A 72,089-nucleotide genomic window follows, 5' to 3' on the forward strand; every position below is an offset into this window, starting at 1 on the left:
ATGATAATAATGAAGAAACCAGGGCTTTTAGAGAGAGAATGACCTGGCCAAGATCATACAGCCAGGAAATGTTAAGGGTAGGAATGAGTTTAGTTTGGGAGTTTAATTACCAAACTATCCTGGCTTCTGCTACGAACTACTTTTACAAAGACAGAAACTTACTGCATAGGTTAAAAGACACTGGAATGACAGAGCAAGTCGTAGTTCTAAACATCTCACTCATTCAACAAGCATTTAAGTGATTCTAGACCATCAGAGGACAACTGCAAAAAGTACTTGGAGAATAAATACTTAATAATAATGTAATTATAATTACAATCTGTATATCTAAACAGTGCCTTTGTAAAAACTCTTTCCATCATCTCCAAATTCAGTCTAAAAATAATTGTACACTGTACTTTTCTTTTCAAGTGGGGTTTAAACTATTGTTTCATATTTAACATAAAATATTTTCCTATTTAAATTAACATACTTTTATGTTCAAGGTAAACAAACTGCATAGGTTTTCACTTTCATTTTCTTCTGACATCTTCGGCAAAAGAATGCTGTCTGCCCATTTTTTGGATAAAAGAGGGTAGAATAATGTAACCGGAGCTGGGTGAGATGGCTCATGCCTGTAATCCCAGCACTTTGGGAGGCCAAGGCCGGCAGCTCACTTGAGGCCAGGAGTTCGAGACCAGCCTGGCCAACATGGTGAAACCCCATCTCTACTAAAAATATAAAAATTAGCCAGTCATGGTGGCGTGTGCCTGTAATTCCAGCTACTCAGGAGGCTAAGGCAGGAGAATTGCTTGAACCCGGGAGGCAGAGGTTGCAGTGAGCTGAGGTCGTGCCATTGCACTCTGGCCTGGGAGACAGAGCAAGACTCCATCTCAAAAAAAATAAATAAATAAAAATAGAACAATGTGACTGGGAGAGACTTAAAGTGAGGAAAAATGAATGCTGAAAGAACTAGTAAACTGGCTGAAGATGGAACAACTCCCCAAGTCTCCAGAGAGGCAGATAAGGGACTGTAAGCCAGCAAATGCCACCTGCCTGTTATCTAGCTCAGAAAGGTGCACACCTCTGGAAGCAGCTGAATTTAAGTCCAGTGTGGCACTTTCAGAAAATGGCATCAAAGGTTGGACCATAAATCTTTCTTATTCTGCAGTCACTGGACATTTAAGAGCCAAGATATTGATGGGCTCTTTCCCTCCTTTTCTTTCTTCTTGTAGCAGATGTATGATTCATGGATTGTCCTTTTGTGGTCTCCATTTTCATCTTATTACTTTTTCTTTGCTTCTGCTTTCTGACAGCTCTGGAAAACAAGGTGCTAAATTATTTCACAGAATGAGCACAGTGAATTATGTAATTATGTTGAAGTTTAATTAACTAGCTAACCAAATAAGAAAATAGAAGAAGGGAAAGAATCTACTGTATTGCAAGCATAAATCCTCAGTCTCCTAAGCATAACAACAAGGAAAGAGTCAGAGGCCTGACCAAGCAAAATGTCTGACAAAAAAAAATTCTTTAAAAGATGGTTACTATGGATTCAGAACAAGCTGTCCGGGGCAAACACACCACAGAGGTAAACACAAAGCCAGTGAGATTGGACTTTTTAAAAAAGTTTTTTGTACATCTGTATTGCTCAACTCAGCACTTCAATCTCCAAATTCTTGAATTCTGTTTTTTTTTGGAGAGGAGCTGATACATGGGGCAGGAAGCAGAGATAGAAAAATGAAACGGCACAATGGAAAAAACCGAGAAGCCTCGAAAGGGCCTGTTTCCTAAGTCCTACAGATTTTCCTTTCCTCAGCGGATGTAAAAGTCCTGACAAGTGCCACGCAGGGTTATCAGCATTTTGTGGTCCTTATCTTGAAGATTAGCTTCAAAATAAACAAGCTGGAACTCACCCTCTAAAAACACTGAACCACACCAGACAAAACAGATTCTTTGTTTCTGGTGTTCTCCACACTAAGTTACAGGCGACCTGTGGCTGAGAAAATTACTGGCCCATCCATTCACTTCTCCAGGCTAGCAGAATCATGCCATGACACTCAACATATCGAGAACCAAGGAAGGGGCCAGAGCTACAGCAATGCTAAACCAGGACTCTTCCTCTGATTACCCAGCGATATCAATTGTTAGGTTCACCTCTCATAAGCTTCTCCATAGGAAAAGCTTATTCTTGATCTTGTCAGGAATAAACCTGGGAACAGAGCTTCATAAACAATGTATCCCCTAATGGGTTCAACTTATACCTCACTTTTTGTTTACTCAGCATATATTACCGGTTGAGAATACAAAACTGAATGGGCATAATCTTTGACTTCAAGGAGCTGGGAGACAGAGATAAGGGGGATAGTCACCCCCTCTCTATCCCTACTTTTTTAGGTGAAAAGGCTATGAAATCAATGAACATCCCATGAGGAACTTGCAAAACCAGCTTGATTCCAGGATCTCTGCTCTACTATATAGTCTACTTTAAATTATTTATATATGCAAACTGCTAACCATATAATAATCACTCAATAAATATTAGCTATTATTAGTTCCACATGACTATTATGCAGAATTTTGCTTGACAACTTTAAATATTTTCATATTTAGATCTTGCACTATGGACTAGGGATACTTTATCAGTTCAAAATAGAACAGTCTACAGAAGGAGTAGGATTGAAAGCTAAAACCAAAAAAATCATCTTTATAGTATTATACTGATTCATGCATACTATATAAATCTATTTCCCCACTTTTTTAAAGTAGGATAATTTCTTGATAAGTGATGATTTAGGAAACTTAATGAAATATAGTATAATCTCTAATGGCAAAGTCAATGAAGCCATGTGTGCCTGTACACAAAATTTAAGTTTCTCTTTGGCTCATCCACTTATAAGCAGGACTAAAAATAAATGAAATTTCACTAGGGGATACGGTAAACAAAAACAGGAGGAAAATATTTGAAAATATTCATTTGTAATATGAATATACAAAACTTTCCAGAGATAAAGTTTTTGAATGGTGATGAACTGACTGTAAGTCAGTTTTATTTTGTCTTAAAATTAAATTGACCTAGTATTTGTCCTTTAAATTATAGGTATTTATGTAACTGAGAAAATGAGCTTTAACCACAAGAGGGAGCCAGCATCATTCCAGTTAGCAACTAAAGAAAAATTAACACCAAGGAAAAACAAATTAATATAAGACAGCTGTAAAAAGCATGAGATGGAAAGACCTTTTATGTCACATATGCTAAAAAGGCTGTTATTTTTCACTATTGTAAAGAAAAAAATAATTTTGCTTGTCAATTTCATTATTTTTTTTTTTTTGAAAGCAATAACTATTAACAGGAGTTTAGGGGTCTTTGAGAAAAAAAGTAACATTATTTAAGAATTATCGGCCGGGCGCGGTGGCTCAAGCCTGTAATCCCAGCACTTTGGGAGGCCGAGGCGGGCGGATCATGAGGTCAGGAGATCGAGACCATCCTGGCTAACACGGTGAAACCCCGTCTCTACTAAAAATACAAAAAATTAGCCGGGCGTGTTGGCGGGCGCCTGCAGTCCCAGCTACTCGGGAGGCTGAGGCAGGAGAATGGCGTGAACCCCAGGAGGCGGAGCTTGCAGTGAGCCGAGATCGCGCCACTGCACTCCAGCCTGGGGGACAGAGCAAGACTCCGTCTCAAAAAAAAAAAAAAAAAAAAAGAATTATCAGGCATCCACATCTCAAAGGATTTGCTCTTGGAATTAAACTTGATAAGATCTAGTCCTGAAAGATACTAGATGATTTCCCCTAATGAAATAGTATATTAGTGCCAAACAGACTAGCTGAGGCTATTTAGGAAGCAATGAAGGGCCTACAACAGAGTATCAAAATGCAAATTCAGTTTCTATGTAAATTCACAGAATTAAAGGCTGAGCATGTTACTGACTACCACCCAGAATCACCCTGACAATGGCACAGCAATCCCAGACTAATATGATTATGAGGTTGTATTCAATTTTTGAAGGTTTATTCTAAGGAAAATATTTTATCAGATTCTTCAGGCTGGGCGCGGTGGCTCACGCCTGTAATCCCAGCACTTTGGGAGGCCGAGGCAGGCGGATCACGAGGTCAGGAGATCGAGACCATCCTGGCTAACACAGTGAAACCCCGTCTCTACTAAAAAATTCAAAAAATAAGCCGGGCATGATGGCGGGTGCCTGTAGTCCCAGCTACTAGGGAGTCTGAGGCAGGAGAAAAGCGTGAACCCGGGAGGCGGAGCTTGCAGTGAGCCGAGATCACGCCACTGCATTCCAGCCTGGGCGACACAGCGAGACTCCGTATTAAAAAAAAAAAAAAAAAAAAAAGATTCTTCAATAAGCTCCTTTAATTAAAATTTTAAAACTCTACTTTATCCTGGATTACTCAGTGGAAATAATTATTTAAAGTAGAGTAAATGTAGGAACGAGGCAGTTGTAACAGTAGCCAGAATTCAAGTGGCTAGACGACAATGGAAAAAAAAATTTTCACTGACCACAAATAAATAAAACACAGGGGAAACAATTCTAACATTATCATAAGTAATTATTAAACTATCAGATATTTCTAATATAAATCAATTTTTTAAATTACAAGTCATAGTCATATGGTAGCCCAATCTGAACTTTCATATAATTTCATATAATGTCATATAATTTCATATAATGTCAAATTTAGCTATCTGGTAATCTCCAATTAATAACTGTGTAACATTAGTTTTCTTAGCAATAAAGGAAGAGGACTTAATCACTATCATCCCTTTTAGTTAGGAAAAAAGTATAATCATTCAAATTAGCTCGGTTAAAATGGCAATGTTTTTCTCTTTTTGTTTTGTTTTGGGGATAACTATTCCAGAAGCAATGCCTCTTCTAAATAAGCTATTGTCATTGGTATCCCCATACTCTGAGTTGTAATCTATAGCTGTAATCAAATATTGGTGAGAGATGTGAAAATAATCACAGGAAAAAAAGTAATAAAAATTTCAAATATTTAAGCATTATGCATGTCTAAATATTTTTCTTAAAATTTGATACAAAGAAATAGCTTTCTTGCAATTTGCCTACTGTGGAATTACTTGCTATTCAATCTGAAATGCCTTCTCCAGCCTTTCCTGCCATCATGTGTCTATATCTGATCTGTCCCTCAAAGCCTGACTTAAATATCATGTCCTTCAATAAAGCATGAACTGTCACCCCCTATAACTTTACACATGAGACGTAAAGCCAAAGAGAGGTAAAGTTAACCACTTTCTACCTCATATTTTGGTTATTTTCATCTCTAAGCTGTAGAACTGTAAGCTCTTTGAAAGCAAGTTCTTTGAATCATCTTCCTCTCCTCCCTCCATCCATCTATGCAGCCAGTACTAAATAGTGAAAGTGACAATTAACTTGGCACTTCAAGATCCTCTGAATGTTGCATGCTTTTGTGGATTATCCTGTATAAAACACAGATGGAATACATTTTTCTAGTAAAGTATTCGACTGACTTGTTAGCTCTTTTAGATGTAGCAATGTTAGGACAAGTACTGCGTTTATGATCCAATTCACCACAAATAAAGCAGCCATCTTTGGGGCCCTCGCAAGAATGATCTGGAACAGCACAGTAATTGCAAATGCTACAGTGGATCCAGGCTGTAAAATAAAAATTAAGTTTTAAAAGTTCATGTAACGTAATTTTTCATCTTATTGACTTTTAAGGTAGGATATACGAACAGTGTTTACTTGAAGTATTGTGGCCAGTTTGCACAGCTAGTTTTAGTTTGGCTAAAGAGACCAGGGAGAAGAGGTTGGAATTCCACATTAACTAGCTAACTTCTTTCTGTTACATGCAACAAATTCAGCCCTTCTCCAATGAGTTATGAGCTGACAGCTACTGTCACAATGGAGGCTGGCTGAGTGACACAATGCCTTATTAAAATAAGTCAAACCAAATGCCACACTGAAACAGGTTAGCAATCATCTCTCGTGCAAGGCAGAACAAGGCAGAACATACATGTTGATAACTATAAAATTAAAAAGGAAATAAATTACCAGTCTCTACGCTGATTATTTTTTCATTTATAAATCCAATGAAAAATCTATTTAGATGGAGAAAAACTCTAAAATGTGTTCATAGGATCTCAAACACTAAGTCTCAATACTTACAAGACTTTACACACTTTTTACAGAGAAAGCAATGGTTCCATTTCCTGCCATCCTACCAAAAAAAAAACAATTTTTAAATTATAATTAATTTGTTATTAAAAATCAAGTTCTACAATTAAAAATTAAAATGTCTTATTAAAATCTGTGTAAATTATTCATTCCTTATTTCTGCCTTTTCTGGGCTTCACAATTAAATACTTTGATTTTAATTTATGCATTTCTCCACTCAACTCAAATGCCTCCTTAATGGGCCTCAATTTCCTTAACTGTAAAACTAGGAGATTTATCTAAATGATCTTGAAAATCCACTCCAGTTCAAGCAACCCAATCTGCACAAAGAAGGACTCAAATGAAAATTTCAAGAGAATTAATGATTCATAATTTTATGTGTCTATAGTGCATAATCCTTAATGAAATTCATGTTTGAGAACTTTACATAATTTAGAAAGATAGATTACAGGTTACTGTTTGATTAATTTTAAAACTATGAAATAAAAATATCTAGAAAAGTGCATAAAATATATCCAATTTAATGAGCATTGTAAAGCAAACACGGATAAAACCCACCAGGTCAAGAAAAAATACCACCAGCCCTCTGGAAACTGCCCCATGCCCCTACTAAGTCACAGCATCCCTCCCTTCCCCTCCAAATAACACCTCCTTAGTTTGTGTGATTGTCATTTCCTAGCTCTTCCTTCCTTTTAGCACCTTTGTGTGCATCTCTAAATAATAAGTTCGTTTTCCTCAACTTTAAACTATGCAATCTGGGCATAATTTTTTTTAAATGAAGAATACACATCATGTCTCAACTAATAAAAACTAAATATAAACAATCAGATGTATTAACATTGTTAAAAACAAGTATAACCAGTAATACCATTATATAATCATGAAAAATGTGCTTTCTAATGTTTATATAAATGTAGCCTCTTCTTTGGAGAATAATTTGTGTTTATGAGCCAAACTAAACTTCACAGGCCCTTTCTGACCAGATTTAGTTAAAATAAACAAAACAACTTAAGGGTCACCCTGCCTTCCTAAAAAATTAGATGGTTTATTTATAATTGCCAAAACTTGGAAACAACCAAGATGTCCTTCAGTAGGTGAATGAGTAAACAAGTTGTGGTACATCAAATGAATATCATTCAGAGCTAACATAAAATGAGCTATCAAACCATGAAAAGACATGAAGGAAGCTTTAATGCCTATTACTAAGTGAAAGAAGCCAATCTGAAAGGCTATATACTATATGATCCAATTGTGTGATATTCTGGAAAAGGAAAAACTACAGAGACAGTAAAAAGATAGTAGTAGCCAGGACACCCTTCAGGAAGAAGGATGAATAGGTGGAACACAAAAGATTTTTAGTGAAAACAGTGAAACCACTCTGTATGATACTGTAATGGTGAAAACATGGAAAACATGTCATTATACATTTTTCAAACCCGTATAATGTAAAACACCAAGAGTGAATCTAATGTCAACTATGGGCTCAGGGTGTTAATGATGTGTCAACACAGATCCATCAATTGTAACAAATGCACCCCTCTGGTGGAAGATGCTGCTAGTTGGGGAGAATGTGCATGTGTCGGGGCAGGGGACATAGGGGGAATCTCTGTACCTTCTGCTCGATTTTGCTGTGAACTTAAAACTGCTTTAAAGAACCAAGTCTATTAAGAAAAAATAATACCTAAATAAATAAATAAATAGGAGGATGTCCCTTTGCAGTCCTTCATCTGTAAAAAATCAAGGAGTAACTGTACCTAATAAGGCTGTTGTGAGGATTAAATGAGTTAATCCATGTAAAGCTCTTAGGAAAGTGTCTGGCATATTAAAAGTGCACAGTACATGTTATTAATTATTTCATCGGAATGATGATGGTACCTAATACATCAATGCCTTATTTGAAACACCATAATTTTGCCCTCAACGTACACATAATTGAGCATTCATTTAATGCCTTATTTGAAACACTGATAATTTTAGCAGTCACACAGTACCATTTGAAGATGAATTCAAATAACTGTTGGTGATGATGAAGGCAGTTAAGTATTTTCAAAAGCCTGCTGTACTCTATAATTTAAAATACTGTATTATAGCATAATTAATAAATAATACATATTAATACAAATCATATTAACAAAATAACATTGAAAAAGTAATAAAACTAGTAAACTAAAATAAAATGAATATATCTAAATAAAAATACATTCTATAAGAACACCATACCTTGGATGTGCAAGAATTACAGTGCTCACAGTGTTGATTCTCTAGAGAAACATATCGTTGACACAGAGAACAAAATCTACAGAGTAAAGGACAGAGAAATCAGCTGCATACATTTATTGAGATTTAGAGTAGATAAAAGTTTACAAAGCACTCATTACAAAAACTGGGTGCAATCTGAATTCAATTAAGTATGAAATTATGGACCTAATTTAAAAGTAATAAAAGAATAACATGATTCAATACTGAAAGCATTCGACTGATAGATATATGTAACTTTATATTCAGTGACTTGTGTACTTCAAAGTTCCACTGTGATCTTACCTGTACCCTTCTTCAGTAGGAAGGATTATTTTGTTGGGCGGAACGTTGGTGAAAATACGCACGGGAGACTGTTTTCGACCTGTCTTTCCGTGTTTATAAAGTGCATGATTATCATAATCTACCTAGAAAGTTAAAAATTGGAGCAGAAAGAAAATTTACTCAAATTAGTCAACATTAAGATTCCTTAACCAATAAATGAACAAACTGATGCCGATATATGCGTTAAAGTATTTGTCATGCCAAATGTCAGGTTCCAGTCCAAGCTGAGGACTGAGGGGAGTGGGTGGACCAGTGGTGGGTAGCTGGAATAACACTCAAGGATCATAGACAGTTTCGACATGGCTTTTACTCTCTCTCTGGGCATGAACGAGACTGGGCGCAAGCTGTGAGTGCAAGCCGACCTGGGTGCAGGCCATATGTACAGCGTTAGCAGGTAATTATACCTTTTACAGACAACAATGGCTCCAAGCCAAGCACGAGCTCCTGTGGGTGATCACCTAATGAGCCTCGCATGGCGTGGTTACATAACGTGTGGAGTTGTGCGACTGCGCTCCAAGCCTGCTAAGTCACGCTGTGCCGGAAAGCCACCTCGGCCTACTCCTGACTAAAGCGCAGCCATCTCTCTTACACTCCACCTCCTTGGCCAAGGGTGTCCTCTGGGCAGGGACACGTGCCCATAGGGTGGAGCCCTGAATTCATAACACACAACAACACAGAAAGCAACAGCTCCAGGTTATGGCAGGCAACCACCTCATGGTGACGTTACCCCAATGTTGCTTTATACATTAAGCCGGGTTTTTGTTCCCCTACCTTTAAAGGCGTTGGGGCAGGCAACAACAGATTACCTTTTGTCACTATACTTGGTCGGAGGAGGTCATCCTTCCTCCTTTAGGGTCTTGCCACATGGCCTGGCCCCACAGGGGCTGGTGACCAACTAGTCACCTTTGTAACTTCTAGGTAGTTAACCACAAGATTAACCCTTGACAGACCACCCAGGTATCAGTACAGATTACCATAGGTGTCACCTCCTTGGTGATCACCATCCACAGTGCTCTAAGTTCAGCCCATTGGCTACTTTGCCCATGCCCCATTTCAAATCATATGGTATCAGTACTAGGTTGGACTGCAACAGCAGTCTATAGGCAGCAGCAGCACCTTGGCTAGACTCATCTGTGTATCATGCCCCCCCATCAGGAATGGGGGGATGCCCTTCCTTAAACAGCAACGGCTCAAGGTGTAGGGTTGCTTCAGGCACCATGGCCTTATCTTGCATTAGGACTACAGGTCCCAAGACCTCTTACAGCTCTGCTGCTAAGGGACTTGCACTCAGCATACTCTGCTGCTCCCAGTAGGTGCCCCACTTTGCCAAAGTGGATGTCTGCGCTGTCCCAGTTTGGGGGATTGTTATCCAGAACACACCCATCACACTATCAGGCAAGTCGTACGCACATCTGTAGCCTGTCCTGCCATGCTCTCACGAATCTGAAGGGCAGCATATGAGTTACGAACTGCTCCTTTATCAACGAACAACGGGGCTCAGCTCCCTTCCACAGCTGGGACCAAAAGCCCATTGGTGTTCTCAAGTGCTCTACACACTGCTATTGGCCCCAGCCAAAACTATCTGTGGTCACATGTACATTCAGCTCAAATGGGCGCCCCGGTCAACTACCTATAGGGCTTATGCCCGCTAAATGGCCCACTTGGCTGCAAGGAAGGAGGTCTCAGTCGCACCATCTTAATTCTAGGCAAGGGGAGTGTTGCCGCTCCTAAATCTGCAAGAGAATCAGAGGTTAGCAAATCATTAACAAGACCATGGCTAATGGTGGGGCTATGCAAAAAGCCCTGCGGCAACACTGTGAAAGTCCTCCCATGAAGGCAAACTGTTCCTGGCTCTCTGGAAAAGAATGCATTAGCCAAGTCCACTATATAGTGATACTGTCCCAGTTCCATCAAGTGGTCCATTAAGTCCGTGATAGACGACACAGCTGCCAAGTCATGTAAAATATCCAACCCCAGAATGTATCTGCGCTGGTGTCTACCAGCACCAGCACTTTCTGTACATTGGTGGGAGACCAGTGGATTGCTAATTGCACATGTGGCCTCCTTGGGAGGGGCACTTTGGCCAGTTCCCTCATCAAACAGAAAAGACTTTACAACCCCGCCTGGCTGCAGCACATAGTCTTTGGGCTGGAGTGCCAGGGTGGGACCAGGTCGCACAGAAACATTCTTCTCCTGCTTGGGTATTTTCTGGAATTGTTGCTCTGGAAACAACTGTCTCCACAAAGTTCACTGGGCTGCTTATCAATTTTCTCTTGGTCGACCCTGGCCAAAATCAAATCTATCCACATCTGTGAGCGTGTCGCTCATTGGGACCCCCTTTTCTCCCATTGAGGGCTCCCCTGCAGGTGGGGCATCTTTCCCTTCTTCGTGGCATGGACCCCTTGATCCTGCCAACAGCCTCCTTGGTATCAGACCAGGTGGGGGTCTCTGGCCAAGACAACAGACCCAGGCCTGCATCCAGAGCAGCCTCTAATTCCTTTTCCAAGCTCTGTAGCCGGGCCTCCAGATGCCCCGCCTGTGCCTGGAGGTCCCCATTCATGGCAGCTTCTAACTCTTTTTCTGAGCTGTGTAGCCAGGCCTCCAGGTGCCCCATCTGTACCTGGTGGGCCCTTACCTCTACTGCATCCCTCAGGGACTGGGTGTGTACTTCTCGTAGCACAGTCAAAAATGCCCATCCAACTCTGCTGGCAAAAGCTCATTCCTTCTCAGTGCTCTGCATTTCTAGCTGCTTCAGTGCCTTCTCCATGCTCACAGGGGACCCATCTACTGCTGCCCAGGTTTCCACTGGAGCCCATCCAAGCAGTACAGCTGACAATGGGCACCACAACCCATGTTGTGGTCATATGGCTGACCCAGAATCACCAGGGAATGAAGGCTCACTCTCCTCGGTATCCTGTTCGTGATGTCAATTGTCACGCCAAGTGTCAGGTTTCAGCCCAAGCAGAGGACCAAGGGGAGTGGGTAGACCAGTGGCGGGTAACTGGAAAAAGACTCGAGGAATTGTAAATAGTTTCAACATGGCTTTACTCTCTCTCTGGGTGCAAGTGAGCCCGGGCATGAGCCAACCCAGGCACAGGCCATATGTACAGCGTTAGCAGAGTAATTATACCTTTTATAGACAATAGTGGCTCCAAGCCAAGCACGAGCTCACGAGTGATCACCTAATGCACCTGCGGTGTGGTTACATAATGTGCAGAGTTGTGCACCTGTGCTCCAAACCCACTGAGTCATGCTGCGGCTGGAAAGCTGACTTGGCCTACTCCTGACTAAAGCACAGCCATCTCTCTTATAGTATTTAACAAGAAATTCTTAAGAGCAAGAGTTCGCTTATTAACCAACAGCTTCTGTAGCAGTAAAATTTCATTATTAAAAAGATTTGTTATGACAAATTCACATTGTCTAGTATTAAAGGAACAACTCTAATATTTTATCTAATACAACAGACTTTACAAGAAAGTCTATTATGTATTCAAGAACTTAGCTTTTGGCATTAAAAATTCAGCCTTTGAAGATGTGTGCTCATTTGGTCAGGGTTTCCCATTTTGTGTGTGAAATTTGCTCTGTGTCATCTTACGTAAGAAGAGGGTACCGATACTTAAAGTTGCTGTGAAGGTTAAATGAGATAATGTTTGTAAAACACTATTCAAGGCCTGGCATAAGGTAAAAAATGGAGATGAAGACACAGGTTCACAATTATAGTTGTTCTCCCCACAGTGACTATTTCAAACATGTACCTCTCTCCTCAAGGTCCTTAATTCAACTTTTAGTTTCAGCAGATTATCTTGAAAGCAAACCGAAGTGAACAAGCATGACTTCTATTAGCTTCTTACTTCAGTCTCCTCCTCCAACCTATTATCCACGAGCATTCTCAATTTTGTTTTAAGACTGCTATGAATCCACCTGGCCACTAAATCCATCTTTCTTTACATCAGTAGCTCTCAAAGTGTGGTGTCTGGATCAGCAATAAGTGGGATCTTATTAGGAATACAAATTCTCACCTCACCTAGGGCCTAATAAAACAGAAACTCTGGGAGTAGGGCCCGGCAATCTGTGTTTTAACAAGCCCTCCTGGCACATTAAAGTTTGAGAACCACTGCTTTAGATTATCCACGAGAATACCATGAGGTTTTTTATGAGGTCAGTACAGGTAAGCCTGACATTCAAATAAGTTATGTACTGAATTGTTTCTATGATAAACAAGAATACAAAAGAACTTACAACAAAACTGGCTTGTAAGCTAGCTATTTAATAAGTGAATCACAAAAATGTAAGAAATTGAGGACAAGGGAAAGAGAGGCCTTTAAGGGGAGATTCCTAGGCTTGTTCTCCAGCCCTGTCTAGTTTAAGGCTAAGCTTCAGCAGTGGGAAAAACTAAGTACACTGTAGCACAGGATGAGGAGTCCCAAGGGACAGTGTGGAAAAGCCCTTAAGGGTTTCTGGCTGTCAGTATGGTGAGTCTGCAGTCCAGCATAACCGTAAAAGCTGGCACGGACTCACAGTTGGCCTATTTGGAAGTACAGTATCACAACAAGGAAACTGTCAGGTTAGATCACATTTGAATCCCCGTGTTCAGTCACTACATTTCAAGAGAGACGTTGATAAAACTAGTTCATTTCTTTGAAAAATAATGGGAATGAACAGAATTTATAGCTTAACAAATTGGGGATGTTTATCCAGAAAAGAGATGACTGGGAGGATCTGATAGCTATTCTATAACTGAAGCGGTGTCATGTGGAATAGCAATTGGACTTATCCTTTATTGCTTCAGAGAACAGGACTAGGACCAATGGTTGGAAGTTAATGGGGAGCATATTTTATCTCCATATGAGAAAATTTTCTAACGATTAGAGCTATTAAATAAATTGCATTGCCTTCTAAGGCTGTAGTCCTCTGCTCACTGGAAGCATTCAAGTGAAGCTGGATGATGGCTGGTCATGAATTTAGTGGAGAGGATTATTACGTTGGGAAGTCAGCCTACGTTACCTGTTTCTAACTTTGAAAATTCTATGAATATATGTTATCTATTAGACGCTAGGATACAAAAATAGATTTTACTACAAAATCACCTTAAAATAGTACCATAAGTCATTTTCTTTTAAAATCATTTAAATTCATAATGTTTCCCCTAATGCACTCCTCTGTGTACTCAATAAATATACAGTACCTTATTAAACTCAACAAAGATATTTTGAGCATTTATGAGTGTCATAAGAAAAAAATTCTTCCCAAGAGATTCATATGAAGCTTTTCAAATGTTGGAGAATAATATTTTAGAAAGATATCTAGTACATGGAATATTCTATGCAATATACTAGATAGCAGATGGAAGAGAGGGAAAAAAAAGAACAATTTTTTTATGGTTACCCAAGGAGTCAGCGAATGTATATGTCAGGAAGGTGGCTGATTGCTTGATTTTGCATAACCTAATTGAGATTATTATTATTTTTAAATGTGGGTTTGTTGTGCTAATTAACTATAAACATATGGTATGTAAAATGCATGCTGCTAGAGTAAATTAATGTACCTCTAACATATATCCATATTTCATAGCTTCAGCCACACAAATAAACCTCCTATGGAAGTGCTGTAAAGCAAACACAATTTGCAAATTGCCTATCACTAGTAGTAGAGCTGATACACCATTTTCCCATCATTATCCCTGACATTTCACTCACAATGATGATGAGAGGCATTTTCAAATAGAAAATTTCTCCCATGGAACTGATTAATGTGATGAAGTACTGTATAGAAATGAGGGAAAGCACAAAATCTCTGCAATTCCCAATTTTTAATTTTATCTATACGCAAATGTCTTCTGTAACATGAGACCGAAACTAGTTAAATGGAGACCGAGACATCCATGTCAACATTTATTTTGTGCCTACTATCTTCCAGGTATCAGGCCAGGAAAGAAAGATTAAATAAGACAGAGTACTTGCATTTCTGTAACTCCCTAAGGATTGTGTTCTATTGGATTTCGGCACACACAAAAGGTCCCCAGTACCTTCTTCTGCTCCAGCAACCAGCTTCTACCACAGCAGCAAAGTCTGTCATAATCCCCATATCCCACAAGCTCTTATTTGAAATTAACATGTGGACATCTTATACCCCTTTTTACTTCAAACCCACTATATATTTTATGTTTATTACAGATTAAATTTTAAGAATTTTGGTAGCCATCTTTTAATTTGCAATAATTTTCCAGAAATTGCTGCCAAAATATCTTCATTTCTGACTGTGAAACTAATCTTGAAAAACATAGTGTCCTACCAGGCTGAGGTTTAAAAAGGATAGCTTTGACAAAAGCAAAGAGCTATATTTTTAACACCCCAGACAACCGTCCCATATTAAGTACATACAAGAGAGAGCAGAATGTCTCAGGTGGAAAGGAGGTGAGATCATCTAATTCAGACACAGAAAATACAGGACATGAACACCACCACTCCCTGACCCCACCCCCATGGTGGACACCACTAATCACATTACTCTTTGCTACCAAGCCTGGTATTCTCAACAAATTCTCCAGAAAATCACTAGCAATTTATCAGGCTTAGTACCAAAAGAGAAACTTATCTGCCATCTCTTTCCTGGTTCAATCATTTTATTTTATAGGTAAGGAAACAGAATCTGGAGAGATAAAGTGACTTCTCCCAAGATTAAGTGGTCTCTAAAAGGCAGTGCCAGGACTCAGACTTCTGACTCGAAATCAGAGTTTCTTTTCATCATCACATCCTTCCTTTCTAATCTGTTGTTAATAAAATTCTTGGTTTTCTAGGTCTTTGATGACTGTTTTATTCTGTATTCATCAAGTGCTTGATTACTGAAGAGTCTACATAATTTATGTTTTATGAAGATTTGCAGCATTTCTGCCTTCCTCTTACCTGGGAAGTATTTCCAAAGAAGAGATTTAGTGATTTGGGGTTTTTGACTGCATTGTGGTTTGGGGGCTTATAATCATCTCAGGTGATGTCCAAAAAAAAAAAAAAAAAAAAAAAAGGCCTAATCAAGGTCTATGGGAAAAGATCTGTGAAGGAGGAGAGGGGACTCAAAGTTTTCATTCAATGAAGGCTAATATACAAGAAAAAAAGTACCACAAAATGAAGTTAGGCCAGGCATGGTGGCTCACACCTGTAATCCCAGCACTTTGGGAGGCTGAGGTGAGAGGATCGCTTGAGCCCAGGAGTTCGAGACCCGCCTGGACAACATAGAGAGATCCCATCTCTATTTAAAAAAATTTTTTTAATGAAGTTAAAGTAACAAAAGAAAAAGGAAAGCAAAATGCTCAGAAAGGAATAATAGGTCCAGAGAAATTTTCAAAAAATAGAAAAATTGTCCAAGAATGTAATCAAATAATGTTTATAAATACATGAGGAGATATGGCACAGTTTCTCCAACATGAGCATGTAATGGACAGTACTGTTCTTCCCTTTAGCAGGAATTAGGAAAAACAAATTTGCTTTTAGACTTTGTTCTCATTTTTTTTTCCAAAGGTTGGCTTTCTCTTTATTGAGAAGACTGCTTTTTAGCCTGTCAGACACATATGACCTAATCAGAACCTTTCTTCATCAATACACTGAAGTGTATAATTATTGTCCACACTTGGACCTTGCAACTATTTCTCAAAACTGTAACCCTAATATTTCCAAAAGTTCTTTCCTAGTAACACAGACTGCCTAACAAGTGACGGCTGGTTACTGCAAAATTGCCTCTGTCATCTGCTGTATTCTGGATCTGTCTTCTTTTGCCCTCTCACCATTTCAAACTCTTGCCCATAGTGGAAAAAAAAACTCCTCTCTAAATATGGATGTAACAGTTTTCTAAGGGCACGAATTATTAGGTTGGTGCAAAAGTAATTGCGGTTTTTGCCATTAAAAGGAATGAATGAATGAAAATGAATGGCAAAAACTGCAATTACTTTTGCACCAATTTATACAATTATGCAATTTTAATCTCTCAGATGTATCAAAAAAGGACCTGAGGGTGAGTTTTACCCCTACCTTGGGACTATCTGAATGATGACAACGACAGCGATGGTGATGACAATGCCGACAGCAAGAACCTAAACTTAATACTTGCTGTGTGTTAAGGACAGGGCTAAGCCTTTCCAGGCATTATTTCATAAAATCCTTAAAACCTTAAAAGACAGATATATTATTGCCATATTCATTTAACAGGTAAGATAAGCTTCAGAGGGGTTAAGTAAGTGCCAGCGCCAGGATTAAAACTCAGATCCTTTTTGACTCCAGGGTTCATGCTGTTTCACTCAGTTATCCATTTGACATATACATGGCACCTACTGTGTGCCAAACATTGCACTAGATGATTATCCATTGCCAAAGGCGGAAGATGCTGCTGAAAACTAGAACCCGTTTACGTAGTTAACATCTTTAGAATATGTCAGCTACCTCTGTGTTGCAAATGTCAATACTAGAAGCATCCCTCAGACAAGAAACAGAAAACTTGATGCCCCAAAAACAAGTTAAATGAGCTTTGAGAAGACTTATGATATAGATTTTGCTCAAAGCAGAGCTCAAGAAGTCAAGTATAAAATGGCTTGGGCTACACACTTTTAGAACAAAACCTGTTAATGCTATGTAATAGCCATAAAAAAGTCCATTATATTTGATAAAGTAATCTCAGTTTTGGAAATCTATTTTAAGCAAGTTATATAAAACATGAAAAAATTATATGCATAAAAGGTGTTTATAGCAGTGTTATTTATAGTACCTTAAAAGGTAAAAACAACCTGTAGTCGAAAAAGAAGGGAATAATAGCCTATAAATGAAATAATTTAGTTATTAAAGCATAAAGATTGTGTAGCTATGTTTAAAAATGTATACTTATAAGACATAGTGAAGAAAGCAGAATTCAACATCGTCTTCTATGATTACAAACCTGTAAAAAGTACTTTTAAAAAAAGATTAGAAGGGAACACTTTGAAAGTACAGTGTCTGCTGTTTGGGTGGAATCACAAGTAGAGTCTTTTACTCTCATTTTTGGTAACACTGTCTCTTTCAGAATTTTAAAATAATTTTCATAATGGTATATGCCTTCAGGATTAGAAAGATTAGAACCAAGTGCTAGCTTGCAACAGCTAGTGAAGACATTTACAGCTAAAACTCTGCCTTAATCAGGGGCTAGTCGATTATTCAGAAAACTCAAATAGAAAACTCTTACAAAAAGAGGAAGCAGGCTGGGTACAATGGCTCACGCCTATAATCCAGCACTTTGAGAGGCTGAGGTAGGCAGATCACTTGAGGCCATGAGTTCAAGATCAGCCTGGCCAACATGGCAAAACCCTGTATCTACTAAAAACACAGAGAAAAAAAATTAGGTGGGCATGGTGGCACATGTTTGTAGTCCCAGCTACTCAGGAGGCTAAGGCAGAAGAATCACTTGAACCTGGGAAGCAGAGGTTGCACTGAGCCGAGATTGCACCACTGCACTCCAGACTGTGTGACAAAGTGAGACTGTCTCAAAAAAAAAAAGAAGCAGTACCTGCCTGAAGACCATACACAGTGATGGCGACAACAGGGTTAACTTCAAACACAAGGGAAAAAAATACAGGAAAGTGGAGTTTAAAGCAGAATGAACTTAAAAGACCAGGTGGAGCTGCTGTGGACAGCAGCCTCATTCTCATTTCAGGCAGGGGGAAAATTCCATAGTCATCGCTGTGAAGTTACTCACTCCTATAACTTCCTCCCGGAATCAACACATTCACACAGAGCCATCTCTGCCTTCTCTGACACTCCTGACATCCCAAGAGTGAAGCAGTAAATTGTGCATGGCATTTCACCAACCAGAAAGGTGATTTACTTTTCTATACCCCCTGAAAAGAGGAAGCGAACGTTCATAATGATGAACCAGGGGTGGGGGGGGGCTGCAAAATCTCCTAGTGATGATGAAAGACTAAATCAGCCGCTCTAAACCCTAGCACACTTAGAATCACCCAAGGAGCTTGGTGAGATATTTTTTCTTGGGGCTTTGTCCTCTAATTCTGATTTAGTGGGTTTATTTTGGTACTCAATCTGTATTTTCAACACGCACTCTAGGGATTACTGATATTTAGGAACCACTGGACTGAGCTATATATGGTATAATATCAGTGTTTAATACAGCTCATTGTATTTTAATTTACTAAAATCAATAAATAGTCTTATATCTATTTAAGTAGAATCTCCATTCCCCAACCATGCCAGAAAACAGAATATGTACTCTACCTGGTAATCCAGCATCTGGAAGCTTGGAAAAAACTGACAAATTCGGGATTCAAAAAAATAGGGGAAAATCCAGAAAATGGGTAGTTCTTTGTGACTGTCATCTAATGGATCACAAAAAGGAAAAAATAATAGTAAATTAAAGAAAAAATAGAAGGCTACAGTAGAAAAACTTCCACTAGCATGAGAAATTGCAATGATTCAACACATTTAAATCTCATACAAAACCAGAAAATGTTTACCAGAGTGCCATTTCAAACCTGTCTATTCCCAAAGGTCAGTGGACATATTCCTTTATATCGAAATATAGCTACTAAGAGTATGTAAAAGTAACCCTTATATGTATATTACTATTGTCTAGGTAAGGCAAAGATGTTACCTAAACAGTTGAAAATAGAAAAGGAATGCCACTTTTGAGGCACAAAGGTAGTCATGATGTAGTGGAAGCACCTCTGGACTAGAAGGCAGTAGGCCCTGGGTGTGAATCCCAGCTCTGCCACAACTCATTATCTTAGTTTTCAGGGATGAATCAACCTTGTCTGCATCATGGAAGATTCTTAAAAACAGTTTTACCAAAATTAGTGTTTGTGAGAGACAGGGAACACAGCTATTACTTAACAAAGCACCTAGTATAGGCTAGTACTCATTATAGCACTATTACAGCTAAAACTCCAACAGGCTGAAAAGCCTTAATCAGAGGCAAGCCTAATCATAGTGCTTACACTAAGCTATAGTAAGTACTTTCTATGTACTGTCTCCTTGCAATAATCCCTAGAATTAGATGTCATCCCATTTTACAGATAGGGAAACTGAAGCCATAAGCTGTCAAGTCCAATGCAGCCAGTAAGTGGCAGAACAGGAATTCAAGCCCACAAAGCTCTTTATTGCTTCCCCAATGACATTGACTTTATCCACTCTAATTAGCGGACTTAAAAACAGCAAATAAGTGAAATACTTAAACAATATGAGTCACGTTTTATATTTCATTTGCATTCTGTCTCCCAAAGCACTATTAGTGGAGAAGCATGATCACAAAATTCCTGACACTCTTAACAAATTTATCAACTTGCGAGCTAGAAAATGTTTCTAAAAAATGAATGTACCAACTAATTAGATAATTATATAAAATACTTTGAAGTCCTAAGTCACTTTAAACTGAATAATAACCCCCAGCCACTAGCCTACCTATAGGGCTGGGAATCTGTGTCAGTGATAACCACAATCAGCCTATGGGATGTCTAACCTCCAAACTTATATCCTGGCAAAGCGCAGAGCCCTGGACCTCAGGTTAAGTGCCCTCTTAGTGTTCTGGGCCAGGATTTAGGAACAGAGAATGTATGATCCACAGGGCAGAGGTATGTGTCGGCTTTGTTCAAAAATCCATTCCTAGTACCTAAACAGTGCCTGGCACACAGTGGCCACTCAGTAAATATTTACCGAATGAATGACAGCAGTTCACCGCTGTTCTGCATAATGTCCCATTATCCCCATCAAAAACATAGTATTTTACCTATAAGCCATTAAAAAAATCCACATGATTAGAATAATACAAAGTATATCATGATAATGAAGTTTGCTGCAACATCAAATAAGCCTGTTTTTAAAAAGAGAACTCAAGACATGTATATTCTATCAGTGCTCTGATTCACTGAGCTCAGCTAATATTTGACAGGAAGTAGATACATAGATACATGTTTATTTTGCAGTAATAAATTATACACCTTGGCTTTGACCTTCTTTCCACATAGCAATTAACTTTTTGAATGTAATAGCCAGAGGTTCAACCAAGCCACCAAACGGAGGATCCGTCACCATAATGATTCCTTCGCCTTTATCTTCCTGTAAAAATGCTCTGCATACTTCAAGGGCAGTCTGGAACAAATAAAAATTCATTTCGAAATTAGGACTAGAGAGAGGCACTTCATCCTATTTGGAGAAGAATGCATTAGACTCAGTCTCTCTCTTAATACTGGAAACTTTACCAAGTCATCTTGCCACCACAGCATCCCTCAGTGACATTCTGAAGCCTCTCTTTGCCCCCATAAGATTTTATCTTTGGGTTCCTTGATAAGCAGGTTTTTAAAATTGCAAATTCAAACACCATCACTATCAGAAGACTACACATTTCAAATGGTTAAATTAAAAGGCTAAATTTAGTGTCCTAAAAGAAACTCATTACCCATGAAAACTATCTGAAATGTTAAATTCAATTTAACAAACAGAAGCCAGGATGGTGCTAAGCACTAGGGACACAAAGACGAAGAAGACATTGTTTTCCTATCTGGTTTGTCCAATGCCATGAGTTCAGTTTAATAACAGCTACAAATTAGCAGTTAAATATGCATATGTTTTTGAGTATCAGGCAGACATATTTGAATATGCACTGTAAGGAAATAAAAAATGAAAGTTCGCAAACGACAAAGCGCATCTGGTGCATCAAACTATGCTATTAACACATTTTCCCAAAGGTTAATTTAAGCTTTTTTAGTAATTGCAAAGTAAACATTAACAGGGACATTTAATGGTTTTTGCTATAAGTGAAGTTATTAAGAGATACCATATAACAGTATCTCCAGTCAACTGACTTGCAAGTAGCTTTCAAGTAGTCCCCTCAGTATCCCTGAGGGACTGGTTCCAGGACCCCCGCATATACCAAAATCTGCAGGTGCTAGAGTCCCTGATATAAAATATTGTAGTATTGCACATAACCTATGCACAACCTCCTACATAGTTTAAATCATCTCTAGATTACTTATAATACCTAATACAATGTAAATGATATATAAATAGTTCTTAGACTTTATGGTTTAGGGAATAATGACAAGAAAAAAGTGTACATGCTCAGTACAGTCACCACCATCCTCTTTTTTTTTCCTAAATATTTTTGATCTCCAGTTGGTTGAACCCACAGATGCAGAACCCACAAGTGGGGAGAGGTGACTGTACTCATCTACAAAAATAAGTCAACACAGTATACAAAATGAGATGAGATTTTAAAATTTAATGGCATTTTAAACTTTAATAAGCCTATATGTATTTTATAATAAAATATATTTTGTTCTACTGCTAAATCAATTTAGAAGACTCCACTGATAAGAGGAAAACCTTTTTCCCTAGGAGAGTCTCCATTAATTTCCTACTGGAACTCCTATAGCAGAGGATGACTTGTCAAGAAGGTTAATCATTTTTCAAGTGCTGTCTGGCACTTCCTTAACCTGCTTACAAGAACAAGGACTGAAAGCACAGATGATGATATTGAAATCTTCAAACTCCTTAGAGTTAAAAGTAGAAAAAAGAAATTATACAAGTAAATGATGTTTAACTCCTAACCTAACTTTAAAAATATTTTTAAAGGATTTTTTTTTTCCAGGTAAGAATCAATGGCATCATAGCCCAACACAAGCTGCTGATGGTCTTAATGTTGATCTCCTATGAGAAATAGACACTTGCTTACAACGTTGACAGCAATTTGACTCTTTCCTTTATCTCAGTTATCATTTAAAAAGTGCCCGGCAATTTAATTAGCCATCCTCTCTACATACTTTAACTGACTTTGCCATTAAGGCAGATGACATTTTTTAAACACTATATGATTTGCAATGAGAAATCCTATGCGGGGAACTCCAGCTTTTGAATCTAGTGGACTGCAAAGTGCTGAGGTGCACTAGCAGAGTCTTCTATTTTCCTAAGCACCCTGGACAGCCTCAAAGGCACTGAGCCGACACTTAAATACTTAGTGATTGATCAGTGGATGGTAAATCTCTATTGAAAAACTTGACTCTGGGAGTAGGTAGAAAAAGGGCAGATAGTAAAATCATTAAAACAATGGGTTTCTGCAGATCAATCTCTATAGCTGCAGTGCTATTTAGAGGCTGCTGCTGAAATATAGAGTAAGGAAAGCCTGAGCTGGATGACTCTTTTCTTCAGGGAAGATAAAGTGGGGCTCCATCTTGGCAGCTTATTCCAACCATTATTGTAGAAACTTATAAGGTAATGCTGTACACTTTCTATAAGCTACAAAGAGTTTCGAAGAAAAAGGCTAATTACCTGTTACTCTTTAAAAATATAAAAAATTGTTAGCCAACCTTTAGGTATTTAATTTTATCCTTATTTTGTCTTCATTGTTCAAAATAAAAAGCAAAACCATAGTATGGTATTAAAACAGACAAAAAACAAGAAAACCCTAACTCACTAGTGTAGCATCAAGTAGTGATTCAAACTTGATTACTTCCTCATTTCGACACAGCCCTGACCCCACCTGACATCAAGGTCCTGTGGTTTCAAGTGGTCAGGCTGGATATCCCCACAGCCCCACAAACTCAACCTTTCCAAACTTCACTTCCCTCTGTTTAGAAGAAAAAATACAAATCCAGGCCATTCTATCAAGTCAGCTTGGACTTTTCTCACTGCCTCTGTGAATGCCTAGACAACCCAGTTCTTTCCTCTCCTTTTCTCACTGCCACTGTCCCAGCTGAGAAGTCCCTCATCATCCACTGGCAAGTGACTTTCAACTCCCACTTTCCTTCACATTCACCTCAACAGTTCTCAATTCTTAGTGATTACCAACCACATAAACGCTTTGGGAAACAGCTGAAATATATCTAATTATAACTGCTGTTTATTTCAATACCTTGTTTTAATGGCTTCACAGCTGAAAAATATTAATATATATCCCAATGCTAAATTGATCCAAATGGAAGGAGTGCTATACTTACTAAATCAGGGGACTCATTTTTCAATCCCAACCAACAATTTAACATTTGTTTTCATTTCCTGAACGCTGACTTTTAAAGTCTTCCTTGGTTTTCATCCTCCTATCATTAGTTAATATCTCAAAGCACAATACATAGTAAGCATGGTTCACAATTTTTACAAAATTGATATATATGCATATATTTATGGGTATGCTTCAAGATGTCTTGATAATTTCACAATATTTTTGGCCAGCGTCCTGGCAGGTGTGATTACTTGGTTGGTTACAGATTTTATTTTATAACAGGCCTGACAAAGAGCTCAAACTAAATGTATCAGCTCTACTATGCTGTTTATTCTCAGTGACATTATTAACCTCATATTGAAAGAAGCTTTTTTTAAGCTGCAGTCCTTTTTTTTTTTTAAAAGATCTTTTATTTTTTAGAGCAGTTTGAGGTTCACAGAAAAAGTGAGAGGAAGGAATAGAGATTTTCCGTACACTCCCAGCCCTGACACATGCATTTAATTACAGTGTGGTAAGTCTACAAAGGAGAACTTGACCCTTTGGGGAGCAGGGGTCAAGGGAGGCTGGAAGAACTGATTTGGAACAAAGTTCTAAAACATGAGTGGAAGTTATCAAGGCAAAAGACAGCAGAAACCAGCAGGAACAGCATGGACCTTCCCTGTGGTGGAAAGGCGTCCAACCAGTTCCAGATGAAAGCCCTGTGCCCTGAGCACAGACAGCAAAGGGGAAACAGGGAGAAGGGAGGCTAGAGTGGAAATTGGGGTCAGATCACACAGAGCCCCACGGGCCTTCTAAGAATGTGGGCCTTCATCCAAAAAGTAGTGAGAAGTCTTAACAAGGGAATAATAAAATCACCTCTAGGTGCTCAATAAACAGTGAAAGAACAAAAATAAATATCAGTAAATGGTAGAACAGCCACAATTTGACCTTGAGGGAATTTAGAAAAAGAACAAAGGAGGCACTCTGAAATCTGTTATTCCACAATAAGAGAACAATGAGATAATGGTCACAGCTCTTACCTTTCCATCAAAGAAATGATGGTTAAACATATTATAATGGCAAAAGCTATCTTCCATATAAAACTGTGAATACCTGTAAAATAATTACAGAGTTATTTGCCCAGTCACAGCTATAGAGTAGACAAATATAAACTAAATTTTAAAACAATAAAATCACACCTTTAAAAAATTTCATCATTCTTTAGTTTTTTGAAATAAAGAATAATTTCCAAAAATTTCAGGGAATCTGTAACAGTGAATAAATAACAAACTTAAGTGATTTTCCCATGTTTAATTAACCAGTAGTAAAACTAAAGAATACTCATATATAAAACACACATGTTCCTATGTACCAGGAGGTTATACATAAACAATCAGGTTACTGACAGATGATTATGCAATTTAAGCTTGCAACGGGTTAGCAATTAAGATACATCTCTCATGGTTAATAATTTAAAGGAGAATACTAAATCAACATTTCTGCTCAACAGCTGTTCATTTATTTTCTTCTGTAGGTGATTTTTTTTTTTTTAGTATTTAATACAGGCCGGGCACAGTGGGTCACACCTGTAATTCCAGCACTTTGGGAGGCTCAGGCAGGCAGATTGCCTGAGCTAACAAGTTTGAGACCAATCTGGGCAACATGGCAAAACCCCGTCTCTACAAAAAATACAAAAATTAGCCAGGCATGGTGATGCATGCCTACGGTCCCAGCTACTAGGGAGGCTGAGGTGGGAGGATGGCTTGAGCCCAGGAGGCAGAGGCTGCAGTGAGCCAAGATCACACCACTATACTCCAGCCTGGCCACTACAGCCAGACCATTTCTCAAGAAAAAAAAAAAAGTAATACAATTTTTTTTTTTTTTTTTTTGTCTAATGCAGGCTAGCTTAATATGCTTTTCAATATAATAGAAAAAGTATATGCATTTCCTATTTACTAAATTAGTGCCAGGAAAGAGGAATATTTATTTACTGATTGAATTATTTTGTTTTGCTAACACAGTATTTTAAAAAGCCATTGGCAGTGAATGAGAGTACCACCTTTGGGTATTAACATTTTATAAATTCCTGCTAATTTACTAGGAAAAACTCATATCACATTATGACTTAAATCTGCATTTGATTACTTACAAGGCAGAACTTTCTATATTTCTTAACTGTATTTGTACTGTCTGTCCATATGTTTTCCCCATTTATGTATCTGGGTCTTAATGTCTGTGTTGCTGATTTCTCAGTTTTCAATATAATATAGAAACCTCTTTGTTATCTCAATAGGATTTTGAACTTCAACTATTTTATTACACATAATTTACATATGAATCACATCATCCTTCTTGGAAATTTGTAACCTGGTAAAAAGACTGAAAAAAATCTGAGACACATCCTTACTTATTATGACTTCTTGAACCAAATCATGATACTGTCAACTTCTTTGCTTGTTATTTCTACTCAGTTACCCATTACTGTCTGTAACTGATTGATCATCCATGGTGAATATTTAATGTAAGGGACAGCACTGGTTTATCCTCTTCCCATTAACTGTGGTTAAGAGCACAGGCTCTACAGTCAGATGGTCTGGTTTCAAACTATGTGTCTCTCGCTTACTAGCTGGGTATCCTTAGTAAGTTACTTAACCTTTCTGAGCCTCAGTTTCTTCATCCATAAAATGGTAAAAGTAACAATTTCTACCACATAGGACTGGATAACAATAAGATGATGTATGTAAAGTACTTAATGCAATGCCAGCTACATAGCATATACTAAAATGTTAAGTACTGTTACTGTTATTTTAATAATTAGCAGCTGTAAATATTTATGTCTTAATGCCTCTAGTATTAGGGAATTATGTTTATGTTCACCAAAAATAATCTAAGCCTATTTCTTCTTGTTCTGTGGAGATGGACAAAGAGCTGCCAACCATTCTCGGTACAATATCCTTTAATGTCATTTAAGACACTGTTAGCACATTTCCTAAAACATAAATTTGCACTGAAGAAATAAAAGGTTTAGATAACTGGAAAATATTTAAACTATATACTGTAACCTAATGAACATTCCAAAAATTGACTGTGGGCAATGTCAAATGACCATTAAACAAATATGTCTTCCTATTTAACTAAATTTCACATAACTGCCTTTAAAAAAAGTGTATCAGTACTAGTACAGCCATGTGTAAACATGATATCATTTGAGGGTTTTCTTCTCTCTTGCACTGCTTTATGAGTATGACCAAAGGAAAATACAATCCCTTTTTAACTTAATCCCTATTGTTGTCATTCCTTCACAAAGATACAATAGTCATTTTTAAAAATTAAAAAAAGAAAATTTGATTTACATGAAATTCAGCACAGCACACCTGTCCAAAACATTCTGGGCAGCAGTGTGCAGAGGAAGAGAGAAAGAAAAGCCAAGATTTCAGTTCTAAGTTTCCATCAAATACATAATTTGAGAGCATAATTATTCATATTTAAATTATGGAAATTCACTCAACATTGCCCTCTTAAAATGAAATTGGCCACAAAGAATTATTCTCTCCATTGAATAAGGCAAACAAAACCAATCAGAAATGCATGCACTTGAAAAATGCTCAAAAGGACATTCATCTGGCCATTCATTCTCTTTAAATGAGAGTCAGTTACCAAGTGTGAAACATGCTCTACACACAGGAAATGTAATCAAGAGCTGAATAAAATTAGTTCATTAAATGAACCTAAGAAATTCATTTTTTGACATAACTTTATTTGGATAATAGTTTGCCAAATAGAGTTTCACATCTTTCATGCTAAAATTAGAGCATATAGAAATCCATCTTAGCAAATGTGAACTTCGTATCTCCTACCCCCTAAAAAATATATTTATAGCACATCTATAGACAACACTGGAGTTTGAAGCAGTTCTCCAACCTTGGATAAACCTGTTGTAAGGCACCAGGAAACCAAAGTCAAAAGGCCAAAAAAACTACTCACTGTCACTCTATACTACGCAGAATTTTTTTTCTGATTTAACTGTGGTCTTTATGAGAAATCTGAACCAACCACACACTCCGCCATGCTGTAAATACAGGTAACAGCCTCAGAGCATTCCAGCAACTTATGTATTTCAATAAACCAGCTCTCTCTTAAGAACTAGTGTTGACCTTCTACAGAACTGACTCAGTAACAGACTATGTTATCAAAAAAACTGAGCTGTGATATCCCCAATGGAGCACCATCAGTTTTTGTTTGCAAGGCACACACAAAAGTTTATAAGCATGAAAAAAAAGTATCAATATATTCCATACATTATAAAATAACTTTATCCACATCCCCTAACCCCTACTCTGACCAGGACATTACAACTACAGGTGCAAGAAGAGGAAAACTAAAAGGCATGGCATTAAAGGTGAAATAGTTAAGGGGCCATATAAATCTTTCAAATTAAATCAGGCAAGATGAAGAGTTCTGGAGATCTGTTACAAACAACGTGAATTTACTTAACAATACTAAGTTGTATATCTAAAGATGGCTACTATGGTAAATGTTATGTTATATGTACAGTTGACCTTTGAACAACACAGAGGTTAGGGGCGCAGCAGAAAATCCAAATATAACTTTTACCTTCTGTGTCAGTCCGTTTTGCATTGCTATAAAAGAATACCTGAGATTGGGTAATTTATAAAGAAAGGAGGTTTATTTGGATCATGGTTCTGCAGGCTGTACAAGCATACCACCCACCAGCATCTGCTGGGCTTCTGGTGAGGCCTTAGGAAGTTTTTACTCATGGTGGAAGGGAAAGGGGAGCAGGCATGCCACACGGCAAGAGAAGAAGCAAGAAAGACAGGAGCAGGTGCCAAGCTCTTTAAACAACCAGCTCTTGCATGAACTAATAGAATGGGAACTCACTTATTACCACAAAGACAGCATCAAGCCATTCATGGGGAATCAACCCCATGATTCAAACACCTCCCACTAGGCCCACCTCCAACACTGGAGATCACACTTCAACATGACATATCAACTCCAAACCATATCAACTCCCCAAAAACTTAACTACTAATAGCCTATGATGGCTGGATGCCTTACAGATAACAGTCAATTAACACATATTTTGTATATGTTTTATATACAGCATTTTTACTATAAAGTTAGCTAGAGAAACGAAAATGTTATTAAGAAAGTCATTTGGGAGGTCGAGGTGGGAGGATAGATTGAGGTCAGAAGTTCAAGACCAACCTGGCCAACAAGCAAGTCCCGTTTCTATTTAAAAAAATCATAAGGAAGAGACAATATTATTTAATATTCATTAAGTGGAAGTGGGTCACCATAAAGGTCTTCATCTTCATAATGAGTAGGCTTAGGAGGAGGAAGAGGAGGAGCAGTGGTAGAGGCAGAAGAAAATCCACTTGGAAGTGAACCCGAGCAGTCCAAAACCATGTTATTCAAGGGTTAACTGTATTTTTGAAAAATTTTTTAAAGTAAATCAGAGTACTATTAACACCACAAAATAAAATTCAGAAAACCATTTAAATTATAATAGCACCAAAAATAATAAAACATCTAGAGATAAATTTAATAAAAGAAGCACAAAACTTATATACTGAAAATTACAAAATATCATTTAAAGAAACTGAAGATCTAAAGAAATGGAAGGACATCTCATGTTCATGGACTGGACAACTTAATATTAAGATGGCAATATTCCCCAAATTAATCTACAAATTCAATGCAATCCCTGTAAAAATCTCAGCTGGCTTTTTTTTGTAGAAATTGACAAGCTGATGCTAACATTCATATGGAAATGCAAGACACCCAGAACAGCCAAAACAATCTTGAAAAAGAACAAAATAGGAAGACTCATACTTTCCATTTTCAAAATTTACCATACAGCAACAGTAATCATGACTGTGTAAGAGTGGCATAAGGATGGGCATAGATCAATGGAACAGAATTTAAAGTCCATAAGTAAACCTATATATTTGTGGTCCTTTTGTTTTCATTATGGTACCAAGACAATTCAATGGGAAAAGAACAGTCTTTTCAATAAACGGTGCTAGAGCAACTAGTCACCCACATGCAAGCAGTTAGACCCCTACCTCATACAATAAATAAAAATTAGCAGGCCAGGCGCGGTGGCTCATGCCTGTAATCCCAGCACTTTGGGAGGCCAAGGCGGGTGGATCACAAGGTCAGGAGATCGAGACCATCCTGGCTAACACACGGTGAAAGCTCGTCTCTACTAAAAATACAAAAAATTAGCCAGGCGTGGTGGCAGGCACCTGTAGTCCCAGCTACTCGGGAGGCTGAGGCAGGAGAATGGTGTGAAGCTGGGAGGCAGAGGTTGCAGTGAGCCAAGATGTGCCACTGCACTCCAGCCTGGGTGACAGAGCGAGACTCCGTCTCAAAAAAAAAAAAAAAAATCTCAAAATAGATTAAAGACCTAAGTGTAAAAGCAAAAATTATAAAACTCTTTGATGAAAACATGGGTATAGATACTCATTGGATTAGGCAAGACTTTCTTAGATATGACACCTAACACACAAGCAACTGAAGAAAAAAGAAAAACTGGACTTCATCACAAGTGAAAAGACAATCCACAAGATGAGAGAAAATATTAGCAAATAATGTATTTGATAAGGGTCTAGTATCCAGAATATATTAAGAACTTTCACAATTCAACAAAAATACAAATAACCAATTAAAAACTGGGCAAAGGATTGATATTTCTCCAATAGGATAAACAAATGGCCTATAAGCACATGAAAAGATGCTTAACATTATTAGCCATCAGTGGAATACACAACAAAACCTCAAGGAGATACCACTTAAAAAAGACAGACGATAATAAACATTGGCAAGGACATGGAGACATTAGAAACCTCATATATTCCTGGTAAGAATAAAATATGATGCAGCCACTTTGGAAAGTAGTTTGGCTGTTCCCCAAGAAGGTAAACATAGTTACCACAAGACCTAGCAATTCCACTTCTAGGTATAAGGGCTGAACTGTTTCACCCCCCAAATTCTTATGTTGAAGCCCTAATCACTAGTACTTCAGAATGTGGCTATTTGGAGACACAGCCTTTAAAGAGGTAATTAAGTTAAAATGAGGCCATTAGTATGAGCCTTAATCCAATCTGACTGGTATCCTTATAAGAAGAGGAAATTTGGACATAGTAAGAAACGCCAGGGATACGCACACAAAGAGAAGACCTTATGAGGAGACAGTGACCATCTGCATGCCAAAGAGAGAGGCCTCTCAGGAGAAACCAAAACCTGCTACAACCTTGATCTTGGACTACCAGCCTCCAGAACTGTGAGAGAATAAATTTCTGTTGTTTAAGCCACATAGTCTGTGGTATTTTGTTATGGCAGCCCTAACAAACTAATACCCAAGAGATCTGAAAACCTATGTTCACATGGAATTTGTACACAAATGTTCACAGCAGTATTATTCATAATAGCCAAAAAGTGGAAGCAACTCAAGTGTCCATCAACAGATGAAAAGATAAACAAAATTTGGTATATCCATATAGTAGAATATTATTCAGCCAAAAAAAGGAATGAAGTACTGATACATGCTACCACACGGGTGAACCTTGAAAACTTTATGCTAAGTGAAAGAAGTCTGACACAAAAGGCCACACAGTGTATTATTCCACTTATATAAAAAATATCTAGAATAGGCAAAGCATATCCATAAAGATAGAAAGTAGATTCATGGTTGTCAAAGGCTGGGGGCATGGTAAATGGGGAGGGACTGCTCACAGGGAGAGTGCTTCTTCTGAAGGTGATGAAAATGTTGTGGAATTAGATAGTGGGGATGGCTACACAACTGTGTGAATATACAGAAAACTACCGTTTTATGTATGTAAAATATATCTCAATTTTAAAAAAAGAAATGGGCTGGGCATGATGGCTCACACCCTGTAATCCCAGCACTTTGGGAGGCTGAGGCAGGCACACTGCATTAGCCCAGGAGTTTAAGACTATCTTGGGCAACAGGGTGAAACCCCGTCTCTACAAGAAATACAAAAATTAACTGGGTGTGGTGGCACACACCTGTGGTCCCAGCTACTTGGGAGAGACTGAGGTAGGAGGATCGCTTGAATCCAGGAGGTTGAGGCTGCAGTGAGCTGAGATCACGCCATTGCATTCCAGCTTGGGTGACAGAGCAAGATGTTGTCTCAAAAAGAAATATACCTAAAATATCGCCGGCAGGAAAAGTTTTCAAGGTTATATATCTACTTTTAAAAATGTTTGTATGCATAAAAAAGGTTTAAAAAGCCAAAACCCATAATGTTTTGGATGGCAGAATTAAAGATCATTTTTCCTTTTCTAAAAACAAAGTAAACCAAGGACTCTTGCAATTTTAACAAGTTCTTTGAGAAGATGCACTATGATATCACCTAGTCTCTGTTTGTTTAAGTAAGTCCACTAAAACTAGCTTGAAAAAGCTTGTCTTTAATAACTTAGAATCATTACATAACTTTTAATGTAAATTCAAAACCATACTATTAGAAAGATCACATTGTACCATTTTCACTGAAGTAAAAGTGCCAGTTAGGAATATGAGTGCTGCTGGCAACTGTATACGTTGTCTTGAATAGTTTACTTATGGACATCTGGTTTTTTGTCTCTCCAGCACCTACATCCCTACTCTTTAAGTCGAATACCTGTTTCCTGTGGAGAACCGACTCCATGTGATTGGTCAGAGGCTGGCTGGAGTACCCCATCTGCCAGGCCACAGTGACGGCTCTGGAATAGGCAAGTGACCCCAGCCAGGCTAATCAGAACACTCTCTGGAGTTCTGCTGTTGGAGCTCTTAGGAAGAACTGCCTCTTTCCACTGGGCAGTTAAGCCGAAAACTAGACAAGCTTAAAGCTGCTGCCACCAACGTCCCTGGCAGTAGGAAGGAAGCTGTCTGCAGAATGAAATCAATACACAGAGAAAGACAGAATGAGAGGTGGAGAGAGAAAGAGGGAACCCTAGCAACACTGTGTGAGGCTCACTATCTCAACTAGACTAAAGCCTGCTATATCCCAGACCTCAGTAATGTAAACCAATAAACTCTCTTTTACGTGATTGGATTTCTAGGTCTCCAAGGAAAAAAATCCTGAGTGCCTTATTCTAAAAATATAAATAACCTAGAAACCAGTTTCGATTCCTCTGAAAATCTTTGTGGAACAAGGCAGGAGGATACAGGGAAAAAGGGAGAGATGGAAGGATGACAAGAAAGAAACTGACTATATGAGAAAGGCATATAAACAAGTTCAAAAGCAAAGTTATTTCCAAAGGATAGCTTAGTTTTTGGAGCCAGACTGCCTTGGCTTGAATTCTAGCTTGGCCACTTTTATAAACTGTGATTTTGATCAAGCTATTTAACCTCTTTATGCCTCAGTTTTCTCATCTGGAAAAATGAGGATGACGACAGCATCTATCTTACAGGGCTAATGTGAGGAATGAGTCAGGGCGAGGCCTGAAATATAATAGGCACTCAAAAAATACCAGCTATACCAGGCACAGTGGTTCACACCTGTAATTCCAGCAATTTGGGAGGCTGAAGGAAGTAGATCACTTGAGGTCAGGAGTTCGAGATCAGCCTGGCCAACATGGTGAAATCCCTTCTCTACTAAAAATACAAAAATTAGCTGCGCATGGCAGCGGACGCCTGTAATCCCAGCTACTGGGGAGGCTGAGGCAGGAGAATTGTTTGAGCCCAGGAGGCGGTGGTTATAGTGAGCTGAGATCGCACCACTGCACTCCAGCCTGGGTGACAGAGCCAGACTCCGTCTCAAACAAACAAATAAAAATACCCCCTATTAATAATACATTATAAGAACCCAAAAGTTAAACTTCTACCTTTAAAATAATGCATTTAGAATAATTTAATACTTTAGGAAAGGAACACAGAATTAAAAAAAAGAAGTTGCTATCTCCATGCATATCCATACAATGGAATATCATACAGCCAGCCATAAGAGGCATGAAGTACCGCTACATGCATGGGTGAGCCTTGAAAACATGATGCTAAGTGGAAGAAGCCAGCCACAAAGGTCACAGATTTTATGATTCTATTTATATAAAATGTACAGAACAGGCAACTCCAGAAAAGAGAGACAGAAAGTGCTTGTGAAGGGAAGTGAACTCTAGGTTTCTTTTCAGTATGATAGAAATGTTCTAGAAGTACCTAGTGGTGATGGTTGCAAAACACGGTGATTACAACAAAAACCACTGAAATATATACTTTTAAATGGTGACTATTAAATGAATTATATCCAATTAAAAATAAATCGAGTTAATCTTTAAGAAGTCTATATCATCATTTGTCAAGGATCACTCATGTTAAACAGATGTTGGTAAAGTGTGCTAGTCCTGTTAACAAGGGATGAGTGGTTACCAGGCCAGACCTATTCATAAGGAATGAGACAGTATAGGTAATTTCTGAGTAATGTGCTTGTGTATGTCAGACAACTTAGAGTCGACTCAGAAATCTAAAGTAAAATAAATTATTAAAGCTACACTTCATTTTATTTTTTTGAGACAGGGGTCTCATTCTGTTGCGCAGGCTGGAATGCAGTGGTGCAATCTCGGCTCACTACAACCTCTACCTTCTGGGGTCAAGCAATCCTCTGACCTCAGCCTCCGGAGTAGTTGGGACTATAGGCACGTACCACCACGCCCAGCTAATTTTTGTATTTTTAGTAGCAATGGGGTTTCACCATGTTGCCCAGGCTGGTTTTGAACTCCTAGACTCAAGTGATCCACCTGCCTCAGCCTCCCAAAGTGCTGGGATTACAGGCATAGGCCACTGCACCTGGCCAGGCTACACTTTTATGATTATTATCTTTTCTGAGACTGAGTCCTGCTGTCACCCAGGCTGGACTGCAGTTACGTGAACTCAGCTCACTGCAACCTCCACCTCCTGGGTTCCAGCAATTCTCCTGCCTCAGCCTCCCTAGTAGCTGGGATTATAGGCGTGAGCCACCACGCCCAGCTAATTTTTTTTATTTTTAGTAGGGATGGGGTTTCACCATGTTGGCTAGGCTGGTCTTGCACTCCTGACCTCAAGTGATCTGCCAGCCTTGGCCTCCCAAAGTGCTGGGATTATAAGCATAAGCCACCGCACCTGGCCCAAACTACACTTTTTAAAGGGACATTTTACACTTTAAAAATCTGTTTGGTGCTCGGTGGCTCATGTCTGTAATCCCAACACTTTGGGAGGCCAAGGCAGGAGGACTGCTTGAGGCCAGGAGTTTCAGACCCCAAATCTACAAAACTTTCTTTTTTTTAAATTACCTGGGTGTGGTAGTGCTAACCTGTAGTCCTAGCTACTAGGGAGACTGAGGCTAGAGGATCGCTTGACCCCAGGAGTTTGAGGGTACAGTGGGCTATGACCATGCCAATGCACTCCAGCCTGGGTGACAGAGCGAGGCCCTGTCTAAGGAAAAAAAAAAATCTGTCTGCTTTGTTTTTAGGAACAGATCTAAATAAAAGGAAACACAAAGGATTCCTTCAATATCTTCAAGAACACATTAAAAATACTAAGAACATAGTGTCTTATAAATTCTACATGAACTCCTGGTATTAAACAATTACAGAAACTGAGAAGAGTATTTCTACAGTTTCTGTAATTTCTACAGAATTATAGACACAGTGGACAATGTATTTACCATCCATGTTATAAGTTAAAGGTCTGTATCTTCAAAACTACCACCAGAGGGGAGATTCAAGATGTGTTCCTCCCTCTGTATCATCAAGTCAGAAATCATCAGATGCCATTCAATTCCGACCCTCTCACAAAGTCTATCTGTCGGCTAATCCTCTGCTTTGGGACATGTCTATCCCCTACTTAGCACTCCCTTCACTCCAGGCTATGTTCAGTGACAGACAATATGTACAACATCCAGTAAAATATACTAAAAGAAATGTCTGAGTTCTCACACTTCAAAGATCTAATGAAACAAAATGCTGGAAGTCTGATTAAGTATGAAGCAGTTTAGAATTATCTTTGAACATAATGTATGAGAAGAAACCTCACTCAATAGAGATTCATCTCTAGATTATAAGCCAAAGACAAACTAGACACATTCATAGAGAAAATCTAGGAAGCACACCAGCAAAAGGAGAAATCAACTGCCTCCCTGTTTGAAATACAGATTACACATTGAATTTATTTGACTAAAAAGTTTCCTCATAACAAATTACTACTTCTAAATGTAAACTAAAGAGTTGTAACAGAGTATAAACAATTAAAAACAGAAAAACATTAAAAAGAAACAGGAGACAATGAAAGGAAATACTGTATTTTGTAAACCTACCGAAAATCAATATCCAATAAAAGGCTTTTAATGTTAGACTTCTTGTCACCTGACGCTGTCAACTTGATCAGCTCATGCAACCTAAAGCAATTAGTGAAAGCAAATGTAATAAGAAATTACAAATGTCATAGACAATAAGCAAACAAACAACAAAACCATCAATGTTCTTCTGGTATTTATGATATTTCAATGAAACACTGAAGAGAATTTGGCAGGTATAATCAAGGTTTCAATTTTGCAAATATTTTTTAAGAGCAGAACTTACCTGAAACAGAGAGGTCTGAAATTATAAACAATTTAGCAGTTAAATCAGAAAGAATCTTCTCTCATGCATCAGAAAGAAATCTACGAAGATTTTTCTCAAATGGAATACAGGTTGCAAACTCCTTAAGAGAGGGACCGTGCTTTATATTTTAAATACTCAAAGCTTCATGCTATACCTTGCACAGAGTAAATAACTACTTAATAAAATCTTCATATAGTTTCCATAGTGGTGAGAAGATAATTCTTTAAAAAATCATATGACATACCTTGGTGTTCCAACACACAGTACTCTTCTGAATCCGAGGGCAGAAAGTAAGTCTACCAAGAATTGACAGCTCCGATCAGCAAACAGATACTGGGCATTTGTCTTCTTGTTTTCCAGTGGATAAAGGAGTTGACTGGGCCTTCTTAACTGGGTGATGGACACATCACCCAGAACCTGATGCTCACTATGTTGCCCCCAGTCATCTGGTAACAGCAACTGCTGACATCTTTGACAAAACTTTCTCTGAGTCAAGGGCAACTCAATAAACTTCAAGTACCTTCAAGACAAAATAAAACACAAAGAAATATATTTTAAGTTTATTGTTGTAAACACAATGTGTTTTGCCATTTTTAGTATCCAAAAAGTATTCTTACTTCCTAAAGAGTATTGCATAAAGAAGAAAGGTAGGAAGAAATCTGTGGAACGTTGGCTAGAATTTATGTCTGGCTGCACACCTACAAAGAGGAAAAGGATCAGCAGTTTCATAAGAATTGAGACGCTCCAATTTAGTCACTGAATGAAGATCAATATCCATTTAAAATGTGAACATAATATATTACTCAAACAACTTAGTAGTAATGACAACTACTATCAAGTTTAAATTTATTGACAAATCCACATGTTCTAACTTTTATCTGTTAAACAGTCTGGCTCACTTGACAATCATTTTAAAATGAGAAATTAAGATCATTCTTTAAGTTCTTATGACATACTTAGGAAGAAAAAATTACCTCCTAAAAGAAAGATGTTTCTCGAAGCTCCTCTGTTCTTAGCAGTACTGACAGAGTTATAAGCTCACCTCCAAAACAGCAAGACAATATTCAAAGGCTTAAAAAAGACTACACTGAATATCCCATTTGATTTCTTCCAAGTCACCCTTATATCCAATTTCAAAGTCACCATTTCTTTTTTCTTTCTTTTTTAATTTTATTAGAGATTATTAGAGAGAGAAAATAATCATGGTCAGTATGTTTTAAAACTGCTGGTTTTGTATATGTGATGCCAGCTATGAAATCAGAGTAAGAAAACAAAAGAAAAATAAATAATATGATTGAGGACCACGGAGAGTCAGAAATGTCTAAAACTAAGCAGGTTAAAATAAATAGTGCACTAAACAATCCTTATAGTTTGGGAAGAGTCATATCTTTTTTTTTTTTTTTTTTTTTGAGACAGAGTCGCCCAGGCTAGAATGCAGTGGTGCAATCTTGGCTCACTGCAGCCTCCATCTCTCAGGTTCAAGCAATTCTCCTGCCTGGGCCTCCCGAGTAGCTGGGACTACAGGCACGCACCACCACATCCAGCTAATTTTTCTATTTTTAGTAGAGATAGGATTTCACCATGTCGGCCAGGCTGGTCTCAAACTCCTGACCTCAGGTGATCTGCCCGCCTCGGCCTCCCAAAGTGCTGGGATTACAGGCATGAGCCATCACGCCTAACCTAGTCATACAGTTTTGATGGAACTAAATTCAGGAACTGCAGTGTAAAAACTGTGAACTTAACATGTAATCAAAGTGAGTTTTAAACTTTTTATATCTAAGCACAGTTTCACTTCAAAGCACCCAAGGCAGTGACAAACAGATATTCTGAATGGCTGCAGCAAGAAATAAGCTATTGTGCTGGTAATTTAAATGTTTCTATTTCTATGATAACTGTTGTTTTGACAGCTTTATCTAAAACTAGAAAGAAAAAGGAGATAGAGGGATATTAGAAGAAACTTCTTAGTAATTCAAAGTGAGAATGCCAGTAGAAGAAAGGGCCCTATGAAATAAAATGCAAGTGAAAGAACCAATAAACACTCTTCAGCAACAGAAACACTGAATTTACTACTATTACCTCTCATCACTAAGTACTAACAGTGTGGAACAGGCCAGGAACAGTGGCTCACGCCTGAAATCCCAGCGCTTTGGGAGCCCAAGACAGGAGGATCACTTGAGGCCAGGAGCTCAAGACCAGCCTGGGCAACATAGTTGAGACTCCATCTCTACAAAAAACTTTAGAAATTAGCCAGGTGTGGTGGTATGTGCCTACAGTCCTAGCTACTTAGGAGGCAGAGGCAGGAGGATCACTTGAGCCCAGGAGTTCAAGGCTGCAGTGAGCTATGATTATGCCACCACACTCTAGCCTAGGCAACAGAGTGAGGCTCTGTCTCTAAAAGAAAAAAATGTTGACAGCTTCCACAGACAGCTATGATGGAGTAACAGAGACCAGATTTACCATGGGCCTTCAAAAGAAGTTTTAAAAAGACAAAATATATGAAACAGCAATTTGAAGATATCAGACAACTAGCAGCCCAAAACAGTGAACCCCGAGGGAAGGGAACAGAGGTGAGTGGTACAGCTGCCCAGCTTCCTGCCTGTGGAGAGCCGGCAGCACAGGGATGGAGAACCAAAACACAGCCCAAGGAATTGATGAGACAGAGCTGAGCACTCCAGGAGGCTAGGCGGCCAGAATTCACACGAAGAGTACTGGCGAATAACCAGGGAGGACAGGAGAGCAGAAAGCTGTACACTGAGAGAGAGAGAAAACGCTCCAAGACTAGCTGATGATTCCCCTCGAGTCTTCGGCTGAGTAATGAGCAGCACGTGCATGTGCAGAAACTCCCCAAGGTGAGGGAAAGAACCATTGGCCAGAAGCAGGTGGAATCATCACTGGAAAATACACACGGGTCTAGAATGGTTTGTCTCCCAAGAAACCAGAGTGGAAATGCCTCACAATACACAAGCACTCAGAAGAACACTGCCTCAGTAGGGAGGAAAAATTAGGCCTAGAACCACAAAAGGTTGCTCAGTCCTGTCGAAAAAGCTTAAAGACAAGTCTTCAAAAGTAGAGTCAGCAAACTTTCTGTAAAGGATAATAAATATTTTGAGCTTGGCAGGCCATAAAGTCTCTCAGTCACAACTATTCTGTAGTGATACCACAAAAGCAAACACAGTCAAGTGAAGAGGCATGGCCAGAGTTGGCCACAGGTAGTAGTTTGCTAAATCCTGCTCAGGAACATCACACTACAACAAGTAACTGTCACAGAACAAAATCAAAAATACATAAAAGAATTAAAAATATCCAGTATATAACAAGGTAAATTCCATACTACTAGTATCTAATAAGATATTACCAGGTATGCAAAGAAACAGAAAAACATGACTCATGACTAGAAAAAAAAAATTAGGCAGTCATGGTAGCTCACATCTGTAATCCCAGAATTTTGTGAGGCTGAGATCGGTGGATCACCTGAGGTCAGGAGTTTGAGAGCAGCCTGGCCAACATGGTGAAACCCTGTCTCTACTAAAAATACAAAAATTAGCTGGGTGTGGTGGAGCACACCTGTAATTCCAGCTACTTGGGAGGCCAAGGCAGGAGAATCACTTGAACACAGGGGGTGGAGGTTGCAGTGAGCTGAGATCACACCACTGCACTCCAGCCTCAGTGACAGAGTGAGAATTGGTCTCAAAAAAATAAAAAATTAAAAAATAAAAATCAAAAAGTCTAAACAAACCCAGAAATGACATAGGATGATATTGGTAGAGACATTAAAGCCACTTATCGTAACTATATTCCATGTGTTCAAGAGGTACAGGAAAGCATGAGCCTGTTAAGCAAAGACATAGAAAATATAAAAACATTCGGCTGGGTGCAGTGGCTCACGCCTGTCATCCCAGCACTTATGGGAGGCTGAGGCGGGCGGATCATGAGGTCAAGAGATCGAGACCATCTGGCCAACATGGTGAAACCCTGTCTCTACTGAAAATACAAAAATTAGCTGGGCATGGTGGCACACGCCTATAGTCCCAGCTACTCGGGACACTGAGGCAGGAGAATCACTTGAACCCAGGAGACAGAGGTTGCGGTGAGCCGAGATCGCACCACTGCATTCCAGCCTGGTGACAGAGCAAGACTGTCTCAAAAAAAAAAAAAAGGAAAATATAAAAAGACCAAATCTACAAAGGTTTGTTGAAATTATTTATTTTAAAAAAAACAAAACACCCTACATGGGAATAACAGTAGTTCAGGGGCTAAAGAGAAAAGCTTTGTGAACTTGAAGGCACGGTCTCAGAAAGATATAAAATGAAAAGCTGCAGGGCCTAAATATGTGGAAATGAAGCCCTCAAAATAAAGGGGAGGGTGGATTTTGAAAATACAATAAATGATAATAGTCAAAATTACATCAAAAGATCCAAGAAGCTCAGAGAACCACAGTACAAGAAACATGAAGGAAAACTACAAGACACATCGTAATAAAATTATTTATTTATTTTCATTTTTTTCAGACAGAGTCTCATTCTGTCACCCAGGCTGGAGTACGGTGGTGTGATCACAGCTCACTGCAGCCTTGACCTCCCAGGCTCAAGCGGTCCTCCCACCTCAGCCTCCTCAGCAGCTGTAACTACAGGTGCTTGCCACCACACCTGGCTAATTTTTCTATTTTTTGTAGAGATAGGGTTTTGCCATGTTGTCCAGGCTGGGTCTAAACTCCTGGGCTCAAGTGACCCACTTGCTTTGGCCTCCAAAAGTCTTGGGATTATAGGCACAAGCCACTGCACCTGGCCAGAATTATTTAAAATCAATGATAGGCTGGATGCAGTGGCTCATACTTGTAATCCTAACACTTTGGGAGGCCAAGGTGAGAGGATCACCTGAGCCCAGGAGTTCAAGACCAGCATGGGAAACATAGCAAGACCCTGTCTCTACAAAAAAATACAAAAATTACCCAGGTGTGGTGGCAAGCGCCTGTAATTGCAGCTGCTCAGGAGGCTGAGGTGGGGGGAACCGCTTGAGCCTGGGAGGTCAAGGCTGCAGTGAGCCGTGATTGCACCACTGCACTCCAGCCTGGGTGACAGAGCAAGATCCTTTCTCTAAACAAACAAACAAACAAACAATGATAAAGAGAAACCAGAGGAAAAAAGATAGATTGTGGACTGGGCACGGTGGCTCAAGCCTGTAATCCCAACACTTTGGGAGGCTGAGGTGGGCGGATCACTTGAGGTCAGGAGTTCGAGACCAGCCTGGCCAACATGGCAAAACCCCATCTCTACGAAAAATACAAAAATTAGCTGGGCATGGTGGTGGGTGCCTGTGATCCCAGATCCTCAGGAGGCCAAGGCAGGAGAATTGCTTGAACTTGGGAGGCAGAGGTGGCAGTGAGCCGAGATCGTGCCACTGCACTCCAGCCTGGGAGACAGAGTGAGACTCCGTCTTGGGAAAAAAAAAAAAAAAAAAGATAGATTATGTACAGAGGAACAGAGATAAAGATAAAAATGATATCAGGCTTCTCACTGAAAACAGTACAAGCAAGATGACACTGGGTCAATACCAATTCTACAGAAATTCTTTCAAAAAACTGAAGAGAGTACACTTCCCAATTCATTTCATGAGGCCACCATTATCCCAATACCAAAACCAGGAAAAAAAATTACAAGAAAACTACAGACAAACATGCCTCATGAACACAAACTCAAAAATTATTAACAAAATTTTAGCAAATCAAAACCAGCAATATATAAAAAGCTATTACATCATGACCAAATATAGTTTATCCTAGCAAAGCAAGGTTGTTTAAAAGTTTGAATTCAATCAATGTAATTCATATTAGCAGGTGTTTTTGAAAAAAAGATAATTTCATTAGGTGCCCCCCAAAAAAGCACTTGACAAAATCAAACATCCACTGATGATAAAGATTCCCAGGCTGGGTATGGTGGCTCATGCCTATAATCCCAGCACTCTAGGAAGCCTGAGGCAGGAGGACTGCTTGAGCCCAGGAGTTTGAGACCTGCCTGTGCAACACAGTAAGATCCTCATCTCTTCAAAAAATAAAAAATTAGCTGGGTGTGGTAGTACACACCTATAGTCCCAGCTACTGGGGAGGCTGAGGTGGGAGGATCACTTGAATCCAGGAGGTAGAGGCTACAGTGAGCCATGATCGTCCCACTGCACTCCAATCTGGGTGACAGAGCAAGACAGAGAAAAAGAAAATAAAGAAAAAGAAGACGAGAAGGAAGGGAGGGAAGGAGGGAGGAAGGAAGGGAGCGAGGGAGGGAGGAAGGAAGGAAGGAAGGGAAGGAAGGAGGGAAGGAGGGAGGAAGGGAGGGAGGGAGGGAGGGAGGGAGGGAAGGAGATTCTCAAAAAACCAGGAATAGAAGGGAACTTCTACAATCTGATACAGGACATCGAAGAAAAACCTATTGCTAACACCATACAGCTGAAAGACTGAATGCATTTCCCCAAGACTGGGACAAAGCAAAGATGTCTGCTCTCAGCCTTCTACTCGACATTGACTAAGGGTTTCTAGCCAGTTTGATAAGACAAGATAAAAAAAACAAAAGACATAAATTGGAAAGGAAACATTAAACTTTATTCACAGACAACACGATCATACATGTACATGTATGATTATACATGTACAAAAGTACAAAATCCTAAGGAAATCTTCAAAAAGCCTGCTAGAACTAGTAAGTAAGCTTATCAAGATTTCGAAATAAAAGATCAATATATAAAATCAACTGTACTGTTAAGAGACTAGCAATAGACAATTAGAAACTGAAATTTTAAAACAATAGAAAACCGCATTAAAATACATGAAATATGTCATAAATACATGAAATTTTAAAACAATAGAATTTAAAACCGCATTAAAATACATGAAATACATGATAAATACATGAAATTCGTGATAAATCTGACAAAAGATGTGTAACTGCAGTGCACTGAAAATTACAAAACATCACCAAGAAAAATTAAAGATGACTTAGTAACTGAAGAGATACACCACAGTCATGGACTAGAAAACTCAATACTATTAAGATGTCAATTCTCCCCAATGTATCTATAAAATCAACACACTCTCAATCAAAACCGCAGCAGGATTTTTTGTAGCAACTGAAAATCTCATTCAAAAAATTCATATGAAAATAAAAAGGACCTATAATAGCGGAAACAACTTTGAAAACAATGGACAAAGAAGACTTACACTACCCAATTTCAAGAAGACATTATAAAGTCACAGTAATCAAGACAGTGTGGTATTTATGTAAAGATATACCTACGGGTCAAGGGAAAAAACTAGTCCAGGAAAAAAAACACATATAAAGTCAACTGATTTTTGAGAAAAGTGCTGCAGTAGGCTGAATGATGCCCCCTCACTCCCCACATCCTACCAAAGAGAATATGGAACCTGTGAATACACATATAGGACCAAACAGAATTTACAGATATCATGAAGTGATGGATCTTAAGATGCGGAGGTTATCTTGGGTCATCTGGGTAGACTCAACATAATTACAAGGGTTCTTATAAGCCGGAGGCACTGAAGTGAGGGAGAAGATTATGTGGTGACAGAAGCAGAGACTGGAGTGATGTGCTATGAAAACGGAGCACGGGGCCACAGCCAAAAGATGTAGGTGGCTCCAGACGCTGGAAAAAGCAAGAAACAAATTCTCTTCTCAGAGTCCTGAGAAGGAACTAGCCCCACCAACAGCTTAACTTTAACCTGCTTTAGTTGATTTTGGACGTCGGGCCTCCAGAACTGGAAGAATAAATCTATGTTGTTGTAAACCACTAAGCTTGTGGTAAGTTGTTCCAGCAGAAACAGGAAAACTAATGCAGGTGCCAAATCAATTCAACGAGGAAAGGATAATATTATCAACAAATGGTGCTGGAAAAGTTTTTTTTTTCTCTCTCTCTCTCTAATCCCACAGCAGATAAGGTGCTGGAAAAGTCTGAAAGCCATATGCAAAGCAATGAACCTTGACTCTTACCTCACTTCACATAAAAAAAACTAACCCCGAATACATCATAGACCTAACTCTAAGAACTAAAACTAGAAAACTTTAAAGAAAACATATTAGAAAGTAATAATGACTGTGTTTGGCAAAGATTTCTTAAATAAGACTCAAGCACAAAGTGTAAGAATCAATAATATGAACTTCGTCACGACTTAAAATTTTTTTCTTCAAAAGATACTCTTATGATAAGTGACAAAAATAAATAAATTGGACTTAATAAAAAATTTTAAACTTTTGCACAGCAAAGGATACCATTAAGAAAGTGAAAAGACAGCACAGTGGCTCACGCCTATAATCCCAGTACTTTGCGAGGCTGAGGCAGGCAGAGCGCTTGAGGTCAGGAGTTCGAGATCAGCCTGGCCAACATGGTGAAATACCATCTCTATTAAAAAAAAAAATTAGCCAGGTGTGGTGGCACATGCCTGTAATCTCAGCCACTCAGGAGGCTAAGGCACGAGAATCACTTGAACTCAGGAGGCGGAGGTTGCAGTGAGCCGAGATGGCACCACTGCCAAAAAAAAAAAGAGAGTGAAAAGACAACCCAAGAATGGCAGAAAATATTTCAAATTATACGCCAGGTAAAGGAACTGTATCCACAATGTATAAGGAATAACTCAACAATAAAAAGACAATTAGCCCAATTCAAAAATAGCAAAGGAACTGAATAGACATTTCTCCAAAGATAATACAAAAACAGTCAATAAGCACATAAAAAGATGCTCCATGTCATAAACACAAATTAAAATCACAATGCAATATCACTTCACAATGGCTATAATTAAAAGGACAGATAGGCCGGGCGCGGTGGCTCATGCTTGTAATCCCAGCACTTTGGGAGGCCAAGGCGGGCAGATCACGAGGTCAGGAGATCGAGACCACGGTGAAACCCCGTCTCTACTAAAAATACAAAAAAATTAGCCGGGCGTGGTGGCGGGCACCTGTAGTCCCAGCTACTCGGAGAGGCTGAGGCAGGAGAATGGCGTGAACCCGGGAGGCAGAGCTTGCAGTGAGCCAAGATCGCGCCACTGCACTCCAGCCTGGGTGACAGAGCAAGACTCTGTCTCAAAAAAAAAAAAAAAAGGACAGATAATAACAAGTGTTGTATGAGACAGGAAAAAATCTGATTCCTCATAGGTTGCTGATAGGAATGTAAAACGGTGCAGCCACTTTGGAAAAGTTTGGCAGTTTTGGAAAAATTTAACGTATATCCACCATATGATCCAGCCACTCTATTCCTAGTATTTACCCAAGAGAAATAAAACCATGAGTCCATACAAAGACATATACATAAATGTTCATAGCAGCTTTTTTCTAAGAGTCAGTAACTCAGGAAACTTATATGACTACAAACAGGTAAATGGAAATATCCATACAGTGGAACATTATTCGTGAATAAAGGAATGAACTGTTGACAAACACATCAACATGGATGAATATCAAAAATATTTATGCTAAATAAATGAATGCACCTGCCCTTAAAAAACAGTACATACTGGTCCACACTGGCCAGGCACAGTGGCTCATGCCTGTAATCCCAGCACTTTGGGAGGCCAAGGCGGGCAGATCATGAGGTCAGGAGACAGAGACCACCCTGGCCAACATGGTGAAAGCCCGTCTCCACTAAAACACACACACAAAAAAAATTAGCCAGGCGTGGTGTGCACCTGTAGTCCCAGCTACTTGGGAGGCTGAGGCAGGAGAATCGCTTGAACCTGGGAGGTGGAGAGTGCAGTGAACTGAGATTGCACCATTGCACTCCAGCCTGGCAACAGAGCGAGACTGTCTCAAAAAAAAAAAAAAACAAAAAACAGTACATACTGTATGATTACCTTTATATAAACTTCTAGAAAATGCAGACTAATCTATAGTGACAGAAAGCAGATCAGTGGATTTCTGGGGACCCTAGGGGAGCAGGGATATAAAATAGTGGGGCAGCCAGAAACTTCTGGAGGTAATAGTATGTTCATTATCTTGACTGTGGTGATGATTTCACGGGCAGATGTATATGTCAAAATTCATCAAATGGTACATTTTGAATATGTGCAATTTATTATATGTAAAGTATCATACCTCAGTAAAGGTAAAAATGTCAGGGTAAAAGTGAATTTTCTGCTAACGATCCCCATATCACTAGGGTGACCACACATCCCTGGTTGCCCAGAACAGTCCCAGTTGACATCTTCCATCCTGGAGTTCTATCTGGTTATTGCCTCCTTCCCCTCCAGTCTCAAGAAGTATCTGGGTCTGGATTTAAATTCTATAGTCACCCTACATACAACCCCCACCATATTGTGAAAATTAAATCAAATTCCAAAAGTGGTATATCATAAACAGTAATAATCTCAAAGAACTACAAAACACCAAATTTTAAAAATACATATTTTCATAGTGATATTAAAAAACAACAACAACAACAACAGAACAATGATCCTGATTAATCAACTTTGGAAGTTGCTGCAGTACCAAATCATTTTTCTAAAAACTAGTAAAAAAGGACAGGAGGGGAAGGATGAAACATTTATCTTTTCTTTCCCACATGAACTGTAACAAAGTAAGCTAACAGTTGATGAAACAAAGTTCTTTTTTACAGAAGAATTACAGCTAATGAATGCATAAACAATGACAAGATTCCAAAACCTTTTACAACCTCTGGGCAATGATCATCAGTTACTGCTAAAATCATTAGACAAAGGGCTGATGGGGAGCTTTGTAATGGACGGTTTACCTGAACATGTGATTAATCTTAATATCACAAAAAGTGAACAACCAAACATCATCTGCCTTTTGATGTGATGCAAAGAATTAGCCTTAAGAGGCGACTATAGTTGCTACTGGGGAAGGAGAAATGCAGAGGTGGAAACAGGAGCGTTGATTATTCTTTGCAAATGCACTCTCATAGAACGATTTGATTCTACCACCACATATAGATTTTTTAAACTGAGATACAATTCATGTACCATATAATTCACCCTTTCAAAGTGGACAATTCAGGCCAGATGCAGCGGTTCATGCCTGTAATCCCAGCACTTTGGGAGGCCAACGTGGGTGGATCGCTCGAGGCCAGGAGTTCAAGACCAGCCTGACCAACATGGCAAAACCCCATCTCTACTAAAAATACAAAAATTAGCCGGGCATGGTGGTGTGCACCTGTAATTCCAGCTACTTGGGAGGTTGAGACATGAGAATCTCTTGAACCCAGGAGGCAAAGGTTATGGTGAGCCAAGATCACGATGCCACTGCACTCCAGCCTGGGTGACACAGTGGGGCTCTGTCTCAAAAAAATAAAAAAAATAAAGTGTACAATTCAGTGGTTTTTAAACAGAAGTCTTTTATTAATTAAAAAAGGTTAAATCAAAAATGATATGTGGCTATTGTATGATTCTGTTTAAATGAAACATCTAGAATAGGCAAATCCATAGAGACAGAAAGTAGAATAGTGGTTGCTAGAAGCTGGAGTCGGGAGTGGGGAAATGGGAGTAACTGCTGACAGGCACGAGGTTTCCTTTTGAGGTGATGAAAATGTTCTGGAAATATATTGTGACAGTTGTACATCTTTGTACAGTGAGCCATGATCATGCCACTGCATTCCAGCCTGGGTGAGAGAGCAAGACCCTATCTCAAAAACAAACAAACAAACAAACAAACAAATAAAAAGAGAGCCTGTCAGCCTGCATCACAAAGCAAAATCCAACCACTCTATTTCATCATTTCTAAGGTGTATATTTTTTTCACATTTTAGCATCTGCAGTATGGAGATATGATTTGTAATTGCCGTCAGCCAAACAGAGGCCAAGATATAGTTCAGACCTCGTGAAAACTTAGTCCTTGCTCTTGGAGCTGTCATGTCTTCAGGCAAGTGTTGTGCATGGCTGGAACTACAGGTGGAGAGTTAATTGCCATCACCCTATGATTCGTTACTGAAACACATCATGTACTTTCAGTCAGCCACCAGCACAGAGCAACAGGACATACATTTGATATCAGAGAAGTAAATATCCCTTGGCCAGGTACTGTGGCTCACACCTGTAATCCCAGCTACTCGGGAGGCTGAGGCAGGAGGATCACTTGAGTCCAGGAGTTCCAGATCAGCTTGGGCAATATATTGAGACCCCCATCTCTAAAAATATTTTAAAACATTAGCCAGAGCCGGGTGCCGTGGCTCACACCTATAATCCCAGCACTTTGGGAGGCTGAGGTGGGTAGATCACTTGATGTCAGGAGTTCAAGACGAGCCTGGCCAACATGGTGAAACCCTGTCTCTACTAAAAATACAAAAATTAGCTGGGCATGGCAGCAGGCGCCTGTAATCCCAGCTACTTGGGAGGCTGAGGCAGGAGAGTCGTTTCAACCCCAGAAGCGGAGGTTGCGGTGAGCCAAGATCACGCCACTGCACTCCAGCCTGGGCGACAGAGGAAGACTCCATCTCAAACAAACAAACAAAATTAGCCAGGAAGACCCCTTAATCCCCAAAGTTGGAGGCTACAATGAGCTATGAATGCACCACTGCACTCCTGCCTGGGCAACAGATGAAACTCTGTCTCCAAAAAAAGAAAGAAAAGAAAGAAGAGAAAGAAAAGGAAAGGAAGAAAGAGCGGCAGCAAGAATGAAAGAGAGCGAGCGAGAGAGAGAGAGAAAGAAAGAGACAGAGAGAGAAAGAAAAAATATACCTGGTTGAAAGAATAACAACAGTAATTAAGGCCTTTAGAGGACCTAAGAAAGGAAAATCCCACAAGTAGAGGAAGTTGTATCAGGTTTTGTTACTCAAATATGGTCAAAAGGACTACCTATCACCCACTGAGTAACACCAGCTGAAGGCAGAAGTTGCAAAATCACTAGGAAGGGAGGAAAGAAAGTTCAAAGCAATGAGGGGCTGATGTGCTGATGATTCACTCACCTTAAGGAGCGGAGTTTAATCATTTTTAAAAGAACGAAAAGAAGAACACCGCAAAATGAACCTCCACTTACATGATACATCTTTGTGCCTTGTCAATTACCTCTTTCCTTTAAGTATTTCCAAACTGCCCTTCAGAAAGCTTCACTGCTAGTTTATCAACCTTTTCTTGATAAAAGATAAACTGAGATCTTGTGCATACTTCTCTCTATTCAAAATCACAACGTAATCAGCAATTATCATGCCTTAAATTTAACATTCAGACACACGGCCTTCTAAAAGTTTGGTAGAGAGAACATGAGAATATGAAGCGCTCAAGATCACTCGGCTCTCCCCACTTACTCGTATTTACAACACATTCCCCAGGGGGAGAGAAATTCATTCTGCTGCATGGCTCAGCATGATTCACAAATTGCAGGCTAGCATTTTGAAATGTCATTTTTATTGATCTCCATTTGATGTTCCATTTGCCTTTCCTGGAGTACACAAATTATGTTTATGGCATTTCTCTAATAGCAGACTTTGAAAATCTCAGTTTAAATGAGATCTGAAAAAAAATAACCAAATGAAATATCAACGAAACAAAACTATTTGGATGCACATAAATTAATGCTGATTTTAGCATTTAAATATCTTCTCTAAGACAGAATAGGTCACAATAACGGTGCAAACATACTATATAATAAACATAACAACACATTTCAGAGCATAACAGGCAGCTAAAAACTATTTAAAAAAAAGCAAATCTCAGGCACAAAATGTAAATATGTCAACTGAACACATATGAAACATAAAACATGGTTCAAAGAGTGAGATTAGAAAAATGAAAATCAAATCCTACTCTGTAACCCTAGAAATCTGTGCAGCGCTACCAATCCCATAATAAAAATCAGCTAACAGGTCAATTTATCTTGCTAGCTACCACAAGTCCTTACAAATGATTTTAAAAATAAATTAGTCAAGGAAAAGCTATTGTAACTGCACAAGAACATGAAAAATTTGCTTTATAGAATATGTATAATTTTAAGAATCAGTATAAAGTTTAAATGCAGTTTAATATTTTCAAATATAATAGTTGTTTAATAAGCTAACTTATAAATGAGTTATACAAAATTAAATTATCCACACTAGAAAATAATTACACTCTCAAGCAATAGTACATCATCCTTAGGTCTACTTACACATAAGAATGAACTGCTAGACTCAAGCTGAAGACAAAGAGAATAGGTTATTTATTATGCCATTGATTTTAAAAAGCCACAATTATAATAGGACTCTTTATCTTAAGACACTGAATATTTTCAGAAGAATGACTGATTTCAAACCGTTTGCTCCAGAGAAAGCATATAATAAAGCATAGGAACATTGATTACAAAGTGATACAGTGAAATCAATGATATTAAATTTCTACCCATCTTCCAAAACCTGTTCAGATGCCCTCTCCTTACCCTGTATTGATCACCTAAGCCACAAGTTACGCCCTAAGGCTTCTGACTTCCAAAGCACTTAGCTTTTCTTTGTTTTTTATTTTTTTTTCTTTGAGACTGAGTCTCGCTCTGTCGCCCAGTCTGGAATGCAGTGGCGCAATCTCGGCTCACTGCAAGCTCCGCCTCCCAGGCTCAGGCCATTCTCCTGCCTCAGCCTCTCCCAGTAGCTGGGACTACAGGCGCCCGCCACCACGCCCGGCTAATTTTTTTTGCATTTTTAGTAGACACAGGGTTTCACCGTGTTAGCCAGGATGGTCTCGATCTCCTGACCTCGTGATCCGCCCACCTTGGCCTTCCAAGGTACCGGGATTACAGGTGTGAGCCACCGCGCCCGGCCAGCACTTAGCCTTTTCTATGAATACTATGGATACTTAACACACCTTACTTTATACTAAATTATCTTTATTTATATATCTCAACTCCATTACTAGCATTTTAAATGCTTTTTGAGCCTTCAGTAAATATCTACTGAATGAATGAATGAGTGAATGAATGACTAGGTGGACAGATGGTTGGATGGAGAGTTCTGGCAACACAATCCAAGGTAATGGGTTACAGATGGTTTAAGATATTGAAAAGCATTTTATTGAGACATGCTGGCAAGAATTAGCACTAGATAAAAGATGAAATTATGCCCCCCCCAAAAAGTAACCTTTTGGAAATTCTTTAATAATTCATATTTTACCCAGCTTTTATGTTCTAATTAATATAAAATATGAACTTCAAAATTTTTTTTATCAAAAAAATACTCTGGCACTACAAAGAACAGAACAGTGGTTTAGGCCTGGCATGGTGGCTCACGCCTGTAATCCCAGCACTTTGGGAGGTCAAGATGGGCAGACCACCTGAGGTCAGGAGTTTGACACCAGCCTGGCCAACATGGTGAAACCCCGTCTCTACTAAAAACACAAAAATTAGGTGGGCATGGTGGCAGGTGCCTGTAATCCCAGCTACTCAGAGGCTTGAGATAGGAGAATCACTTGAACCCAGGAGGTGGAGGTGGCAGTGAGCTGAGATCGCGCCACTGCACTCTAGCCTGGGCGACAAGAGTGAAACTCTATCTCAAAAAAAAAAAAAAAGAGAGCGGAAAAAAAAAAAAAAGAGAGCGAAAAAAAAAAACAGTGGTTTAGCTCCAAACTAAAATTTTACTATGCATAGAAATAAGATCACCTAGATTTTCTTACAGAGTTTAATTAAATCATCAATATCCTTCTAACAGAAACATGCTTATCAGATAAAAGTGTTAAGGACAGAGTACAAAATTATGTATACATTATGGCTACAAACAAACCTGGCATAGGAAAAGAAGCCAGAAGGAAATAATACAAAATGACCAAGGTGATGAGTTCAAAGGAAGAAACCACGGGCCATGTGGTTCTACTTTCTCCATCTTCAATACTCTATTTTCTCTCAATAATCACTATGATAAATCTCTACATAAGTCCTTAACTTTTCTCTCCTTATATGTCCTCAAATTAAATTGCTATGCATTATATATTACTATCTGTGTTTACATTTAAAAATCTTTTAGAATCAGGCATGAGTCACAGCTTAGTACTTCTCATAGTGTGAACATGATAAAGTATAACTCCTATAAGCCTCAATTTTCTCATCTAAGTAAACCACCTCTGCAGGACTAAATAATATCTCATGTAAAACACCTAGCACAGTGCCTACCTCACAGTAGTGCTCCATTTTCTTTTCTTTCTTTCTTTTTTTTTTTTTAAAGGACTTTAAAATCTACCACTAAACAGCTCAGGAAAAATATTATAAATACACCCCAGTACTCCTCTGTGCTTAGTCTAAATGAGGCCTCACAATCTTTCTGAACACAGCAGCCCAGGTAAAATGAAAGAGCTGCCATAAAAATGAAAACCTATTTGTCATCAGTAACCTAGACAAGAGGAGTGCAGTGGCGCAATCTCGGCTCACTGCAAGCTCCGTCTCCCGGGTTCACGCCATTCTGCTTCAGCCTCTCGGAGTAGCTGGGACTACAGGCACCCGCCACCACGCCCCGCTAATTTTTTGTATTTTTAGTAGAGACAGGGTTTCACCGTGGTCTCGATCTCCTGACCTCGTGATCCGCCCGCCTCGGCCTCCCAAAGTGCTGGGATTACAAGCGTGAGCCACCGTGCCCGGCCGACAAGAGGCTTTTTAAGGAGCTTCTCCCAGCACATACTGTATAATGTCAGCGACACAGGTGAGAGAGAAATTCTTTTCACAAGTTTGTCAAAAAATTAAATCTATGACTCAACTCTAATCCACCCAATAAAACATTTCAACAATGCAGATTTTTAAAAATAGATGTTTAGAGATTTTTCAAGTTTGGTTTGGTATTTCAAAAAAGAAACATCACAGCAAATCTTCATAACAATGGATTTGATAATGGGTTCCGATCTATACACCAAAAGCACAAGCAACAACAAAAAAAATTGATAAATTGAACTTCATCAAAATTAAAAACTCTTGTGCTTCAAAGGACATCAAGAAAGTCAAAAGAAAACCTACAGAATGGGAGAAAATATTTGCAAATCATATATTTGGCAAAGTTGTAATATCCAGAACATATAAAGAACTCCTGTGACTCAACAACAAAAAGATAACCCAATTAAAAATGGATAAAGGACTCGAACAGACATTTTTCCAAAGATCATACATAAATAGCCAATAAGCACATGAAATGATGATTCACATCATTAGTAATTTGGTAAAAAACAAAAATCAAAGCTGCAATGACATACCACTTCACAATTACTAGGATAGTTGTAATCAGAAAAACAAGAAATAATAAGTGTTGGCAAGGATGTGGAGAAACTGGAATGCATATACACTCCTAGTGGGAATGTAAAATGGTGCAGCCACTATGGAAAAGTTTGGCGGTTCCTCAAAAAACTAAACACAGAATTACCGACAATTCCACTTCTAGGTATATACCCAAAAGAATTGAAGACAGGGTCTCAAACTAGTATTTGTATATCAATGTTCATTGCAGCATCATTCACAACAGCAAAAAAGTAGACACAGCCCAAGTGTCCATCAACAGATGAACAGATTTCTAAAAAGTGCTATAGACAGACAATGGATATTATTCAGTTGTAAAAAGGAATACAGTTCTGATACATGCTACAACATGCATGAACCTTGAAGACATTATGTTAAGTAAAATAAGCCAGACCCAAAAGGACAAATATTGTATAATCTCACTTATATGAGGTACACAGAATTGTCAAATTCATAGCAACAAAAATAGCTGGGCACAGTGGGCTCATGCCTGTAACCCTCACAGTTTGGGAGGCTGAGGTGGGCGGATCCCTTGAGCCCAGGAGTTCTAGACCAGAAGTTCTGGGCAACATAGCAAGACCTTGTCTCCACAAAAAATAATAATAAACTAGCTGGGTGTGGTGGCGTGTGCCTGAAGTCCCAGCTACTCAGGAGGCTGAGTTGGAGGACTGGTTGAGCCCAGGAGGTTGAGGCTATAGTGAGCCGTGACAGCACCACTGCACTTTAGCCTGGGCAACATAGAGTGAGACCCTGTCTCAAAAAAAAAAAAAAAAAAAAAAAAAAAAACCACAAAAATAAATCAGAAGTTACCAGGGTTTGGGAGGAGGTGGAATGAGGAGTTACAGTGCAATGGTGGCAGTGATGAAAACGTTTTGCAAATAGGGACAATGGTTACACAATACCATGAATGTACTTAATGTCACTGAATAGCACACTTGAAAACAGTTAAAATGGCAAATTTTATATTTTATATATATATAAAACTACAATAAAAATAAATGAAAGTAAACTTAAAGGCACAGAAAAAGGCAATAACAAAGAAACATGACAGCTAAACTAATAAAGAAAAATGACATCACGTCAGTACCTTTCCACACACTGCCTTCGGGACAGGGGAGGCTGACATCTTCGGTTATGAGCTTCTCGGGCAGCAAGTCTAGCTCCTGACAACTGAAAGAGAGTACAAAACCCATTGAATAAACTGTGAGATCTCAATCATCCTAGAAGAACTGGCATCACATTCTGACATCAAGAAGCCAGAAATTCAACCAATTCAACAGGCATTCATTTCAGGGGAAAACAAAACAGTGAAAACTGGGAAAATTCTAGCGCAGCTTGAAGCAATATCCAGCATATTAAAGCCCTGAGAGATTAGCATATGTTCACTGTCGCGTCATCCACAATAGCAAAAAGGTGGACACAAGCTAAGTATTCACCTTAATGGGTCTCCAGAAGAGTGGTATATAATACTGTTTTACCGTAAACCTAACAAAACTGAAAATTCTCTGGTCAAATCTTTCAGAAACTTCAACTGGAGCCGAGTTCAAGAGGATACCAAGCTCATAACTATATCTCTAAGTGCCTTCATTGGTCATCTAATAGCTGTTTAAGGGATGTTCAATGCAAATGCTCAAAAAGTTTTTTAACACTTTCTGAAATGATCATGATTTCTCTTTAGTGAGAAATCTGTATTTGCCAACAGTGCCATTGACTGAATGTTTGTGCCCCCTAAAATTTGTATGTTGAAGCCTTAACCCCAATGTGATGGTATTTAAATGAGGGGCCTTTGGGAGGTAATTAGGTCAAGAGGGTAAAGCCCTCATGAATGAGATTAGTGTCCTTCTAAGACAGACAGTGCTTGCTTCCTCTCTCTGGGAAATGAGGATATAATGAAAGGACGGCCCTCTGCAAATCAGGAAGAGGACAAGACCTACACCAGACACTAGGTCTGCCAGCATCTTGATCCTGGACTTCCCAGTCTCCAGAACTGTGAGAAACAGATGTCTGTCGTTTAAGCCACACAGCCTATGGTACTTCTGTTACAGAAGCCCAAGCTAAGACACAGAAGATCAGCCCCACCCAATATTACTACCTCAGAGAGTCTTATGGGGAATTAAGACTTTCAGACAGTAGTTTAAGGTATCAGTAATCAGAGTAAACATGAACTCCAGTTTTCTGAACCAACAAACATAGTATCTCCATCTCTCTTAAGAGATTTATCTTACATGTTCAGACCGCGTATTTTCATTGGTTTACACATTCTCAACAAAATTGTCACATATACCAAAAATAAAAAAATATCCAAAAAGTTGATATACCTTTTCATCTTCCCACTGAAAAAAATTACAATCTTTTCTATCTCTACAGGCTGAACAGGCATAAAACCTCCGAGTTTCTTCTTTCCCTTGGGTCACCTTTACAAACAGAAGAGTGGGTCCTAGTTCCAGAATAGAAAAAAAAAAGTGTCAAATAACGGTCATCTACATCAAGTTCTTAGTTTTCACAGCCCTTAAACAAAATTTGGGCCGGGCGCGGTGGCTCACGCTTGTAATCCCAGCACTTTGGGAGGCCGAGGTGGGCGGATCACGAGGTCAGGAGATCGAGACCACGGTGAAACCCCGTCTCTACTAAAAATACAAAAAAATTAGCCGGGCGTGGTGGCGGGCGCCTGTAGTCCCAGCTACTCGGAGAGGCTGAGGCAGGCGAATGGCGTGAACCCGGGAGACGGAGCTTGCAGTGAGCCGAGATTGCGCCACTGCACTCCAGCCTGGGCGACAGAGCGAGACTCCGTCTCAAAACAAAACAAAAAAACAAAAAAAAAACAAAATTTGATTGAGCTTTATGCACAATTTATCATAATTAAATCCATCTCTTTGGTTGGTTTTTGTTTTGTTGGGGTTTTTTGTTTTGTTTTGTTTTCTTGAGACAGGGTCTCCCTCTGTCACCCAGGCTGGAGTGCAGTGGCACAATCATGGCTCACTGAGATCTCTGCTTCCTAGCCTCAAGCGATTCTCCCGCCTCAGCCTCCCGAGTAGCTGGGACTACAGGTGCGTGTCCCCAGCGGTTTTTGTTTTTTTGTAGACGGAGTATCACCATTTTTGCCCAGGCTAGTCTCAAACTCCTGGGCTCAAGCGATCAGCCCGCCTCGGCCTCCCAAAGTGCTGGAACTACAGGTGCACGCCACCACGCCGGCTTCTCTGTGTTTAATGAATGTTTCTTTTCTCTCTGTTACAACATTCCGGCAGTGACTACTTATAAATAAATTTTGAAAACTGGTCTCTCCAGAAAGAAAATGCTATTGTCGGTATAGTTGCTGTCTACGTTGTGAATATTACAAACCTGAGACTAAAACAAGGAAGGGACTCAGAGAACTGAGGACTTCGACATCTCTTGCGCGGTTACCCTTGCAGTGAAAACCTGACCTTTGAGCTGGACACACCCACTTTCTGTAAGTTAGAGAAAAACTAAGTCTAGTTCGCAGGCAAGAATTACACTGTCTTTCTCCCTAATTTTTTATTTTTGAAGGGACAGCAAATCAACAAATGAAATCCCCAAGTACTTGTCAACGAGAACTATTCAATACCATGCATCCTTCTCTTTGCCTACCTTTCTGCCCCTTCCCCCCAAAACAGAGATGAAACAGTCCTGGAGCCAAAACCACAAGGGTGGAGACTTGCTCTGAATGTTTCTCAAGTAAGTTGAAAAACACGTTCTGAGGAAGGAGTATTTTCTAGGCAGCACACTGGTGAGGGAAAGAGGCAGATAAAAATACAGGAGCCCCAAAAGCCACTTCCAAGCCAACTCACACCCTCAGCGCCCGGCAGTTAGGCTGAGCCCATACTCTGACCCACCGTGAGGGCACAGCGGGGCAGGGACGGCAGGTTCCAAAGGAAGCACCACCTCCATTTCCGAGCTTCCCCGGCATCCTGCGCTGCCCTCTGCCTCCACGGCTTCAAACCCATCCCTGGGGGCCGCCATCTTCCCGTCGCCGTCCCGAAAGCCTCAGTACGAAACAAGAATGCTGAGAAAGAGCGCCCCCGCGACCCAAAGCGACCCAAAGCGACCCACAGCGCCCCCAGGCGCTTAGGAGGAGCTGCGGCGGGGGCTGCCGCGGCAGAGGCCACGCCCCGAAACGCAGTCCCCGCCCACCTGGGGGCTGCACCTAAGCGGCCCCTAGCGGTGGGGCTCGCAGGTCACTTGTGGGACCCGTGCCATGAGCTCAGCGCCTGAAAGCACCCTCCTTTCTTAAGAATATAGCCAGGAGGTGAGATGATTCGAACAAAGACTTGGTTGTATTGTAGGTCCATAAGGCAGCATTACCACCTCTGCCAAATAGCTGAAATGGCTGCAGCAGCTGCGATTAAAGGACCATTCTTTGTTTTTCAAAATCACAGTCACTGCATCATCCTCTGTAACTTTTGGATAACCCTGAAAGTTGCACATCATAGTTGCATACTCATTGACATTTATACATTAGAAAGAAAGAAAACCGTCCTGATTTGCAGATGACATGATTGTCCACATTTTAAAAATCCGAAAGAATCTATCAGGAAAACACCTCCGGTTTAAACTGAGTTCAGCAAGGTTGCAGGATATGAGATAAACATACAAACATCAACTGGATTTCTAAATACTAGCAATGATCACAAGAACACTCAAAAATAGAATACCACTTAAAATCACTCAAATAAATGAAATAGGCGTAAATCTAACGAAATATGTGCAGGGCTTTATGTATGCTAAAAACTCCAAAATGCTTGATTAAAAAAAACCAAGGCTGGGTGCAGTGGCTCACACCTGTAATCCCAGCACTTTGAGGGGCCAAGGTGGGAGGATTGCTTGAATCCAGGAGTTCGAAACCAGCCCAGGCAACAAAGCGAGATGACGTCTCTAAAATAAATAAGCAATTTTTAAAGTTTTTTAAAAATCAAAGAATAGCCAGGCACGGTGGCTCATGCCTGTAATCCCAGCACTTTGGGAGGCCGAGGCAGGTGGATCACGAGGTCAGGAGATCGAGACCTCCTGGCTAACACAGTGAAACCCCGTATCTACTAAAAATACAAAAACAAAAAAATTGGCCGGGCATGGTGGCAGGCACCTGTACTCCCAGCTACTCAGGAGGCTGAGACAGGAGAATGGCATGAACCGGGGAGACGGAGCTTGCAGTGAGCCGAGATTGCGCCACTGCACTCCAGCCTAGGTGACAGAGCGAGACTCCATCCCAAAAAAAAAAAAATCAAAGAATAAACAAATGCAGAAACATGCTGCACTCATAAATCAGAAGACTCAACATGGTAAAGATATCAGTTCTCCCCAGGTTTAATGCATATACAGGTGTAGCACAATTGCTATGAAAATCCCAGCCAGATCTTTTTGTAGATTTAGAAAATATTCTGAAATTTATATGGAAAGGCAAGGGAACTAAAATAGCTAAAACAATTTTGAAATAGAATAATGAAGTGGGAGGAATCAGCCTACTCAATTTCAAGTCTTATAGTACAGTAATCAAGACACAGCCACATGCCTATGGTTGTAGACGAAATAGTCTCTTATGTTATTTAAAGAATCATTGGGGCATGTGCCTAGTTAACATCACACATTGAGTGCTATGGTTTATTACTGTAAAAACATGGCTGTTTTTCTTTCACATTTCATGTAATGGTTGTGCTCAAATTCTCCATCTGCACCAGTAGCATCTGTGTCTTTGATGTACCAGTGTCCCCTTTTTCAAGTTGTCCAGCACACTTTTTCAGTGTATATTATCTGCACATGTCTGGTCTTTTGAGATAGGAAACTTTCTACAGCTATGATGATGATACTTTCGGATACTATCTCAAGACCTAACTAGCTGGGCACACGTTCTCAGGACCCCTTGAGACAGTGCCCCAGGCAGAATAAAAACTAAAAGACCTAACTACCTATTCACATGAACTCTGGCACTTTTATTTACAAATTTGTTTTAGATGTACAAATTTGTGATCTTAAAAGATTTGTTTATAAAATTTGCAAGTGAATTTGTAACTCGTAAAACCAGAGTTACTGAGTCCATATTTCCTCTTTCTCTTTTAAATAATGCTGATTCTGTGAGGCAACCTCTCTAAGCAGCCAAAACCAGTACAGATGTGCAGCCTTTACAGATAAGCTTCCCCAAACAGTAAAAATACAACAAAGGTTGATCCAAATAAGGTAAATGGGAGGGCACTACAAAATGTGAGAGCTGCTGAAGGTTTCAAACATCAGGCCATTTTCTTTGCAGAGGGATAATTTTGGGGAGAAAAAAGACTCACCTTATTTTCAGATATATATGGTAAATAGCCTGTGTTAAATATTTACTGATGGGATTATGAATATGACCAATAAGTTATAAATGTTTCATTTAATTTCCTGATAGTGTTTTTAGTCTGTACAGGAAAATGCTTGAGTAGAAACATACTGAGAGATTCAGCAAGGTTCTGAAAGGAAGCCAGAGACAGAGCTGAAAATAGGTCCCTTGAGGCCTAAGCACCAGGAGAGACCTAGATTACACTTATTGTCAGGCCTCTGAGCCCAAGCTAAGCCATCATATCCCCCACACCCTGCACATATGCATCCAGATAGCCCGAAGCAACTGAAGATCCACAAAAGAAGTGAAAATAGCCTTAACTGATGACATTCCACCATTGTAATTTGTTTCTATCCCACCCTAACTGATCAATGTACTTTGTAATCTCCCCCACCCTTAAGAAGGTTCTTTGTAATTCTCCCCACCCTTAAGAATGTACTTTGTGAGATCCACCCCTGCCCGCAACACATTGCTCCTAACTCCACCGCCTATCCCAAAACCTGTAAGAACTAATAATAATCCATCACCCTTGGCTGACTCTCTTTTCGGACTCAGCCCGCCTGCACCCAGGTGAAATGAACAGCCTTGTTGCTCACACAAAGCCTGTTTGGTGGTCTCTTCACATGGATGCATGAGACACTTATCACACAGAGCGTGATCCCGGGCTGCTAAGATTGCTGGAACTCAGCTACTCTCCCAGCCGATTGTCTGGTCAAACTGGTGAGCTTTCTTTCTTTCTTTTTTTTTATTTTTTTTTGAGACAGAGTCTCACTCTGTCACCCAGTCTGGAGTGCAGTGGAGCAGTATTGGCTTACTGCAACCCCCACCTCCCGGGTTCAAGCAGTTCTCCTGCCTCAGCCTCCCAAGTAGTTGGGATTACAGGCACGTGCCACCATGCCCAGTTAATTTTTTTTTTTTTTTGATTTTTAGTAGCGATGGGCTTTTACCATGCTGGCCAGGCTGGTCTCGAACTCCTGACCTCGTGATCCACCCTTCTCAGCCTCCCAAAGTGCTGGGATTACAGGCGTGAGCCACCGCGCCCGGCCCAAACTGGTGAGCTTTCGCAGAGGGCTGGTAGTCTCCTTCCTTGGCTTCATTAATAGCACAAATCAGTGTCTTTTGAAAACCTTCAATTCCCAAACCTCCTTCAGAGAAAATGGCTGAAGCCAGAGGAGAGTTCTGTAGTGGAGATCTGACCATCTTCTCTATCTTCTGGTAACAGGACCCCAGTTTTCCCTTGGGAAGCCAACCCTCCCGATTTTAGCCCATGTAGTGTGAGAGGTGTAAAAAATGGCAGGGACTGGCTTGGATTTGGGGAGGTGGCTTGCAGCTTCTGCTGGGATGGCTGAGAAAAAAGGTGTCATGGTAACATGTTTGCATCTCAGTGGCATTCATGATGTTGATTCCTCATGTGTCCTAGGGTTCAGCTCTCCAGTGTTGCCTGGGTTGAGTCACACGTCTAGTGGTTGGCTCATCCGGGATCATCTTAACCCATTTATGCCTGAAGTTGCATTTTTGAATTTTTGCGATCAGACCTTGGCGATAACCTTGAGCATTAGGATATAAATAACTCCCACATGCTTAGCATTCCAACAATGGAACACTAGGCATAAATGCGTTGGGGCCGGGATAACTCAGCTCTGCTCTGTGTGTCTCTCCTTCTCCTGGAACCACCAGGACAGCCTGGGCATATCCTTCTCATGGGGATGGCAGATGCACAAGAGAACTAGCAGAAGCAGACAAATTCCGCGAGGCCTGGGCTTGGAATTACACCACTCTCACTTCCATCTCATTGTTTTGGCTCAAGTAAGTCACATGGGCCAAGCGTTGCAAAGTTACATGGCAAAGAATGTGATCAGGAAATGGTGAAGAATTGGGGTCCATGACACAATTGATTGCATAAGTCTTCTTCACCAGGGCAACCAAGGAGCCAGCGGCAATGCTTCCCACCCCTTGAGAAGCACCTGCCTTAGAAGGAACCCAATAAGAAACAAGCAGAACCGGGAGACACGAAGGTGTGAGGACACCATGTGAGCACTTAGATTCAGCCATGCCTGAAGGTTTCAGTTACACGAGTCATAAATTCCTCAGTGGCTCTTTAAGCCAGTTTGAGATGGGGTTGGTTCTATCACTCATAATCAAGAATGCTGATTAATGCTGTATGGCTGCAGCCATAATATTGGATGGATGTATCTGTCCTTGAAGTCCTTTCCCAGTCAAGATCAGCTCACTCTGACCTTCCTTCTCCCTGCCACACTCCCTGTAGACCTGCCTACTTTCCTCCCTCCATCTTTCCTCCCTCCATCCTCTCCGGCCTTTGTGGAGGAACCTGGTCTCCTTGCTGCCTTTTGTCTTGCTGCCCCAAAGTAAGCACTCACAACTGTTTTTTGTTGTTGCTGTTCTGCTTTAAGGGGAAAGCGATCAGGGAAGACCAGCAACAAGAATAAAGCCTGCAGAGACCCTGCCCCGGCAGCCTCTTCCAGCTCTGGATCCCGGCACCCCCGCTGAGATGGCCCGACAACCCCCTTGACTTCCTCTCTAATTTCCGAGTGAAGCTCACCAAACCTTTTCCCAGCCCTGAAAAGTCTCAACTGTGAAAACTTGGCCGGGAAAGGACCTGGATACAAAGGGACTCTGTGTAGCCTTCCTTGGATCTTTGAAAAACAGCGACAACACTGCTGAACCAAACACCCTGAAACCAAGGACGCTTTCTGATAAGCTATTGAGATTCACTGGTCATTTCTGCTGTGCTGGACAGGAGCCCCGATGGAACGGGCCTTTCAGAAGCCAATAAAGATCTACGGCATGGAACTCCTGGGACTCCCTCCATCCACAGCTCAAGGAGCTGCCCTGTCCCCTGTCTTCCTGCCTGAATATGATGCCTCTCTGGCGTGAAAGCTGGGAATGAAGTGCGGGAGAGAACGTGTGTGTGTGTGTACGTGACTGCTTCTTATAAACGCATAGAAATGAAACCTCAAGATAAATACATCTGGCTGGTATGATGGCTCGCGCATGTAATCCCAGCACTTTGGGAGGCCGAGGCAGGCAGATCACTTGAGGTCAGGAGTTTGAGGCCAGCCTGGCCAACATGATGAAACCTTATCTCTACTAAAAATATAAAACTTAGCTGGCCATGGTGGCAGGCCCCCTGTAATCCCAGCTACTTGGGAGGCTGAGGCAGGAGAATTGCTTGAGCCCGGGAGGCAGAGGTTGCAGTGAGCTGAGATCACACCAGTGCACTCCAGCCTGGGCAACAGAGCAAGACTCCGTCTCAAAAAAGAAAAAAGAAAGATAAATCTGCTGAAAAGTAGAATGCCATGTGTAGTGGGTTGTTCCCTAAACATTCATGTTCACTCAGAACATCATATATGACCTTACTTGGCAGTAGGCTCCTTGCAGAAATAATCAGTTAATGCTCGAGATGAGATCATGCTGGATTAGGGTGAATCCTATATCCAATGACTGGGGTCCTTATAAAGAAGAGGAAAGGACACAAAGAGACAAAGGCCACATGAAGACAGAGGTGGGCAGAGATTGGAGTCATCTGCCACAAGCCAAGGTACGCCTGAGGTCTCCAGAAGCTAAAGGTTTCTAGAAGCTTCTAGAGTTCCTCTAGACACTGAGGCAAGAAAGAGGCAAGAGGTGGTTTTAGCTGAAGGTGTGGCTTCCAGCCTCAGCCTGCTCACACAGGAGGCTCTGGGCACTGCAATATTGCCTTCTTTGAGGCTGGGGCTTTTATACGCCTTTATCAGTCAGTCACAGGCTGTGAGCCTCCCTGTCACAATCACAGATGTAAGCAGAAGTCCTGCATGGGACTTTAGGGAAGCCTCTTAAAGGAACTGACTAGGTCTATCTCCTTGTTCTTTCCCCTCTCCTCCTCCCTGCAGCATGGATGCAGATCTGAGGACTGAAGCTCTAGCAGCCACCTTGGATCATAAGGTCACCTGGAGATAGAGGCCAAAAAGATAGGAGGACCTGGACTACCTAACTCAGCTTCTTTGATATGCGAATAAACCCTTGTCTAGCCGGGTGTGATGGCTCACACCTGTAATCCCAGAACTTTGGGAGGCCAAGGTGGGTGGATCACCTGCCTGGTTAGAAGTTTGAGACCAGCCTAGCCGACATGGTGAAACTCTGTCTCTAATAAAAATACAAAAATTATCTGGGTGTCATGGTAGGCACCTGTAATCCCAGCTACTAGGGAGGCTGAGGCAGGAAAATCGCTTGAACCGGGGAGGTGGAGGTTGCAGTGAGCTGAGTTCGAACCGTTGCACTCCAGCCTGGGTGATAGAGCAAGACTCCATCTCAAAAAAAAAAAAAAAAAAGGCCAGGCGCAGTGGCTAACACCTGTAATCCCAGTACTTTGGGAGGCTGAGGCAAGTGGATCACAAAGTCAGGAGGTTGAGACCATCCTGGCTAACACCGTGAAACCCCATCTCTACTAAAAATACTAAAAATTAGCCAGGTGCAGTGGCGGGCGCCTGTAGTCCCAGCTGCTCAGGAGGCTGAGGCAGGAGAATGACGTGAATCCGGGAGGCGGGGCTTTCAGTGAGCTGAGATCGCGCCACTGCACTCCAGCCTGGGCGAAAGAGCGAGACTCCGCCTCAAAAAAAAAAAAAAAAAAAGAATAACCCTTGTCTGTTTAAGTCACTTGTATTTTGTGTTTTCTGTTACATGCAACCCAATATAGGCTTGGTTGTTTTTTTTTTTTAAGGCCAAAAAAAGTGTGATTTGTAACTAAAATTGTATACACTGTATACTCTCCAAATGATTACTTTCCTCCCTTAAAAAGGGAAGAATTATACCACTACACAGTATATCCATGTAACAAAACTGCACTTGTGCCCCCTAAATCTATAACATTAGAAAAAGAAATATAATATGAAACACATACGTAATTTCAATTTTTTCAGAAGCCACATTTTTAAAAATACAGGTAAAAATTTTTTAAGATACCAATAATGGAAGAATTAGAACTTGGATAATAACTATACTTTTTAAAAAAATTCTACCAATGTGTCTGGTGTTTTAAATATAGAAACCACTTCAACCATGTATAAATTCACAGGAGCTGTGATTCCACTCATCTCGATGATGCAGTAGGATCAGAGAAGGTTGCCATGTGGGGCGGTGGTAAGGAATGTTGGCTCTCAAGTCACCTTGTCTTCGTTCTTTGTTTTTGTCTTGGTTCTAATCACAGCTCCACCACTCCTTAGCTTAGGCAAGTTACTGATTCTTTCTGTGCCTCAGTTTCTTACTCTGTAACATAAGGATAATAACCATAGTAGCTACCCTTTTAAGGTATTGTTGGGAGGATTAAGAGTAATAATTCATATAAAGTACTTCCCACAGAGCCTGTAACATAATAAGCAATTAATAAAGTGTAGTCATTATAATGGCTCAGGATTAGAGTTGAGCCAGAATTTGAACTGAAATCTATCCAAGTCTGAGGCTGCTGCTCCTTTTGCAGTCTCAGTAGATGCATTATAATGACCCTTTGTATATGGGATGGAGTGTGCTGCCTGCTCCCTCTCCTCTGTTCCACCTCTCACCACTGCTTGCTTGGTTAACACCTACTCGTCCCCCAGGAGAGGGAAGCCTTCTCTGAGCCCCAAGATTGGGTTAGATGCTCCTGGGCTGTGCTCCTGCAGCATCCTGAATGTACACTCCTGGTGTGAATTATCACTCCACATTATAATTGCCTAATTGCTGGCTTGCGCTCCCCTCTACACTGTAAGCCCTTTGACAGCGATGTTGTTTATTTTTCTTATATCAACAGTACTGGCTAGTGGCTCACAGTAATCCAAGTACTTTGGGAGGCCGAGGCAGGAAGATTGCTTAAGCCCAGGAGTTCGAGATCAGCCTGGGCAACAAAGTGAGACGTCACTCATCTCTACCAAAAATGAAAAAAAGAAAAAATTAGCTGGGTGTGGTGATGTGTGCTTGTGGTCCCAGCTACATGGGAGGCTGAAGTGGCAAGGTCACTTGAGCCTGGGAGGTTGAGGCTGCAGTGAGCCCTGTTCGTGCCACTCCAGCCTGTGAAACAGAGCAAGATCCTGTCTCAGAAAAAAAAAAAATTACTGGCACATAATATTTACTATCTATGTATTGATAAAATTACACTATAATCAGATTTTTTAAATCTGAGAATATTTGAGCTGGAAGGGACCACTTAGACATCTAGTGTTTCTACCAAGGCCACCTGGGGGGATTTTTGAAATGTGTGGAGGTGTTTTTGGCTTTCACAAGAATTGGGGGACAGTTCTGGCATTTGGAGGGCAGCTGGGTGCTGAGTGACCTGTAATGGTTAGGACAGTTCCACCTAATGTCCCACATACTTTTATTGTCTGCACAAACATTTATGTAGATCAAAAAGCTGTTATAATTACTTCAGCCTAGACTCTAACTTTGATTTACACTGTACAAAAGCAAACTATTTTTGTACAGTTTTAATATATCGGAATATTTCAGGAATGCAACTACTGTGCGTATGAAGGGGAAATGACGCTGTGTTTTATCCAGAATGCTCACTATCGTGGAAAAATCACATGGGCAATAGCACCTGGGCCCATGGTATCTGAATTCCCAGTACAATCTGCCTGTATCACCTGCATCTGTAGCCACTACATTCATGATCATTTTGTCTGTCAGCAATTTTTGCATCATAAGCCATTCCAAGGCAAAACAACAATCATTCTCTCCCATGCATGGGTGGGTTTGCTGGGGGTTGGCTGGTTTTGGCTGGGCTCAGCTGGGCAGTCCTGCCTCAAGTGTGGTTAGCTGGGCTTGGCCCCTTGCTTGTGTTGGGTCCAGGTCTGTTCTAAGTGTCTCATTTTGGGGCCCAGGCAGATGGGGCCGCAGATTCCTGGGAAAGGCTCTTCTCATGACAGTGGCAGAGGCACGAGAAAGCGAGCCTCCCTGCACAGCACATTTCAAGTTTTCTTTCAGTCTTGTCTGCTGTTAGCCCAAGCGGCCAAAGCAGGCCCCATCACCAAGCCCGAAGTCAACAGGTGGAAAAGTAAAAGCACATGCCTGCCGTGGAGGCGGAGGGAAGAGAGTAAATATGTTTGAGCAAAAATCTAACCTACTTCGGTGATTTGACCTGATTATCTTAATTTAGCCCTGATCTCAAAATGTCATATACAGGCCGGGAGCGGTGGCTCACGCCTGTAATCCCAGCACTTTGGGAGGCCAAGGCGGGCAGATCATGACGTCAGGAGATCAAGACCATCCTGGCTAACACGGTGAAACCCTGTCTCTACTAAAAATACAAAAAAAAATTAGCCGGGCGTGGTGGCGGGTGCCTGTAGTCCCAGCTACTCGGGAGTCTGGGGCAGGAGAATGGCATGAACCTGGGAGATGGAGCTTGCAGTGAGCCGAGATTGCACCACTGCACTCCAGCCTGGGCAACAGAGCAAGACTCCCTCTCAAAAAAAAAAAAAAACAAACAAAAAAGTCATATACAAAGAGAAAAAAAAAAAAACCATTTTGCCTTACATATCTCCAGTACTAATGTACTCTGATAAGAAAGTCCATGCCTCTGATGATTTCATTATAACTTAACCACATGGTCATGACTGTTTACATACAAAATACGTATAGTCTTGTGTCACCTAATGACAGGGATACATGCGGAGAAATGCTTCACTAGGCGATTTCATCACTGTGTGAACATCATAGAATGGACTTACACAAACCTCAGTGGTATAGCCTACTACACACCTAGGCTACAGGGGATAGCCTCTTGCTCCTAGACTACAAACCTGTACAGAGTGTTGCTGTACTGAATACTAAAGGCAACTGGAACCCAGTGGGAAGCATCTAGGCATATCTACACATAGAAAAGGCAAAGTAAAAAATGCCGTAAAAAAGATAAAAAAATGCTACACCAGTCTAGGCACTTACCACAAATGGAGCTTGCAGGACTGGAAGTTGCTCTGGGCGAGTGAGTGAGTGACTGACTGGTGAGCGAATGTGAAGGCCTAGGACGTTCCTGTACACTACTGCAGACTGTAAACGCTGTACACTTAGGCTATACCAAATTTTACTTTTTAAAAAGTAATTGCATCCCAGCACTTTGGGAGGCTGAGGCGGGAGGACTGCTTTGAGCCCAGGTGTTCAAGGCCAGCTTGGGCAATGTGGCGAGACTTCATCTCCACTAAGATTTTTTTTAAAAATTAGCTGGGCGTGCCAGCATGCTCTTGTAGTCCCACTGTGGGGGCGATGGGGTGGGAGTGGGGGGTAATGGGGAGGAGGGGTGGGATGAGGTGGGAAGATCTCTTGAGCTCAGGAGGTCAAGGTTGCAGTGAGCTGTGATTGCACCACTGCACTTCAGCCTAAGTGATAGAGCGAGACCTTGTCTCAAAAAAAATGGAAAATAGAAATCGCACTGCAACTGCACAATGGCTACAATGTCACTAGGAATTTTTCAGCTCCATAATCTTACGGGGCCACCATCATATATACGGTCAGTCACTGAGTAAAACATCGTTATGCAGTTCATGACTATATTTCATTATAAATAACTGTCCTTTTATTTTTAATATATGTATTTTATTGGAAATTAGGTGTTTAGATAAATTGTATAATTTATTAATTTCATTTCAAGAAAGTCAAGAGGCTTGCCAAGTATTTTTATGGAAAGGGGGCTGTGAATCCATACGTGTGAGACTCGCAGAGGTAATCCAACAGAGTTCAGCATAGCAAGGGGCAGGAGAGCTGAGCCAGAGGGCCTCCCTTGGAGTCCTGCCCTCACGTTTACAAAGTATGTCACTTCAGGCAAGGTGTTTCACATCCCTGAGGCTTTCTCAAGTGTGCTATGTGGTAATAATACAAAACTCTTCCTGGCCACAGTAAGAAATAAGATCACGTGTGTGACATTCAGGATGCTGGCAGGACACAGATGACACATTCAAATGGGTTAATGGAGGGGCATTTCATAGAGGGACAATTTGCCAGGTTGTGGGCCAAGTTAAAATAAACCACTCAGAGAACATGCATTATCTTAAGGCTATTACAGCAGAGAGCCATTTCTACCCCCAGGTCTACAAGGCCAAAGTGATGTGGAAGTTTCTGGAACTTTCATAGAACCCAAAAAGAATAAATATATGGAAAATGCAACTCTACAACAGCTGTGGCCTTCGGTAGAGGGCTTCAGCCAACCACGACAAGCCCACCGGGCAGAAGCTGGCGGGATAAATGCTTCAATCTCACTCTCCTCCTTTGGCTTACAGATCTTTCTTCTGTGTGTCTCCTATTGGCAAAAAGCAACCAGAAGTGAGAAGTGTCCATAAAAGTGCCATCCATGAAAGTCAGCCTCCCAGAGCACAAGGCAGGAGGTAAGGGTGGAGAGTAGATCTGGAGGAGAAAACAGGAGATGTCCAGTGTAGCATGGACAACAGTTAGCACCCAGTAAAGTGAGATATACCAAGATATGGCCAGGCGCAGTGGCCACAACTGTAATCCCAGCACTTTGGGAGGCCGAGGCGGGTGGATCACAAGGTCAGGAGACGGAGACCATCCTGGCTAACACAGTGAAACCTCGTCTCTACTAAAAAATAGAAAAAATTAGCTGGGCGTGGTGGTGGGCGCCTGTAGTCCCAGCTACTCGGGAGTCTGAGGCAGGAGAATGGCATGAACCCAGGAGGCAGAGCTTGCAGTGAGCCGAGATCATGCCACTGCACTCCAGCCTGGGCGACAGAGTGAGACTCCAACTCAAAAAAAAAAGATATACCAAGATACATGTGGTAGCACTGTGAAGGAAATAAGCAAGCACACAAACAGACATGTACGCATACAATACATATGCACCCACAGGAAATTCAAATAACCTGCCCCAAATTATAAGGAGAACCGCCACTAGAACCGAGTTAATCTCTTCAAAGTCAAAGACTTTTTCCACTGCATTCCTTTAAGGATTACATTAAATTTCTGCATCAACCATGACAACTTGTCCCGAGCCTCAGACTTTTGAAACTTAAGGTCATAATGTTTGTCCTCAGGACATATTAAGGTCATATTGTCCCATTGAAGGAGCAGGACTTTAGCCAGAAATTCAGAGAATGAAGCATTTCCAATTCCTCACAGACAACATGGATAGCAAGTGTAGCTAGATGTTAAATTGCTTAGAAGCCACACTAGGGCAGTTACTTCCCTGGGTTTTAAACCAGTACTTGGGTTTTAATGCAGTTCCTGGGTACCTTTAAGTACTGCAATTTAAAACAAACACTTGAAGGCTACAGTAGCTTTCTAGGTTGTTCCCAAAGCCACACTGAGATCAAAGGCAGTGTTGTTCTCCCAGACTGGCATTCAGGCAGAAGCACCTGGTTAAACCCGTTCCATCGGCTACGGGATCAGCCCAGCCCAAGATGTTTATACAACTTCCTGACTCTTGAAGGAAGGCAAGTCTACTTGATTTTTCTGCTGCTTCTGCGAGTCTCAGAAGTTTCCGAAGCTTTACCTGTCAGGTAGGAATTGTGTAACCAGAGCTTCTGGGGCAGCAGCGTTCTGGGAGTCAAAGGAAAAATAAATACATCTCTTTGCTTACAGAGATTAGCGGCTTCTTTTTGAAATCCATGCTTTCAATTTCCAGATCTTAAAAAACCCGTAAGACGACATGCAAGAGCACCAGCCACTGACTGCCAGGTTAGCATTTCACCAGCTAGACCCAGGCGCCAGGATTCTGAACAAATACATTTGGAAATGCCACTTGGTCTATCCTGGAGTCAGGTTTGGATAAGTCTCTAACCAGGGACCTCAGATTCCTTTTCCTCTCAACCCCAGATTAACCCCATATATGCCATGGAACAGAAAACTTTAATAGCTTTATGATTCCAAATTTGTCACCATGCTCCAAGAAAGATGTCATAAAATCTAGAAATTTGCATGCACACATATTCATTTTGTGCAATAATCTAAACCCATAAACACGGGTGCATGCCTTATTTCATCATCTAAAACCAAAGATCCAAAAGTGCCGTGAACACACAGACTCTGCTCAGTGGACACGAAGACCGTTCATGCCACATTTTTCACAAAACAACCCTCATTTCATCCTTGGTACAAACGTCATGAGCTATTTGCTCATGTCTTTTACATGTGGAGAAAGAGCTGATTTGGGAGATTGCAAGATCTGCTCAAAGACATGAAACCAACAAAGGGCAGAACCAAGATTTAAACTCAGGTCCCTATCCCAAAACCCAAACTCAAAACAGAATGGTACATACTTTCTATCCATTTATTGAAGATAGACAATATTTAGAACATAAAGTAAGTAAGTTTACAGTATTTTTAAGTGACAAAAGTTAAATCGATTGTCATTGCTTAGTGGTAGAATAAAAACTTTAAAGCTTAAGGATTTATTTTCTTGAAGAACTCTTTATACGGTTTCTGAAGTAGGTTAAAAATTAGTAAACAAAATGATGCTGATTAATAATGCAGTTTGCTTAGATAAATGCATTTTTGTTATATATTTTTAACTGTTCAAGCAATAGGCTCACAATATTTAGGAATCTTCTTACGAGAAACACTGGGTAAAAGCAAAATAGCTCACATTAGTGAATGAGAACTCACAGATGAGAAGTCAAATACTATCTTGTTGCATGTTATGTATTTTGTTCCCCTGAGATTTTTTCCTTAATTAGTATCAACCATGACAATATTCTTTTGATATTGTGAAAAGATTAGTACGTTTGCTTGATGAAAATCAAAAGAGCATGGTACTGGCATAAAAACAGATGCACAGACCAAAGAAACCGGATAGAGAGCCCAGAGAGAAAGCCACACATTTGTGGTCAATGGATTTTTGGCAAAGATGCCAGGAACACACTGTAGGAAAAGGACAGTCTCTTTGATAAATGGCACTGGGAAGATTGGATATCCAATGAAGAAGAATGAAAGTAGATTCTCATCTCACACTATATGCCAAAAAAAAACTCCAAATGGAGAAAGACTTAAAATATAAATTCTGAAACTATAAAACTACAGAAGGAAAACATAAGGGAAAAGTTCCATGACACTAGTCAAGGCAATAAGTTTTTGGGTGTGACCCCAAATGCACAGGCAACAAAAGCAAAAATAGATAAAAAGGATTCCATCAAACTAAAACGCTTTTCAGAGCAAAGGAAACAACAGAGTGAAGAGACAACCTGCAGAATGGGAGAATATATTTACAAACAATACATCCGATAAGGCATGAATAGCCAAAATATATCAGGAACTCAAACAACTCAATAACAAGTAAACAATCCGATTTTAAAATGGCAAAGGATCTGAAGAGACATTTCTGAAAAGAAGACATACATGGCCAATAGGTGTATGAAAAAATGC

At 40.2% G+C, this 72,089-nt stretch overlaps 1 protein-coding gene across 3 annotated transcripts; it reads right to left on the reverse strand.

Annotated features, from left to right (window-relative positions):
- Nucleotides 1-273: 273 nt before the first annotated feature.
- On the reverse strand, nucleotides 274-57,456 carry ZCCHC4 (zinc finger CCHC-type containing 4). 3 transcript variants are annotated; one of them, XM_003258546.2, is made up of 13 exons: nucleotides 57,292-57,456; nucleotides 55,759-55,877; nucleotides 54,528-54,610; nucleotides 36,508-36,783; nucleotides 35,978-36,058; nucleotides 24,704-24,776; nucleotides 20,689-20,839; nucleotides 18,971-19,071; nucleotides 8,691-8,812; nucleotides 8,370-8,445; nucleotides 6,141-6,192; nucleotides 5,483-5,627; nucleotides 274-1,297 (listed from the first exon to the last, which is right to left on the reverse strand). In XM_003258546.2, the coding sequence occupies exons 1-13, from the start codon at nucleotides 57,416-57,418 to the stop codon at nucleotides 1,162-1,164; spliced, it is 1,542 nt and encodes a 513-aa protein (XP_003258594.1). In that variant the 5' UTR covers nucleotides 57,419-57,456; the 3' UTR covers nucleotides 274-1,161. The 3 variants fall into 3 exon arrangements, 2 of the variants coding, with proteins under 2 accessions (XP_003258594.1, XP_030657095.1); XR_004027341.1 differs by having other exon boundaries at nucleotides 1,218-1,297; nucleotides 5,251-5,627; XM_030801235.1 differs by lacking the exons at nucleotides 18,971-19,071; nucleotides 20,689-20,839.
- Between the last annotated feature and the right edge of the window lie 14,633 nt (nucleotides 57,457-72,089).

This window comes from Nomascus leucogenys, chromosome 20, assembly GCF_006542625.1.
Source record: "Nomascus leucogenys isolate Asia chromosome 20, Asia_NLE_v1, whole genome shotgun sequence".
Taxonomy (NCBI): domain Eukaryota; kingdom Metazoa; phylum Chordata; class Mammalia; order Primates; family Hylobatidae; genus Nomascus; species Nomascus leucogenys.

What these genes read in the sequence shown, in the direction of transcription:
- ZCCHC4 (XM_003258546.2), bottom strand. Translation starts at nt 57,418, where the DNA reads ATGGCGGCCCCCAGGGATGGGTTTGAAGCCGTGGAGGCAGAGGGCAGC. An exon ending in TTCAGTGGGAAGATGAAAAG is followed by an intron (nt 54,611 to 55,758) that starts GTATATCAACTT and finishes ACTCTCTTTCAG; the next exon opens with TTGTCAGGAGCTAGACTTGC. An exon ending in TAAAAAGTGTGTAAAGTCTT is followed by an intron (nt 5,628 to 6,140) that starts GTAAGTATTGAG and finishes TTTATTTTACAG; the next exon opens with CCTGGATCCACTGTAGCATT.